The sequence below is a fragment of the Bos grunniens genome, chromosome 27 (assembly GCF_055505025.1).
Source record: "Bos grunniens cultivar Pamir isolate PY7600 chromosome 27, Bosgru_T2T1.0, whole genome shotgun sequence".
In the NCBI taxonomy this organism is placed as follows: Eukaryota; Metazoa; Chordata; class Mammalia; order Artiodactyla; family Bovidae; genus Bos; species Bos grunniens.
Genome location: NC_141191.1, coordinates 43660355 through 43716186, shown reverse-complemented (window position 1 = coordinate 43716186; position 55832 = coordinate 43660355). Strand labels below are relative to the sequence as shown.

At 45.0% G+C, this 55832-nt stretch overlaps 2 protein-coding genes across 13 annotated transcripts; one reads left to right on the top strand and one right to left on the bottom strand.

Annotated features, from left to right (window-relative positions):
• Window positions 1-1276: 1276 nt before the first annotated feature.
• NKIRAS1 (NFKB inhibitor interacting Ras like 1) lies at window positions 1277-20438 on the bottom strand. Of its 11 annotated transcripts, XM_086380861.1 has the most exons (7): window positions 16453-16509; window positions 16101-16158; window positions 14254-14873; window positions 12186-12296; window positions 10152-10284; window positions 6927-7168; window positions 1277-1782 (listed from the first exon to the last, which is right to left on the bottom strand). In XM_086380861.1, the coding sequence occupies exons 6-7, from the start codon at window positions 7131-7133 to the stop codon at window positions 1540-1542; spliced, it is 450 nt and encodes a 149-aa protein (XP_086236987.1). In that variant the 5' UTR covers window positions 7134-7168; window positions 10152-10284; window positions 12186-12296; window positions 14254-14873; window positions 16101-16158; window positions 16453-16509; the 3' UTR covers window positions 1277-1539. The 11 variants fall into 11 exon arrangements, with proteins under 11 accessions (XP_086236987.1, XP_086236981.1, XP_086236989.1 ...); XM_086380855.1 differs by lacking the exon at window positions 10152-10284; XM_086380863.1 differs by lacking the exon at window positions 14254-14873.
• Window positions 20439-20645: 207 nt separating this feature from the next.
• RPL15 (ribosomal protein L15) lies at window positions 20646-23097 on the top strand. 2 transcript variants are annotated; one of them, XM_086380866.1, is made up of 4 exons: window positions 20646-20671; window positions 21083-21265; window positions 21390-21526; window positions 22743-23097. In XM_086380866.1, exons 2-4 carry the CDS (start codon window positions 21094-21096, stop codon window positions 23046-23048), a joined length of 615 nt encoding a protein of 204 aa, XP_086236992.1. In that variant the 5' UTR covers window positions 20646-20671; window positions 21083-21093; the 3' UTR covers window positions 23049-23097. The 2 variants fall into 2 exon arrangements, with proteins under 2 accessions (XP_086236992.1, XP_086236993.1); XM_086380867.1 differs by having other exon boundaries at window positions 20646-20787.
• The last annotated feature ends 32735 nt before the right edge of the window (window positions 23098-55832 follow it).

The following is a 55832-nucleotide window of genomic DNA, read 5'->3' as shown; positions in this document are numbered from 1 at the left end:
GCACCAACCTCGTATCTCCACATGAGAAGTGGCTCTCGTGGAGAAGTAACTACAGCCACAGTGGGAGGAGCTGTAGGGTCCAGAGTGGAGGTTCATATCCATTCACTACATGTTTAAAAAGAACATAGTCATGCTGCACACTAACAGAGCCAAGCTGAGTTCAGCAGAGGAGCAGACTGCAGGATGGTTTTTTGTGGGTTTCTCTGCCACACTGTGGCATGAGGGATCTTAGTTCCCGAACTTGAACCTGTGCCCCCTGCATGGGGGAGCGTGGAATCCTAACCACTGGACCACCAGGGAAGCCCCCCACCCCCATATATTCCTTGTAAATGCTGTGTGCTGTGCTTAGTCGCTCAGTTTGATTCTCTGTGACCCATGGGCTGTACCCCACCAGGCAGCTCTGTCCATGGGATTCTCCAGGCAAGAATAATACTGCAGTGAGTAGCCTTTCCAGTCTCCAGGGGATCTTCCCAATCCAGGGGTTGAACCCAGGTCTGCCACATTACAGGCGGATTCTTTACCATCTGAGCTTTAAATAATTGTAAAAGTACTTATCTGTGTTTGGGAGGAAGAAAAAAAAATAGAGGTTCAACACTCAGTAACTATAAGAGAAGGCAGGGAATGATTTAACCATCTGAGTGATAGTTGTTTAACCAAAAATAAGTAATGAGAAATTGTAATTATAAATCGGCCAGAGCTGCCATCACATAAGTTTTGTATCTTACATGCTGTAGTTCTTGCCTTCCAGTCACTTAACAGCCAATTGAGTTTAAATTCACTGAGCTTCACCATCTTAAAAGTACCCCAGGTAACTGCTGTTTACTGGACCTTTTAAATCATTAGTTTGTTGTTGGACCACGTACCTCACATTTAAAACCAATACTTAACTGCTTTGATGGTTGAAACGACTTGAGTGGCTTGCTGCTTACTTTTCAAGTAGTTATATGGTAACTGACTTGTTCACGGCGGAAGCTTTACTAGTGTTTAGCAGCTTCCTAAAGAAGGAAGAAGCAATTTGAACGTATTTACACCACCTACTCAATTCATGCTAAATTTCAACAAAGTTAAATCATGCATTTTATTCTGTTCAGCAAGATCTCCACCAGATGAAGTTTAGCTTAACTCAGTACTCCAATTGTTTACTGTTTGTGATCCAATCTGGACACATGTGAGGTGTCATTTTAGAACCCTAGACATGAGACGATTAGAAGTCTGCATAAAGTGACCCAGGATGACCGCTTCTGAGAAAAGTTAAAGGTGAGCAGAGCTACTCGGGTCCTCTGCGTACAGCCAAGCTTTATTCAAGTACAACGTGATGTAAATGGCACAGGTGCTCGATTCAGGGACAAGTTTCAAACAATGAGGGTGCAAATACATGATTTCAAATCAGGCAATACAACTTAGCCCAAGTAACTTGATGATAACTGAAAGCGCATCAGAGGCTTCCTAAGGACCAAGGCAGACAAACGGCCTGGCTTGAACACGTTCACGGGTACCTAAAGGCAGTCCCGACTGAAGGACGCTGGCGCGCTTCGAGTCCTAGTTCTCCGAGCTCGAGTTCCCTTTGTTCTTCCTGCCGGGCAGAGGGAAGCTGGATTTGCTCTGGGGCTGCGAGAGCTTGCTGGCCAGCAGGGTGAAGGGCTCGATGAGGGTCTTGCGGTCAGTGACCGTCACCTCCCACAGGCGCACCTTCTCGCTCCTGGCCCACTGCTGTGCCACCTCGGCGTCCACCTGTCTCTGTTCCGAAAGGTCGATCTTGTTCCCTAGAACAACGATCGCCACCTGGAGGAGGGACGGAGGGAGAGGTCACACTTAGGAGCTCCTAGACCAAACGGAGAAGGAAGACTGTACGTGACCTGCGTGGTAAGAAGGCGGGGCAGCACCTCACTGCCGCCTCTGTGCATTTTGTTAAAAAAAAGGAATGCTGTAACCTGTGAAATGCCTGGGGTGTGAATGGAAGGGAGACGGGAAATCAATGCCTGGGGTACAGATAACGGTCTGACAAGCGTGCCTGTGTCTCAGTTCAGCTCTTACCTGCTGTCTGGGAAATCTGCGAGATGTCCTTGAAAACACAACAGGGCGCCCCGACCAGGGGAGGTCTGCACTCGGGGGAGCTGACTCTCCACTCACGTTCATCCAAATCACAGCAAAGTGCCTGAGGCAGGCACTGAAATCCCTGCTGAGCGCGTGCCCCAACGGGAACATTGTGCGTTAAAGGCAGGGCGAGCGAGCCTTCTCTCACAGCGAACACTCGCTACGCTGGGCGACGCAGGCAGCAGTCACAGGGCAGCCAAAGCCCGGGGGAGGAAATGGCATCCGGGTATTGAGGCGCCTGCCAAGCTGACTCAAGCCGGAGGTGGGGAGGCGGCGGGGGCACAGCTCGGAGCCCTGGGCGGCCCGGCCCGTCCCACCGTCAGAGGCCGTCCAGCCGGGACGGAGCAGCGCCCGGAGCCCGGTCTTCCTGGCTGGTCTGTAACGCCTGCCTCTCAGCAGGAGCCGCCCTCCCGGCGCGCTCCCCGCCCCCCAGCTTCACCTGCGCCTATCCTTGTCGTCTGCTCTTCCCGACGGGACAGCAGAGGCAGCGCGCTTTGCCCGCAGACGTCCCCGCGGCCGGCGTCTGCACAGAGGCCTGCCCTGCGGCCAATGGGACAGGCCCTGCCCTGTGGTGCCAGCGGCGGGGGAGGCGGTCCCCTCGGCTCCGCGCCCTCCCCGCCCGCGTCCTTCCCCGATCCGTCCCCGCCGCTTATCGCCGAGCGGCCCCTGGTCACCCCACGCGCCGCCCGTCGGGATGCGTTCAGCCCGTGGATGACCCGCCGGCATGCTTGCAGCAAGAAGACAGAAGCAACGGGAAGGGAACTTCTGTGTACTTCCACCACCGCACCTAACCGCCCTCCGCATCCTCTAAGCCCACGTCCACCCTCTAGGATCGGGTATCGCTCCACCAACCATCCCCTCGCTCCTGCACCTCTCCACTGAGCCATCCTGCACACAAACAACTGTCTCATCTGAGAAACAAACCTTCTCAACATGCTTCTCCAGCTCCCGTCCCGCTTTGTGCTGGGTGCCAAGTCGTTTCAGTCCTGACTGTGCGCCCCTGCGGACTGCAGCCTGCCAGGCTCCTCTGTCCATGGTGTTCTCCAGGCAAGAATACTGGAGTGGGCTGCCATGTCCTTCGCCAGGACATCTTCCCCACCCAGGGATCGAACCCGGGTCTCCTGTGTCTCCTGCACTGGCAGGCGGGTTCTTGACCACTGTGCCCCTGGGAAGCCCTGTCCCCTCTATGGGACAGAACATTTACCCTCTGACTCCAGGCTCTTGAAGAGCTATGTTTGCTGTGTTCAGCCCCCTCAGCCAGTCCAGCAGACTTTTGAAGTGCTCCGCGTTTAAACACTACTTCTCGGCTTTGTTGATCTGCCTTCAGCATCTGACAGAGCCTGGTCACTCCCTCCTTTTTAAAGCGCCGACTTCACTTGCCTTCCGGTCTCTTTGCCCTCATCCCTGTCTTCCTCCTGCTTCAGAGGCCACTTCCTGTGCAGACTCCTCAGCCGCGGTCTTCTCAGTGCTAACCACTAAAGGTCAGTGTGCTTGAGAGCGAGCCATTGCACTAAAACACGGCTTTGCACCTTGTCCCCCACGGTCAGAGTCAGCATAGAGCAATCAGTTTAAAACTAAGTCAAAAGGAGGTTCAGCTTCCTTCACATGAAGCAAAAACGAAGCTACGAAAACACCCTTCACCTAGAAGAGTCACGAAATCCAGACATTTAAGCCCAGGGTTGTCAAGGCTGCAGAACAGGCGCTCTCACTGTATTCCTACAGAGGGCAGCTCCGCACCGTCTTTACCCTCGACTCGAGATCCTAACTTGTGCTGGTGGATCTTCAACTATCGGCTAAAATGTATGTACAAAACAATAAAAGTCTAACAGTATTCACTGTAGCATGGTTCATAATAGCACATGACCCGAGATAACCCATGTCCCATCAACCGGAGGCTAATTACATATGATACACCTATAGTCATACAATGAATACGAGGCAAACTTAAAAAAAAAAAAAAAAAAAAGAATCCTGAGTACTCCTAGGGAAAGGACTCCAAGATGTATTACGTGAAAAATACAAGGTGTAGAACGATAAGCCACCTCAGGTATAACAGAAGAATAAGGAAAAAATATGTACATTTGCTTGTATTTATATGAAGAAACCCTGCAAGGGTGCCCCTCGACTAGGAAGGTGGGAAAATATTTAAAAAACACACTTGGGTACCAGAAATGGATGGCTGAGGATGGGTGGGAACCAGAGTTCACTGGAGTCCTTTTTATTTATGAACCATGTGCAAACATTCATTTTCTTAAAAACATGAAAATAAGTCATCTAACCCAGGCTACACCCTGCCCTCTCTTTGCCGCCACCCTCCCCTTGCCGCCACCCTCCCCTCCCGCCCGCCCGCCCCCAGCGTGACAGGCACCTCCCCCCCGGGGGGGCCTCAGCCGGCACCCCCCCCAATCCCCGCCCCTCGAAGCAGCCCCTCCGGAGGCCGGCCAGGCGCCCCTCACGTCCCGGGTCTCGGCGAGCAGTCTCCGCAGGAGGGAGGCCTTCCCGCGTGGCCTCCCGCCTCCCGCCAGCAGCTCTGTGGGAGCAGACTGTTTCATGTCTCCCGTGTCCCCGGCCCCTCACCAGAACAGTGCCGGCCCACAGCCCGGGAAACGTCTGCGGTCCAAACTCGCCTACACGGAGCTACCACCTCGGCCAGGGCAGAAAGGCTGTCACTAAAAGTCTGTAGATGGGTTTCCCTGGCGGCTCGGCGGTACAGTCCGCCTGCCAGCGCGGGAGACACGCGTTCCACCCGCCACAGAGCAGCTATGCCCGCGCGCCCCAACCACGGAGCCCGCGCCCCCAGAGCCGGCTCCGCAGGAGGAGAAGCGCAGGGAGAGGGCCGCGCGCCGCAACTACAGAACGGCCCGGCTCGCTGCAACTACAGCAAGCCCGTGCGGCAGCAAGACCCAGCACGGGCAGGAATGAATGAATAAAAAGGGCAAAATAATGCCATCTGCAGCAACATGGATAGCCCTAGAGATTGTCATAACTGAAGTCTGAAGAAGACAAATACCACAGGAAATCATTTACATGTGAAATCTAAAATATGACACATGACCTGACACAGAAGCAGACTCTCGAACAACAGACCTGCGGCTGTCGAGGGGAGACGACTGGGGAAGGAGCGGGGTGGGGGGCGGGGTCAGCAGATAGAAGGGGTCAGCCTTCATGCACAGATCGGAGAAATAAGGTCCTGCCCTACAGCAGTTTGTTACAAACTACAGCTCCACCTATGTCAGCGTTCTTGAAATGACAAGGTTACTGAAATGGAGCACAGGTGAGTCAGTGACTAAGGAGGGAGGGCTGGGTGGGGAATGCGTGTGGACATAAGAGGTCCAGCTGCTGCTGCTGTTAGGTCACTTCAGCCATCTTCGACTGTGCGACCCCATAGATGGCAGCCCACCAGGCTCCTCCATCCCTGGGATTCTCCAGGCAAGAACATGAGTGGGTTGCCATTTCCGACGCCAATGCATGAAAGTGAAATGTGAAAGTGAAGTCACTCAGTCGTGTCCAACCCTCAGTGACCCCATGGACTGCAGCCCACCTGGCTCCTCTGACCATGGGACTTTACAGGCAAGGGTACTGGAGTGGGGTGCCATCCCTTCTCCAATGCATGCATGCATGGTAAGTTGCGTCAGTCGTGTCCAACTCTGTGTGACCCCACAGATGGCAGCCGACCAGGCTCCTCTGTCCCTGGGATTCTCTAGGCAAGAACACTGGAGTGGGCTGCTGTTTCCTTCTCCTGAGGGACCCCCTGCAGTGCTGGGAAGCCCCCCAGCTGTATCAGCGTCAGTGTCTCAGCTGTGTTATCTACAATGCTGCTGCTGTCGTTTAGTCCCTAAGTCGTATCTGACTCCCTGTGACCCCGTTATTTGCAGCCCACCAGGATGTCCATGGAATTATCCAGACGAGAATACTGGAGTGGGTTACCATTTCCTTCTTCAGGGGATCTTCCCGACTCGGGGATCAAACCTGTGTCTCCTGCCATTTCAGGCAGATTCTTGACCACTGAGCCAGCAGGGACTACAATAGTTTTGGAGGGTGTTACCAGCATTGGGGGAAACTGGTGAGGGATCTCTGCTGTTTCTTAAAATTGCATGTGAATCTACAATCATCTCAAAATTAAAAGTTTGACATGAAAAAATATATGAGAATTAGGTTAAGACCATCCGGTGATGTTAACAGGTTCATGACACGGTTCCCTAGGCACTGAGAAGGTGGTCTTGACCTGGAGAAAAGCCTGCAACAAGAGAGCTCCAGGCGGGGAGCCAGTGGCTGAGGAGGACTGCCAAGGGAACAGAACCATCCTGCTGACAAAGTGTGCAGAAAGCAGACCCCTGGAGCGGCCCTGGGGTACCAGGACAGAGGAACAGACACGGGCCAGATCATCAAGGGCTTCACAGTCTGTAGTAAGAATCTTATTTTCAAGTGGTACATCAATAGAACCCAGTAATTATTCATTTTTTTCCATTTCTTTCCTTTTTTTTTTCTTTTTAAGGCTGAAGACAATCCTATTTATCCAAGAAGACAATAAAAAAATAAAAAGTCCTAGGAAACAGTGGTCCCAAATGATATGAAATGAACTATGTATGTGAGATATGGAGTCATTAAAGTTCAACTTTACATGTAAACAAGCAAAGGCAGAGAGTCAAGCTCTGGTCCTGGTTGAACCCAGTCAGTCCTGTATTTCCTGGGCTAGGAAAAAAAAGTCATGACGACTACAGATATTATGAATACAACTGAATGCTTTTAAAACATTTTAATTGCCCGGAATTCCATGCTACAATTTAAACAGAATTCACAGTTGGCTTTTTTTTTTTTAACAACCCACTTACCTCTTTTTTATCTTTGAACTTATCAATTTCTTTCTTCAGAAGCTCCACTCTTTGAAAGGATTCCAGGTTGTTCACGCTGTACACAAGAACAAAGCCGTCGGCAAATGAGAAGTAGTGCTTGGGCAGCTCCACGCCTTCCTGCAGGCCTCGGGTGTCGTAAAGGTGCAGCTGCTCCTTGACGCCTCGGTCCGTCTCCACTGACGCCATGTACACGTCCTCCAGCGTCTCGCAGTCCCCCAGTCCTGGGCGAGAGGCCAGTCATTCTCTTTTAAGCCTTTACTGCACCTGTTACCACGCTGCCTCTGCTGTTTGGCTGCCTGGCGTGCAAGATCTCAGCTCCCCGGCCAGGGACTGAACTCGCAGCCCCTGCACCAGAAGGCGGAGCCGCAACCACCGGACCACCAGCAAGTCCCCAGAAACTACTTTTGTATATACCAGTATCAAGGCATTACGTCATTCATCTGAAATGAATAATGTTATTGTCAACTTTATCTCCATTTTTTGAAAAAGCTATTCGTTTTTGGACAACTCCACCAATTTTTGAGTATTTTGTCATCGTGTACAAGTTGGCTTTCTAGGTTCCTTATTTACTATACCCAAGAATCCTATTTCCACTTACTTATTTAAATTGAAAAGTAGTTAAGATTCTTTCTTCCATATAGGAATATTTAGGAATAAAAGATAAAAAGATATATATATCTATAAAATATATATCTCCATATAGGAATAACAGATAAAAATTTGGCAATGAGATTTACTATTATTTTTAAAAAGTAACTTACAAGAGTCAGAGAACTTAATGTCTAAAATGGTAATTAAAGTCTGATTTTTAAAGTAGTTTCAACAACTAAGTGGCCCTGTTTTCTTCTTCATCAGAGTCAAGGACAGGACTTGGGTAATCTTGATTTTTCTCTGGACAATGTCCACCATTTCCAGGGTCTGTTTAAAGGACTCAAAAATGCACATGTCCAGTCTGGGTCTAAGCACCAGGCCTTAATTCCCAGGTACCTACTGTGCACTTTTGTCTGACGTCTTGCATGTCCTTCGCACCGACAAGACTTGTTACCCTCCCGCCCACACCTGTCGCTCCTCCCCGCTTTGTCCTGTGATCGCCATCCATCTGCTCAGTCCTGAGTGTTCTCTCTGAATGAAGCAAGTATGGGTGAAAGTGAAAGTTAGTCGCTCAGTCGTGTCCGACTCTCTGTGACCCCGTGGACTGTAGCCCACCAGGCTCCTCTGTCCATGGGATCTTCCAGGCAAGAATACTGGAGTGGGTTGCCATTTCCTTCTCCAGTGGATCTTCCCAACCCAGGGATCAAACCCAGGTCACCCGCATTGCAGGCAGACTCTACCGACTGAGCCACCAGGGAAGCCTGGTGAACATGGATGGACGTATGGGTGAATACGGTCCCAAATCAGCCCCTCAGCTGCTACGAGCTCTGCTCAATCCACCGCCTGCTCCCACTCCCCTGGCTTGCGCCCTTCTCCTGAGCCACTGCCAACAGCTCAAGAAACACCTGGTCAACCCCTCATCCTCTCCAGACTCTGCTGAAATGTCAGCTCTGTAGGTTTTCTTTGGATTATCCTCTATTCTCCATCCTGTGCTTCCTGTGTCTTGCACATGTAAGACCATTTCACCCGTCCATCTTTTCATATCTGTCCCCTCTGAAACTGGAGGGTAAACTCCAGTGGCCTGCTCCCACACTGTGGGGCCAGCTCTGCACCCTCTAGGCAGAGGGATCTGGGGAATCTGACCACCGAAAAAGTTAAAAACCCTAACTATGCTAACCTCTAGGGTTAACTATTAATAACAAATGCCCCACCCAGGTCACCTTATAATGAAGCAAAGTCACGAATCCTACCCACGTGCTCAGAGCTTTAAATTAGCTTTTCAGTTCGCCATTGTTAATTACTAAGCAGACAACCAAGGGTTACCAGACTCCTGAGAAAGAGACCAAAAAGCAGGAAAGAGCGCCTGGAAAGAAAGAGACTGTGCAAAGAGAAGAAAACAAACCAAAAACTACCAAATACCACACTTAGAGAGATAAGATGGTGCATTCATGAAATAAGAACAGGATACGAAGAAGTAAAAACTGAATATAAGGGCCAAAACGTAAAGATGAGGGAAATCCCCATAAAGTACAACCAAACACCGAGACAGAAAACAGGAGAGGAGAAACTAACACCAGGGGGTGAGGCCAGAAGATCCAGCATCCAAAACGAGAGCTCTGGGACCTCCATGGAGGCCCCGTGGCCTAAGACTCGGCGCGTGCAACGCAGGGCGCGAGGGTTCCATCCCTGGTCAGGAACTAAGACCCCACACGCCATGCGGTGTGGCCAAAGCATTTACAAGACAGCATGTGATCACAGGAAGACGTTAGATTCGGAAAACCACCTCAGCGTGTATGCGCTCGGTTGTGTGCGACTCTGCGACCCCCCTGGCGGACTGTAGCCCGCCAGGCTCCTCTGTCCATGGGATCCTCCAGGCCAGAGTACTGGAGTGGGCTGCCATTTCCTTCTCCAGGGGATCGTCCCAACCCAGGGATCGAAGCCTCGTCTCCAGCATAGAGAGTCACAGGGACAATAGTAAACAGCTTTACTCGGAAGCCCCAGGGTCGCAACTGTGCCCAGGCACAGAGGGCCATCTGAGGCTGTCATCGCCCAGGGCCCCATTTCATCATGAAACATTCTTCACCCAAAGAAAGGACTGGAAGATGTGCTCCAGCAGAAGAAGGGAGTAAACAAAAGATGACAACAGGTCTAGAAAGGGGAACTGAAACCCAGAGAGAACAAAGAAGCCAGGGGAAGTCCTGCGGTGAGAGCTGTGCAACAGGCCCAGAGGATGCCAGGTCCCAGAAGGTCTCACCAAAGAGCGTGCGTGTGTGTGTGCGTGTGTGGTGGGGGGTTATCTGACACAGCAGACCTCAAAGGAAACAGAAACATCAGGACATGCATAAGAGTTAGGGAAAGATGTAAACAAACTAAAGAAATGATAAACAGGGCAAATGTTAGCCTCCATAAACAGAAAAAGAAGAAAGAAGACAGTGCATGACGCTGCTCAGCTGAGAACACCCACAGGTGCCAGCAGCTCAAAGTGTGGTCTGCCAGAGATCCCCCGAGGCCTCCTTCCAGGGAACCCACACGGGCCAAGGGTCAGACACGAGTGAGCAACCAAACACAACAACATGGGCAAAACTTCTTTCGTAACAACACTAAGGCATTCACCTTTTGCACTATGTTGACATTTGCTGGTGATGCAAAAGTAACGGTGGGTAAAACCAGTGTTGGCTTAGTACAAATTCAGGCAGGGGTACCAACTGTGTTAGTGGCTGAATTCCTCACCACCTCCTATTGCACTCTAAAAAGAAAAAATCAATTTCATTTAAGAATGTCCTTGAGAAAGCAGGAAAAATTACCAAATTTATTAAATCCCAATCTTTGAGTATGTTTCTTTATCTTTTCAATATTCTATGTGATTAATGGGAAGACTGCATTAAGTATTTCACTTAATGAATAATGGTGACTGGAGGAAAAGTTCTTGTGTCCGAGTTGCAAGCTGAACCAGGCTTTTTTGTTTTTAAATGACACACAAAAACCATGGGTTTTTGGGTATCTGACAGACATTTTCTCAAAGATGAATAAATGGAATCTATCGTTTCAAGGAAAGTAACTGACAATATATGTGGTTAATGATAAGATTTGTGAGCTTTCAAGCAAAAAGGAGAATTCTATCCATTGGCATAAACTTGATAGCCTCCCAATGGCAATGACATTGGTGATGACATTAACAAATGTTATTCGGAAGATCTGCTTATCTAGGTTAACCAGTATTTTCCAAATGACCCATTCATGATAAAAAACTATGCTTGGGTAAAAAACCCATTTGATGTGCAAGACAGATCAATGTGATTTTAATGTAATACAAGCTCACTGATGTGGTTTTGGGGTTCACACTGCATAACCATCAATGACCGAGTTTTAGTGAAATACCAAAGCAAATCCTGAACTATCTGCAAAGCTATTAAGATACTCCTATCTTTTTCAACCACATACTTGTGTGAGGCCAGATGTTATTCATGTATCTCAACTAAAACAGCACACAACAGCAGGCTGAATGCAGACACAATCGGTTACGAAAATCCAGCCGCTTCCTACTAAGCTGGACATTCGATTTTCAGAAATGTAAATCCACAATCATCTCACTAAATTGCTTTTGAAAATATAATTATTTTTCATAAAAATGTGTTCCCTTAGCATGTAATAAATTTATTGTTCTTACTCTAAGTAGTACATTTAAAATTTTCCTCAGTTTTAATTTCTAATGTAATAGAAATGTCGTAAGACACAGCCTACATAAACAAAAGCTGTGGGGGTTTTGACAGGATAAAGGGATTCTTTTTTCCCCCTTGGGCATAATTTGTTTTTTGTACAAATTAGAATCTGAGGGTAAAAAATTCAGAACCGTTAATGCAGCATTTATGACAGGAGTAATGGTTTTGGGGAAATCAAAAGGTTTTCAGAATTTCTGACACAGGCACATCATGATAAAAACCGAATGTGGAGTTAACCAGAGTTGTTAAATATTATTTTGGGAAGAAGGCAGAAGAGAATCAGACCGCATCAAAATGGTCAATAAAAATAAGATAGAAAAGTGCTCCAGGGTTCTTGCCACTGACAAACACTTCAAAGATCCATGATTCTACCTAAGAGAAGCCTCATTTCCTTCAGCTGTGTCTGTGACCTCCTTAAAGCCAGAGAGGCCTCATCATAGCCTGGATCACAGAGGAAATACAGAACAATTTTTAACTCAATGAATGGATAGATGAATGAGATAATCCAATTCACAAAAGTAGGTCATATTGCAGCAAACAGCTGTCTCTTCCATTCTTAAAACCCATTCAGCGGTATTGGAAAGTCATGTATGAAATGAGAATGAGGGATCAGTGTATCCTGAAGTCAGTGAGTCTGTGACTCCAAGACTGCTATTCATGATGTAAATACTCTACTGGAAACCACAGACAACATTGTCTTGCCTGTTATAACTCCTGTTTTAACAGAGTAAGTGCGAGCACTCTTGAATGTCGACAATATAAAAACATTTTCTCCTTGCCCCTACATCCCCCTTCAGTCTCTGTCGACTTCTACAACCTTCCTGGTCCCTTTAGACGACACCTCACCCATCTCTAGGTCAGCACAGCCAACCAAAGACACCAGCCAGTTCCCAGAGCCTACAGAGAAACTAGAGAAAAAAAATCTTACCAATAGTATGATTCCCATAAAGGAGCTGCTCCAAAATCGCTGTCTTCCCCACAGATAGCAAGCCACAGACCACCACCTTGCAGCCTTTCCCCATCTTCTCTTCAGAGATCGCTGTGAAGAGAAGAGAAGATCTTTAAAAGAAAAAAAAAAAAAAATCCTTTCCTTTTTCTATGTTTAAATGTAATCAGTAATATGTACACAGGGGGATACTGGGTATTTCAAGTATAAAAAAGAAATACAGAATAAAGTTTATTCCTCCAAACCCCATTCCCTGGTTCCCACATGCTCCCTTAGAGCAATCAGTGCTATGGTTCAGTATATATCCCTGCAGAGGTAACCTAGAGAAATGCAAGAATACACATATAAACACGCTTGTTTTCAAAAAGAAGAGAGACATCTTAAAGACTATTTTAATATTAATTAAGTCTACAGCAATCCAAACAGAATCCTAGATAAATCCAATCCTTGAAAGACTGCCTGCTCATCAATGTCTACCTGGAGAAACAAGCATTTAAGTAAAACTTTAAGGAGCCATGAAGATAACAATTTGGATAGAGAATGGACATCATTAAAAATTTGGATAGAGAATGGACGTCATTTTTTATAAGAAGCATTAACACCATCAATGCCAACGTTAGTCTTTTCTCAGGAGAGTAAGACACTGGATTTGGGGCTGTCTTAGTCACAATTCTGAGTCATGGTTCTTCATGCTAGAAAAATTGCTCAGGCACTTTAAACCGAAAGAAAAGGAAAACTCATTCCTCTTTGCTTCCTCACATATCCAAGGAAGAGAGAGATCAGGTAACAAACATTTTATTGAATTTTCCTCAAGGTTTTTTTTTATCTTCCAGAAGGCAAGGCAGAAACGGAAAAAAGACTCATTAACTACAACAAAACAGCCAAGAGAATTCAGATTCCACATTGCCTTCTGTCACCTTCCAACACAAACCTTAATCATCATGTCCTCCAGTTCCCTTACCTAGAAGTGTGGAGGGGCTTCCCGGGGGCTCCGTGGTAAAGAACCCACCTGCCACCGCAGGAGATGTGGGTTCCATCCCTGGGTTGGGAAGATCCCCTGGAGCAGGAAATGCAACCTACCCCGGTATCCCTGCCTGGGAATCCCATGGACAGAGAAAACTAGAGGGATAGAGCCCATGGGGTCACAAGAGTTGGACATGACTGAGCGACTAAATAACAACAAAATCAGAAGTGTGGAGCATGCGGCAACTCTGACTTAAAAAGGGTGCCACAACTCCAAGGCAGTAAACAACAAACGTGTTCAAATAAGCATCTGATAAGGGAGACCCGTGGACATCACTCTGTATGTGCATGTCGCACACCACTTGTTTTTAACCAAGATCTAAAACACTAAGCGAAAACGAACTTTCCATCAGCCTTCTCTACTTTCTCAAAGTCTAATTTTTTTAAACTGAGGTATAGCCGATTTCCTTGGGCCTTCCCAAGTGGCACTCGTGGTAAAGAATCCACCTGACAATGTAGGAAACACAAGAGGTGAGGGTTCAACCCCTGAGTCCGGAAGATCCCTCTGTGGTATTCTTGCCTGGGAAATTCCACGCAAAGAGCCTGGCAGGCTACAGTCCACAGGGCTGCAGAGTCAGACACAACCGAGCACGCACAAGGTGCGGAACGGGTTTCCAACAGCAGTGTCAAGTGTGCAGAGTGACTCGAAGTTTTTATGGATTATACTCCATCAAGTTATTATGAACGACTGGCTACATTCCCTGTACTGTACAGTATACCCTTTTAGATTATACTTACGTAAGTTGTGTAACAGTTGTTCCTCTTAACCCCCTCCTCCTGCGTTGCCCCTCCTCCTTCTCCCTATGGCAACCACTAGCTTGTTGTCTGGATCTGAGTTCATTCCTGTTATACTCACTAGTCTGTTTTTTTTAATATCGCCTCTAAGTGGTAACATACAGTATTTGTCCTTGTCTCTTATACCCTCCAGGTCCACCCACGTTGCGGTAAATGACAAAACGCCATTCTTTTCTTCTGGCTGAGTAACACTCCATTGTGTGTGTGTACTGTGTCGACTTTATCCACTCACCTGTGGATGAACACTTGGGTTGCTTCTGTGTTTCGGCTGTTGTAAATAACGCTGCAGTGGACACTGTGGTGTGTGTCTTTTCAAACGCGTGGTTTTGTTTTCTCAGGATGGGAACCCAGGAGCGGCAATGCTGGCTCATATGCTAGTTCTGTTTTAGTTCTCTGAGACGCCGCCATGTCGTTCTCCACAGTGGCTGCCTCAATTTACACTCCCGTCAGCAGTGTAGGAGGGTCCTCTTTTCTCCAGTTCCTCACCAACACGTGCTATTTGGAGACCTCCCGATGACAGCCATTCTGACAGATGAGAGGTGATCTCCCACTGGGGTTCTGATTTGCATTTCTCTGATGATGAATGACACTGAGCATCTTTTCATGTGCCTGATGGCCACCTGTATGTCTTCTTTGAAAAACTGTCTATTCAGATCCATCACTCATTTTTAAATTGGATTGTGTGGGTATTTTGATAATGAATTGTTATATTTTGGATATTAACCCTTATCAGTCATATTATTTGCAAATATTTTCTCCCATTCAGTACGTTGTTTTCATCTTGTCAATGGTTTTGTTTGCTAAGCAGAATCTTTCAGGTTTAAACAGATTCCATTTGTTTGTTTCCTTTGCCTTAGGAAACAGATTCAAACAAACATTGCTAACATTTATGTCAGTGTTCTGCCTATGTGTGTTCTATGTTTTATAAGAGTTTTATAGTTTTCAATCTTGCATCTTTAATCTGTTTAGAGTTTATTTTTGTATATTGTGTTAGGGAATGTTTTAATTTCACTCTATTATATGCAACTGTCCAGTTTTCCCAGCACCACTTACTGAAGAGACTTTTTTTCCCTCCATTGTATATATTCTTTCCTTTGTCATAGATTGTCAAAGTCTACAACTATGTATAACCCAAATCAGCCACAACACTAACCACATGGAACATTTTAAAGCTAATATTATTATAGTACAGTAATAACACAGTACTCATTTCCAGAGCGGTATGCTACATTTTACCAGTAGATAAATAATCATCACTTACGTGATATAACCATTATTTCTTAGGTGGCATGCTCTCAATCTTTCTGAGAAATCTTCCCAAGAATATTTATCACCTACTTCCAGGAGAACCACTTCTCTTAGGGGACTTTCTTTTCAGTTTCAGAGTACTTGCAACAGAAAAATTCTCAGTCTGTCTTTATAAGGGCAGGGTTTGGTGTAACACTAATCATCTATGGTATGGTAACACCTATGTCAGCGACCATGGCCTATATTAAAAGTTTTCTACAGATACTTCTGAATTTGTGATTAATGTCATTTCCTTTATCATAGGATTCTATCCTCTTTCCATATTGTGGTCTTCTGTAAGTTATACTACTGAATCTTTCTTTCAAAAGGTTTTTAGTATTAGTTAAAATTTGGGACTTCCCTGGTGGTCTAGTGGCTAAGACTCTGTGCTCCCAATGCAGGAGCCCCGGGTTCGATCCCTGGTCAGGGAATTAGAACCTGCATGCCACAACGAAAGATCCCACATACTGCAGCTAAGAGCTGGTGCAGCCAAATAAATTTTTTTAAAATGGGATTTGCATGCCAAGTGAGAATTATTTAAAAAAATAATATTAATAGTTAAAATTTAAAGAAAGTTGCCACCTATGAGAGAAGAGAACAAGAAATTGATGGCAGCACAAACTATTTCTGTTGTCAGAAAAGTTTGCCGGTGGAATCTACATTCTGATTTTTCTATTTTCTATTGTTACTTGCCTTCCTCCAAAACAGTCCCACAGAATGTGTAAATACCAGTCCTCACCTCTCCCCTACTGTCCAATCAAAAAGTCCCCCATTGCCACAGACTATACCAACCTTCACACAATTCAAATGCTGTAAAAGGGCAGGTACATACTGCAGTTGAGGGAAGCCGCTGTTTTAGAAGAAAAAAAAGCCCAGTGATTAACAGCAACAGACTCTGTGAAAGGGAGGTGGGTATGAGTGCTAGGGACTGTAGAAAACTGAGAAAATGCTGAAATCGACAGACTCCTGAGAAATCCAGAAATCAAATATTCCTGAGACTTTTTGGAAGTAGTCTTAATTATCTGCTTTAAAAGTGGTATACTACAATTGTACTTTAATCACTTGTGACTGGCAGATAAAGTATGTTAAAAATATGCATTATTTTGTATTTGTGTATAAGAAATTGCAGGAGTTATTTCAATACCTCAGAGGAAACTTCATCAAGGGCAAACAGCAAAAGGAACTGAAAAAGAGGTAATTCAGACACTAGATAAGGATTTTAAGGTTTTTTAGGAAGGAGAGAAGGAGAGAAAGAGAACAGAACAGACCATGGTAAATATCTTACACCAAAAAGAAAACAAAGATGAGAGTGTGATTACTTAAAACATACCTGAAACAGTCCAGGTTCTTAGCTATCTTCACGTGGAAAACAATAATACTACATAAACCTGAAGATCAGTGACCTGCTTTATCATCAAATAAAAAAACATGAATTCTGAGGTACAAACTATTGTGTGTAAAATAAATAAGTTATAAGGCTACATTGTACAGCATAGGAAATATAGCCAATATTTTCTAATAATTATAAATGGAATATAATTTAAAACTGCAAATCACTGTTGTACACCTGAAACTCATATAATATTGTACGTCAACCATGCCTCTATAAAATTCATTTCTTAAAAGTATGAATCCTTCAAAAAAATTAACATCTAAGGTAAGATTCTGAATGAATAACATTAAATACACACAAAAACACCCCATTTTCTATGCATGATGATGGCAGGGACTCTCATGACATACAAGGAACCTGTTCTCACACTTATTTATATATACTCATATTTACAAACAAAAATTACTAAAAGCTTAGTTCTCTAAGCATTATAATATTTCATAATTCCCAAACATAATAAATATGCACCATTTCCTTCCAAATATAAAAGGAGGTCATCTTCAACGACCTAAATGGGCCGGGAGTCACAGGAAGAGACAGGGTGGCCCAGCCGCTTACTAAAACCCGGTTTTGAAAAGTCTGAAAGGCTCCAGAGTAGACAGCTGACCTCCAAGGCTCCTTCTAACACTGAAGCTACGAGCGCGGAAACTACTTACCCAGAAACCATGTTAACACAAGGTTAACACCAAAAGCGGTAGCTAAGGATGCTTGTACGGTCCCTACCCTAAGAAACTGCTGGACAATAAAATTCAATCTGGGATCTATGCACCCCTAATACTCTGATGGATTAATAAATGACTAAGAAAATGTGCTTAACAGACAAAGTCCGATAGTCTTAAATACATATTGGTTTGCCTTCCAGGCTTCAATAACATGGCTAGAGAATAAAAATGTGATCTAATCCATCCTATTGAAAACACTGAGCCCTGTCAGTATTCTCTTTGAAGAGCCATCGGAGACAGCTGACAACCCCAAATTGTCAGTACCGCTGTTCTAAGGAAATCATTCCAGTTTTAAAGTAAAATACAACTTTTTTATGTAACCAGAAAAATATTAACACTGCAACACTGCTGACTTCATAAAGAGATGTTAGGGATCTTATCATGTAAGCATAGCAGGAGGAAAATTTCTACTCCTGCGCATTGGTTTATGTAAACATAATGGATTGTGTGTAGTACTTCCACTTACCCATATATGAATAATTTTACTTACATAAATATATATTTAAGAGTTTTGCAAACAACATTACACATACTAAATACAATAAGCACATTCCAGCTTACCATTCTTCTACTCATTCAGTAAATATTTACTGAGGGATTACCATAATTCCTGGATTGGGAAGATCCTTTGGAGAAGGGAATGGCAACCCACTCCAGTATTCTCGTCTGGAAAATTCCATGGACAGAGGAACCTGGCGGGCTACAGTCCATGGGATTGCAAAGAGTTGGACACGACTGAGCCACTAACACTTAACACCATAATGACAAGCATTAGGGATAAAGCAGAGTGCAAAACCAGAAATGATCACTGCCCTCAGAAATTTCAAAATCAATTGAAAATACCAATCCAAATCTTGCAAAATTACTACGAGACACTGCAAATTAAGAAACAAAACTGCAAAACCTAATTAAGAAATTAGCGGTGATTAATCACATTGCCAGAATCCTCTTTCCAAATGATGATTCCAACTTTGCAATCAATAGTGAAAGTGAAGTCGCTCAGTCGTGTCCGACTCTTTGTCACCTGTGGACTGTAACCCACCAAGCTCCTCCATCCATGGGATTCTCCAGGCGAGAGTACTGGAGTGGGCTGCCATAGTTCTTGACTAATGTTTCTCATACCCCACATCTGATCAGTAAACCTTTGGAACACATCCATGGCTGGACCAGTTAGAGCCTCCATCACTAATGAAGTAGCTGAAGGCACCATCTTCCCTCACGTGGTCTCTCAAAGATGCCCGTGTCATATTCCCCAAGTCCGTGAGTGTTCTTTACCTGGACTTCTAGGTTACAAGACTTCTGAGGCTGTGACTACATTAAGAACCTGAGAGGGGGAGTTCACCCCGGATTATCTGAGTGGACCCAACGTCATCACAAGTGTCTTTACAAGGAGGGACAAGAGGGTCAGAAAGAGAGAGACAGAGATTTGAAGATGCTACAATGCTGGTTTTGCCAATGAAGAAGTGAGGAGCCAAGGAATGCAGGTGGCCTTTAGAAGCTGGAAAAGAAAGGAAATGGATTCTCCCCTAGAGCCTCTAAGAGAAAACACAGCCCAAGAGACAACCCGATTTTAGCCTAGTGAGATTTCTGACCTACAGACCTGTTAAGACAACAAATGGGTACCGTTTTAAGTCTGTGAAGCTGCTGTAATTTGTTTCAGCAACAATAGAAAAATGAATACAACTTCCTAACTGGCCACTTTTTCCCTTCTTCCTTTTAGCCTCAAATGATCTTTTTTTTGGCTGCGCTTGCTTGTGGGATCTTCTAATAATTCCCCCCAGTCAGGGACTGAACCCGGGCCATAGCATTGAAAGCACTGCAGAGCCAGAGAATCCCCCCAAACGATCCTTTTTAAAATGTAGGTCACATGAAGTCACCCTTCTGCTCAAACGCTTCCAGCGGTTTCCAATCTCAGAAAGTCTGCAAACCCACAGTCCTCATAAGGAGCTCCACCTCTTTGATGTCGCTTGCTAGTTTCCTCTGTGGCTCGATTCCAGCCACACAGCTGTTCTATTAACGCAGGCACTCGCCAGCTTTGGCACTGTTCCCTCTGACCGAGATAGGGCCCGGGGCTCAAGTCTTTCCTCAAATGTCACCCTGAAGATTCCGGCCGAAATTTCTACCCCCATCCCAATACTCCCTACCGCTTCGCTCCCGTCAACATCTGTCCTTAGCACTTACCACAGAATACAATATATGTATGTTGATTGCCCTATTCCAAGAAGCTAGAGTCTTTGCCACGACCCCAGCCACCTTCCCAGCAGCTGGGCGCACACGAGGCACTTCATAAATCAAAGCCCCTGTCAGGACTTTTACAAGGGTACCACTGCAACTAGGCAAGAAAACAAGCAAGATCGGGAACGGGGCTGGAGACCAACCAAACCCGTTAATTTAGACGACAAAGGAGTCTCCTACACCTTCGCCCCATTTCAACTTAGAATGTGTAAAAGAGTTTAACCACTTCATTTCTCTAAAATGAAAATATTCTGGAGGTGCAAAAAAAAAAAAAAAAAGCCAGTATATAAACTGTCAATGAAGAACGCAACACAAAATGTCTGCATTTTCTCGGCTTCCCCCCACCCCCGAAAACGCTCGCACCTGCCGACCAGATTGTGGCATATAAATAGGTTAAAAAAAAAAAAAACCAAACCCGTGGTTCTGACGGAGCAAACCCAGGGCCAAACCTGCACGCAGGAAAAGCGCCACCCGGGCGAGCCCCGTCCGCGCCCCGCGCCCCCGCAACCCCATCTGGAGGAAACCCCTGAGAGCTGGGTCTGCGACCCCAACTGCTCCGGGAGGGGCGAAGCCGCCGCCGCGAAGCCCCCGCGCCTCCAGCGGCCCACCCGGCAGGACCCCCGGCCTGTGCGCGCGTCCGTCCAGGGAGAGGGGGCGCCCGCAGCCCCCAGCAAACCCGCCCGAGAGCGCCGCGGCCCCGGGAGCCCCGCCCCCAACCTGCCTCTCAGCCGCAGATGCTCGGCTGCCCGAACCTCGCCGCGGACCGTCGCCGCCGGCTCTGAGGCGCGCGTCCCGAGCAGCAGGGGGCGGGACCCTGAGGCAGGTCGCGCCCAATCCTGGCCGAACTCCGCCCACCCGGGCTCGCTGCCGGAACTACATATCCCGTGAGGCCCTGCGCCACAGCCGCTTTCCAACGGAAGGAGGCTCGCTGTCGTGGGGGGGGAGGGGAGGCGGAGCGCCAAAGGGATTGTGGGAGAAAGGTTCAGTCCTTTCCGTCAGGCGGCAGCCATCAGGTAGGCAGCGTCAGGATATTCGCCGCTTCATCCGCCGCCGATCTCCCTTCACGTCGGCCATCCAGGCTTGGGGGCCCTGCGTCCTGGGAGTTTCTCCTGCCCCCTGCGCGGCGCGGGTTCGATTGCGACGCGGGGCAGCGCGGGCGCGGAAAGGCGGCCCCCCGGAGCGGGCTGGGGGGGATGCAGTGATGGCGGCGCGGACCCGAGCTGGGCCCGGGGCGCGGAGGAGAGGGACGCGCGGGGGCTGAGGTCCGGGAAGCCAGGCCTCGGGCGTCCGAAGGCGAGGCCGGCGGGCCGGGAGGAGCAGGCGTCTTGACCCGCGCCGCGCCGTCACCGCGCCTGCCTTGTGTCGGCGGGCGCTGAGGCGGGCGGCTGCCCGCACCGCGCGTGCTGACACCCGCGTGTCCCCAGGGTGAGCCGACATGGGCGCCTACAAGTACATCCAGGAGCTGTGGAGGAAGAAGCAGTCGGACGTGATGCGCTTCCTGCTGCGGGTGCGCTGCTGGCAGTACCGCCAGCTCTCGGCGCTGCACCGCGCCCCGCGCCCCACCCGGCCCGACAAGGCGCGCAGGCTGGGCTACAAGGCCAAACAAGGTGAGGGGCCCCGGGGCGGGGGGCGCTGACCGTCCGGCGGCCGGGGACGCGCCTGAGCGGGCGGCGTGGGAAACCCGCCCCGCGGCCGCCACCCTCACGGCCTCCGTGCCCTCCACTCACATAGGCTATGTCATATACCGGATCCGTGTGCGCCGCGGGGGCCGCAAACGCCCAGTTCCTAAGGGTGCCACCTACGGCAAGCCTGTCCACCATGGTGTCAACCAGCTCAAGTTTGCTCGAAGCCTGCAGTCGGTTGCGGAGGTAAGAGACTGAGTGCTGGTCACCTCCTGGAGGTGATGGAGAAGGATGTGGGCCGCTGTTCGGTGGTTCATTTGTACCTAGGTGAGCCCTGTTGTGTTTGGAATGTGGCTTGGTGAGTTTTATTCTTGATAACCTCAGTAAATCTTCTCCAACACCTACTTAGGGAAAAAAGTGCAAGATCTTTATAGATGCAGTATTTTTTTAAAGACAACTCTCCATCAACATTCAAATTGGACACGTGGGGAGATAAAGCTTTTTGTAAGGGGAAGAGAAATACATAACACTGTGTTAGGTGTCATCCAGTTTGGTTTGTAATGATAGAATTCCCATTTTCTAACACATAAATGAATAGGTGGAATTAGGTTCTGACATGATACAGAAAAGGGTTTCTCGCCCATCTCCCCCGACCCTCCTCCCAGCTTAAGTGGTAAACAAATCTGCCTGCAGTGCAGGAGATACAGGTTTGATCCTTGGGTGGGGAAGATCCCCTGGAGGATGAAATGGCAATCCTCTCCAGTATTCTTGGGTGAAAAATCCCATGGACAGAGGAACCTGGTGGGCTGCAGTTCATGGGGCCACAAAAAAGTTGCAAAGACAAGGACTAAGCACAAACATGCAATCTAGTTGAGTTGCAACCAGAATTTAGTTTTCATTTGGGAATCTCTCATAGGTCATATAAATTAATGTGAACCTGTGGAGCCTAAACTTTTAAAGGGCAATTAAACATCTTAAAGAGGAACTCTCCCCAGGTGTTACTGGTTATGAATTGTCTTTCTTGGCTAGTAAATTAAGCTATGCTCTGTTGAAGAGGTTGGCCAACATGGGCCTGTTGCCCGCCATAAGCTAAAAGTATTTTGTTTAAAAAAGGCATAGAAGACCATGCAAGAGACCTTTGTAGCCTTCAGAATTCTCTTAAGTTTGTTAACCCTTCTTGTACTAGAAAAGTGCAGGGTTCCAGAATACTAAGTTTGGTTAGCTAGATATTAATATTTCACACCTTAATTGGCAAGAAGGTAATAAGAAAGGTTTCAAATAAGCATGTTGTGTTATTTTCTAGTAAGTCTTCCTTCTACTTGGGGTCCCAGCCTATGGGGAGATGCTGAGTATTTGAGTAGTTTAAGTCAGAAGCCTTCGTCACTTGTCTAGTGAATTTGCTGACTGATTTGTTCCTGGGATGTGTGGAAGGCTGACCTTGGGCCTTTGTTTCCTGTCCTAGGAGCGTGCTGGCCGCCACTGTGGGGCCCTGAGGGTCCTGAATTCCTACTGGGTTGGTGAAGATTCTACGTACAAATTCTTTGAGGTTATCCTCATTGATCCATTCCATAAAGCTATCAGAAGAAACCCTGACACCCAATGGATCACCAAACCAGTGCATAAGCACAGGGAGATGCGGGGGCTGACGTCTGCAGGCAGAAAGAGCCGCGGCCTGGGCAAGGGCCACAAGTTCCACCACACTATTGGTGGCTCTCGCCGTGCAGCGTGGAGAAGGCGCAATACTCTCCAGCTCCACCGCTACCGCTAATATACGTAATGTTTGTAAAGTTCTTACCTAATAAACAATTTAGGACGTTCTTGTCTGCTTAAAAGTGTTTTTAATTTGTCTGTTAAAACTAGTTGTCTGCAGATTGCTTCATTGAATGCATTGTCAAATTATGAAAGTTAAAGTGCAATAATGTTTGAAGACTTATTGAAGTTACTTACACATATAAGTGTATATGAAGTGATGGTGTATCTTGTTTTTAATAAGGGAAATGCCTTTGTGTTTGCTTTATTAGGGAGTTGATGTGTCTGTGTTTAAAGTGCTGTTTGGTACAATAGGTGTAAAATTCTGTAAAAGAGGAGTGCAGAAGCTTAACCCTGTAGGTTTGTTGATGCATGTGGTGAGACCTGCAGCTTATTGGGGTGATGCAACGCTCTGCAGTTTTACGGAGTTTGGCAGGGACAACATTTTCAGTTGGATTTTCATTGGAAATGTGAAGGGTGTCCTGATCCTTTCTCATGATCATATGCAGAAAAATAATGATATTTGTGAGTAGGGCCCACATTTAGGCTTAATCTAATATTACATTTGTGTAACTGCTGCTTCTGAAAGGCAAAAAGTAAAGTAATGCCACCATTTTTAAGAGAATTGAATAGACCTGTTGCAAGAGGGTTCTGACGAATCAATCCTGGTTTACCTAAATTAAATGGCCTTGGCCTCCATGGTACCACTGAAGTTCATATAAAGCTCCTGGTTCAGGTTTTGGGATCTGTAGAATACTGAACTTCGTGCAAATGGTCGTATTTACACTGGTGTTGATTAAAACTGATGGAAATAGAACATTAGATAAGTGAGGGGGGAGTTAATTAGCCCTAAGGTTTGTAAGGTAGTGATAGGATTGGGAGCTTGGTGTTCATCAGACCCCTTTCAAGTGTAGGACGATAGGAAAAACTTGGATCCAAAAGTCCAGTGTTTTCTCTGTAGTAGTAGTTGTGACCATCATGAACTCTCTAAGCCACATTAGGGGTTGGGGGAAATCAGGGTGGTTATATTTAAAAGTATCATTGCTAAGTGTAATCTGTTCTCTAGGGTCAAGTCACTCCATTCTTAAAAGGCTATTGAGAAAACTCATCGTTGGTGCCAGTGCAAGTTCAGTTGGCCTCCAACTTCATGTTGTCTACAGTTCCCATCCCTGCGCAAACCAGCCTCACAGTCCAGACTTGCTGGGCCGCCAGCTGTGGTTGCCCTTACTGCCTCATTCTGCTGGTTCCGTCATGTCTTCCCATAGACCAGGCTTCTGTTTCCCAGGGTGGATGTGAGTGTAGGGAATACAGAAGAGGAATTACCCCAATTCTTGGCTTGCTATCTGCATAAATAGTTTGATTTTGAAACTTAATCGCTGGCTTTCTTGAACCAATTTTTTTTCTTCAAGGGTCTTTAAAAAGGCCCGCTTAAGTGATTTCCAGAAAACAGGCTTGCAAAACCTTTTAAGACCCGAATTCCTTCCAACTCAAAAAAATCTTAAACCATACTATTTTGTGTGTAGAGGTTGTTCAACTACATAATAACAGAATAAATGTCTATTAAACCAAAACAAATGGACCTTCTGTTATCTTTTGTCATTTAATACTAGTAGGCTTTAACGCAAACCAGCCTGCAAGAAGACTTCAAAATGATGGCAGAAACAGTCAACGGTTTCAGGGGAAATGTATAGTATTTAGTTTTTCTCACGTCTCTTTGGTCCTTGCATGAATTAGAAAAACTTGTTTGAAAGTTTTTTTCCCAACTATTCGGGTTGCCACTTGGGGAGGGGAGGTCAAAGGTCGGGGTTCCCTATATTCAGATCACAGTGTGAATAGCTTCCACGGTCTTCCTTGCCCCACTCTGTAGTCTCACAGCTGACCTCATTCTGTAATAGCTCATCCCACTCTCCTGGCAGTTTCTCAGGCACTTCAGGCCCTTTCTAATGCCTGTATACAGGAACACTCAGCAGGTAATACATGTCACCTCAGAAGCTTTCCCTGATAAGCCCATAAGTTGTGTTGGTTCAGATACACCCCAACTGATTATTAGGATTTTCTTCAGCAGTAGGGCAGTTGGATTTTTACAACCCCAGAAGATGAAGACTTGTCATTAAGGAAGCAGACATGAAGCAATCGCTCAAGGTCGCCCGGTGGCAGTCTGAATTACTAGCTTCTTAAACATTTAAAGTTTGGTTATGTAATACACTGACATGGCTAAAAATTCAAAATAAAATTAAGGACTACAGTAGAAGTCTCTCTGCCTCTCCAGTTCCCATTCTGGAGGTAGTGTGATCAGTATGTTTTTCCCATCAGGAGATACATAAATACAATATATATGTATTTTTCCTTTTTTACCCAAATGGTAGGATGTTACACATGTTGATTTTTTTTTCATGTAGTTCTATATCTCTGAAGGTATCACTCAATGGACATGAGTCTGAGCAAGCTCTGGTAGATGGTGAAGGATAGGGAAGCTTGGCGTGCTACAGTCCATGGGGTCCTAAAGAGTTGGACATGACCGAGTGACTGAACAACAACATATCTGAGCTTATTCTACACCAGTTCATCAAGGGCTTCCTTGTTCTTTTTATGAGTGCACAGTATTTTGTCATAATGTGGCCCCTGAATATCTTTTTTTTCCAGTCTCTTTTACAAAGTTTTTTGCGTATATCTTCGTTTATCTGTAGGATTAATTCCTAGAAGCACAATGGCAGAGTTAATGTACAGTATGTATATTACTGTATGATTCCATCTATATGACATTCTGGAAAAGGCAAAATTACAGAGACAGTAAACAGGATCAGTTCAGTCACTCAGTTCATGTCCTGAAATAGTTCCTGAATATTTCCTTCCAATGAATATTCAGAACTAATTGATTAGTTTGATTTCTTTGCAGTCCCAGGGACTCTTGAAGAAGAGTCCTCTCCAACACCACAGTTCCAAAGCATCAATTCTTTGGCACTCAGCTTTCTTCACAGTCCAACTCTCACATCCATACGTGACCACTGGAAAAACCATAGCTTTGACTAGACGAACCTTTGTTGGCAAAGTAATGTTTGTGCTTTTTAATATGCTGTCTAGGTTGGTCTTGGCTTTTCTTCCAAGGAGTAAGCATCTTTTAATTTCATGGCTGCAGTCACCATCTGCAGTGATTTTGGAGCCCCCCCAAAATAAAGTCTGTCACTGTTTCCATTGTTCCCCCATCTATTTCCCATGAAGTGATGGGACCGGATGCCATGATCTTAGTTTTCTGAACGTTGAGCTTTAAGCCAACTTTTTCACTCTCCTCTTTCACTTTCATCAAGAGGCTCTTTGGTTTTTTGCTTTATGTCATAAGGGTGGTGTCATCTGCGTATCTGCAGTTGCCAATGGTCAGAGGGAGGAAGGAAGGAATAGGCAGAGTACCGAGGATATTTTACGGCCGGAAGCCACGCTGTATGATGCTCTGTAATATCACTATACGTTTGTCTAAGCCCCCAGAATGTACAGCTCCAAGAGCGAACCCTACTGTGAACTATGGTATTTAGTGATAATATTGCAATGCTGGTTCATCAGCTGTAACAAATGTGCCGTGCTGGAAGAGGATACTGATGATGGGGGAGGCTATATGCATGTAAGGGCAGAGGGTTTATGAGAAATTTAACTGTGAACTTAAAACTGTTAAAAAAAACTTTATCATAAATAGCAAGCAAGCAAAAAAAAAAAAAAAAGGATGTACTGACAGAGACATCTTGTCCAGTCTGATAGAATTGTCATCTGCTTTTATTTTTACTCTTCTGAGTGTGGCAGAAGCAAAGCCACACGCCATAGCTTTTTCCTGGGTATACACCTGACCTATGTTTCACCCAGTGGCCCTACTTTAGGTAGGGGTCTTAGTGACATTCTTGCCAATATGTGAAAACAAATGACACATCTCCTTCCAAGGCAATCAAGAGCTGGTGAGTCAATGAAGGCCAGTGATTCTGATCTCGTAGCTAGAAAGTGGTAGAAAAAGCTGCTCAACCCCATCAGTCCGCATGAACCAGAAAGCTTTGTTGCGTTAAGCTACTGTTAATTGCACTCTTTCTTATGATAGCATAGCCTCTTTTGACGCTGACGAATTCAGGAAGTCGAGCCTGCTTTTTATGTTTGTCTTACTTTGTCTTATGGTGACCTGTTGTAATCCTTTGGCCATTTTTCTATTAAAATCCATAACCTTTAAGTACCATGCTATATTAAATGAATTGTAGGGTGGCTGCTACCTTACTGTTGCTACGTTGCATCATTTCTCTGCTCTTAAGTTTCTTGAGGGTGACTTTACATAATGAGCTTCCTTGAGAGCTCAGTTGGTAAAGAATCCGCCTGTGATGCAGGAGATCCAGGTTTAATTCCTGGGTTAGCAAGGTGCGCTGGAGAGGAGTTAGGTTACCCAGTCCAGTATTCCTGGTGGCTTAGCTGGTAAAGAATCTGCCTGCAATGCGGGAGACCTGGGTTCGATCCCTGGGTTGGGAAGATCCCCTAGAGAAGGGAAAGGTGACCCACTCCAGTATTCTGGCCTGGAGAGTTCCATGCACTGTATAATCCATGGTGTCTCAAAGAGTTGGACACGACTGAGCTACTTTCCCTTCATTTTACTTCACTTATGTAGAATAAGTTCTCAAAAGTTCAACTGTTTGTTTTATCCTTTCAATTCTAAGCTCTCATTCCATCTCCAAATTCTGAAATCCCTAAGGGAAATTAGTTAGGTATATTGCATCAGTCAGGTAGACTAGATTAGGCTACAGTAACAACCTCTACATCTCAGTGGCTTAAAATTAAAAAGGTTTCTTTCTTGAACAAACTACATGCTCATGGAGGGCTGGTCATGGTCTTCATCTCAGAAACCAGGCTATTGGAATGGCCACTGTAGCACATCACCAGCCTTCCATGGCGAAGGGCAAAGGGAGCGTGGTACAGCATACCCGAGCCTTCAGAGCTTGTTCTCAGGGAGTCGTCTGAAGCAAGTTCCACGGCTCTACCTGAGTTCGATGTAGGGAAGTGATTTCACCAGGTAAGAGAGAGAACCGAATATTTGTGAACAGTTGAGCTTTTATAAATATCCATCATTTGGAGAAAAATTTGCATTATTTGGATTTGTCCTGGAAGCATCACACAGCCTGACATACCAGCAGTGAGGTGACATGTGACATCTGTATGCCACTAGCTACGTCTTGACCACCCGACAGAGACTCACCCACAGTGGTGGTTTTTACCCAGGAATCCTTTCTCCACCACCCTCCTCCAGTTCAGCCTTGGGGGTTTTTACCCAGGAATCCTTTCTCCACCATCCTCCTCCAGTTCAGCCTTGGGAATGTGGGTTGGATGTTTAGCCTGTTCGTAGATTTTTAGCTGTTGCTATTCATGCTGCAGTGAAAATAATCAGTATATATGTAGTTTTCAACCATTTCCATATAGGAAAAATAAACTTAGAGCCTGCTAGGAAACACTGATCAAGTTTCCTAAAAAACAAAATCTGCTGCAGAGGTGGCACAGTTAGCCTGTACCTTTAAAACACATCGTCAAAGCACTCAGATTTAATGAAGCAGCTAAAACACGCAGCTCACAGCTCACTCTCAAACCCTCGGAAAGGGTAATTCCCTGCCTCCGCCCACAGAAATTGATTAATCATTTAATATAATTGGTATGCTAGGAACATCTGAACTCAGGCACTTGCAATTCTCATTGTCATTTACAGAGAGCTTCATTATTTGGCAGTCCTAGTTGGTTTAGAAACAGTAATTGATGGGTAATATAATTATCTAATCACTAAACTTCTTTCTGCAGAGACAACAAACATACTATTTAGGTTCCAGAGGTTGATTATTAGCTGAGTGAGGAAATGTCACTTATCAGAAAGGAAAATTGAACTGATTATCTGCAGCCCATTGGCTTCTAGGTAGGTAGAGTCTGTGGGGAGGACCTGTTAGAATCCATTGCTGTCAACACGTCTAGTGCAACAGTGTGGCCAGAACGAAAAATGTGTAAATTCTCTGCCTTCCTCCCAGTTTAGCAGTTCTCTGATTTGTTCATTCTTATTTCGTTTTTGTATGAGATACGTTGGTACAGTGACTGCTCACAGATTTTGCCCCTCTATGCTCCATTCTTTTCTTTTCTTCTCTCTCTTTTTTTTAAAAACAGTCCATCAGTGGAGAACTGGAGGCCTCCAGAGTCAGATCAACAAAAAAGCCTAGGGCAAGACTAGGAAGGGCCAAACCCAAAGCTAGAAACCACCATAAAAGCTGTTAGCTGCCAACAGAAAAGCTTTACGCTTTCCTAATGGAACAGTAGAAATTGATATGTTTAGTTACGCAACAATATCATTGATTTTTTTTTTTTTTCTATTTGGGTGTTTTTGGTGGTTTTTTTCTTTCATTTTTTTGCCCCACCATGCAGCATGTGGGATTTAGTTCCCTGACCAGGGATGGAACCAGCGCCCCCTGCATTGGAATCACAGAGCCTTAACCACTGGCCCACCAGGGAAGTCCCTCACTGATTATTTTTCTGTGATTTGTAAAATACGTCTGAAGTTCTGGAAATGCTTTGAGTAACAGCATTCTCATTGTTTCAAAATGGTGCCTTTGGTCTTCATGAATATCATGAGGTGTTAGGAAAGCCGCTGCCTTTTTTAATAAAATAAAACTCTCATCTCGAGGTCTGGCAGACTTGTAACAGATTTTAAGTAGGATCGGGAGGCTGGACTAGCCGAGATTCCTTTGACTTTTGAGGGCTTTTAGTGGTCACCATGGCCACCTCCTTGACACGCCCCCACCCACCCTGATAATACTCTGTAGTGTAGATGGGACCAGGAGAAATTATTTAAAGAAAACTTTTATTGAATCTAGAGGGTTTAATTGGTTTGGTTTAGTCACTAAGTCATGTCCGACTCTTGAGACCCCATGGACTGTAGCCCACTAGGCTGCTCAATCCACAAGATTCTCCAGGCAAGAATACTGGAGTGGGTTGCCATTTCCTTCTCCAAGAGGGTTTAATTATGAGGGTTTAATTAATTAGAGGAAGGAAAGGCATACACCCAACTAGTTTTACAAGACAAAGAATACTTTTTGGGACCCACTCTTGAGGGTTTCCCTGGTAGCTCAGTCGGTAAAGAATCTGCCTGCAATGCAGGAGACTCGGGTTTGATCCCTGGGTCGGGAAGATTCCCTGGAGAGGGAAATGGCAACCCACTCCAGTATTCTGGCCTGGAGAATCCAATGGACAGAGGAGTCTGGCGGGCTACAGTCCATGGGGTCGCAAAGAGTCGGACACGACTGAGCAACTACATCACTGATGCCTTCGGCAAGCTTCTTTGCTCCGCCTGTGCGTGCACTGCTCACGATAAACATGAGATGACGCTGTGAGTTTTGGGGGCAGCGGTTAATTAAAGACAAGGACGCCAGAGTCAGACCGCTTGAGTTCACCCCCTGCACTCCCATTTCCTGGACAAATCATCCTGGGGAAGTGGCTTCGCGTCTTTCAGTATAAACCCTGTCATTTGTCAAGTAGGTAAAAGTCCACCCAGGGTCAGTCAGCATTTCTCAGTGCCACCTGGGGAGAAGGAATACTCCAAGAGTCTGGGTGTCTAGTGAGACTTGGTAGAGAGAAGCATTTCTGTAGGCGAACAAAGGGGTCTATTATGTCATGACGACCTGTGTGAAACTTCTCTTAAGAGCCGATTCCCTTTCCCTTGACTATGGTTTTCCCCAGGTTACCACTTTGTCAAATACTGAGTCTTCCAAGTGGACCAGGAAGAGCCCTTTTTCTGCAGGTCTCCTGCAGTTTGTCTCCTGAATTGCAGGCAGATTCTTTACTGACTGAGCTACGAGGGAAGCCCCCAACAGTGGGTCCCAAGAGCCCTTTTTCTGCAGACCAAAGACCTGGATTGTCAATTTATGGATCACTGATATAAAATGCTCTTATCCAAATGTTGTTAATTCTCAGTAACCCTCTAATCCTTAATAATTCCTCAGGGACCTAGCATTGTTTCTAGATATGTAAAATGTCTCTAACTCTAGCGTATGTCGTAATCGACTTGGATATAAAAATAAATCCTGTTGTGTCCTCAGTACAATCAGAAGAAATTTTTATCCTAACATTTTTCCCTAAAGAAGCTGAACTTGGAGACAGAAGCGGATTCCAGCTTGGGAGCCCCCATGTGTGGTTTATCACAGATGTGTGTACTGTCCGGGAAGTGGACAGAGAGAGAGAAGCCAAGTCCCAGGGGTCTCAGTCTCACAGCGGGGGTTCTGCCCGATTCCATGGGAGCACTGGAGAGGGAGTGATGCCTCGGAGTGCATCCTGACACATGGCAGGGAAACTGGGCTTTCACACTTTTCCCTGCACTAGCTGGTCACGGGCTGGGGTTACCCCGGGCAAGGAGACCCAGGAGGCCAAGCAGCCCCTGTAAGTCTAAGGCAGCTTCGCTGAGGGTCACAGGTGCCCAGAAGCTGGGGGGCGGGCATCAGCGAGATCCAGGCGCCTCTGGCGCAGCACCCACAATTCCACCCCCAGCAACACAGGGATTCCATTGCCCCCTCGGTAGCTGCTTTTGTTTTTGTTCTTAAAGAAAGCATTGTCATGATCAACAAGTTCTTTGGCCAACATTTCAAGTATAATAAAATCAGCAAACAGTCCTGCATGAATTAACTAGCTTTGGGTGTTTTGAAGCTGTTTGTAAAAGTAACCAGTTTTAGGTAAATATTTGAATGTGGTGTTTCCACAAATATGTTTACATTCCTGCCTCCAGTGGGGGAGTAAAATTATGTAGGTACATGTAGTCTCTCCTACAGAGAAGGCAATGGCACCCCATTCCAGTACTCTTGACTGGAAAATCTCATGGACTGAGGAGCCTGGAAGGCTGCAGTCCATGGGGTTGCTGAGGGTCGGACACGACTGAGCGACTTCACTTTCACTTTTCACTTTCATGAATTGGAGAAGGCAATGGCAACCCACTCCAGTGTTTTTGCCTTGAGAATCCCAGGAATGGGGGAGCCTGGTGGGCTGCCGTCTATGGGGTCGCACAGAGTGGGACACGACTGAAGCAACTTAGCAGCAGCAGCAGCAGCAGTCTCTCCTACATACGATGAATTTTTATTTTTTTTTAATGGAGTGCAGTTGATTTATAATGTGTTAGTTTCTGGTGTACAGCAAAGTGATTTAGTTATGCATGTATATGTATTCTTTTTTGTGTCATTTTCCATTATGGTTTATTATAGGATATGGAATATATACTTCTCTGTGCTATCCAGGAGGACCTTGTTATTTATCTATACAGTAAGTTTCTAGTCAACTAAATATTGTAATTTCTAAGCCAAGGATGTTCACGAAGCTCTCACATATCTCAAAATGAATGAAAGCATTCTTAACAAGCTTACCGTAAATCACTTTTAATTTTGAGTAAGTGGTAAACATATGTTTGACTTACTGGCCAATCAAGTGTGGAGAATATTCTAAGGAATAGTTCAGTTGCTTTAAATTTTTCACATGAATATTTAAGGGAATATTTAAAATGTAAATTAACTTCAAAAACCATGTTCTAGATGATCTATAAAATTATTTCTATTTTTAAATATGCTTACAATGTGTGGGACTCTCAAACTTCTTAAATATAATGCTGAAACAAGCAAATGTTTTTCTTAATTATAGAAAATATGCAAAGTATAGAAAATTAAAAATTTTGTGAATGCCATTCTTCAGAGAGAACCATGTTATTTTGGTTTCTTTTCTTCTAGTTTCTTTTTTGTAAATTAAAAAATAATTATAAAATTGCCACCTGTCATGATGACAGTCAGTAATTGGTGGAATAGGTAATCTGGACAAGCTCTCTCTCTGAGGACAATTAAGAGAAGTAGAGTACATTTTACATGTATATAATATTCTCTCTATATATATATCCATGTTCAGTAACTAAGTCGTGTCTGACTCTGTGACACCATGGACTGTAACCCACCAGGCTCCTCTGTCCCTGGAACTCTAGGCAAGAATACTGGAGTGGGTTGTCACTTCCTTCTCCAGGATATATTTATGCGCGCACACACACACACACACACACACAAGTACGTAAAATAAATATAAGCACATAGACAAAGTAAATATATGTGCATATATATGCTACACACAGACACATATATATGAGCTCAGAAGCAGTGGAGAATCACAGAGCCCGGACCCAGGACGACCGAGGGAGCTGAGAAAGTGGGAAGCACACAGAGCTGCTTCTGGAAGGGGCAGCTGAGGGGCAGAGAGGCTGAGCGGCGCTCTGACACGCTTGCTGGGCGACAGGGGAAAGGTGGAGAGCCCCAGGCCCAGGCATGACGGGAGCAGGAGGCCGACAGTCCGTCCACACTAGCTGCTGCTGCTGCTGCTGCTGCTGCGTCGCTTCAGTCGTGTGCGACTCTATGCGCTGGGCGTCCCCCAGATCTGCTCTCCACAGAAGCAGCAAGAGTGGCCTTGCTGAAACTCACAGACTACGGCACTCTTGGGCTTGAAACTCACCAGTAAGTTTAATTCTCAGAGGAAAATATAAGAAAAATTTTTAAAGGACAAAAGGACTACAGGACTCCTACACTAGCAGTTTTCAACCCTATTTTTGTGTCCAAAGGACTCAACGCCCTCTTTTATAATAGGAATTTATAGTGCCCTCTTGACTATCATGAAATTTATGTATGACAACTAATCTACAAATATAATTTCAGAAAAATCAATGTAGTGCCCAAGCTGTAATATGAGTAAAAATAAAAGTATAATAAAACAATATGTATTGCAAAATATAGATTTCTGCATACAGCTCGATCGGAATGTACTATGAAACACTAAGAAGGTATGCATTCCTTTGTACAGAATTCCTGTGACTATAAGCCGATACAGGTATCTTAAGCTGCTTAGATACCATAGAAAAGTGTTGCCTCTGGTGCTCTGATTTTTGAATGGTTTCAAAATTCTTCGTAAGGACTTCCCTGGTGGCCCAGTGGTTAGGAATCCACCTGCCAATGCAAAGGACGTGGGTTTGATCCCTGGTCCAGGAAAATCCCACATTGCTAGGAGCAACTAAGCTCAAGCACCACAAGTACTGAGCCTGCACTCTAGAGCTCGTGCCCCACAACGAGAGAAGCCCCCGCAGTGAGACCCCCTGCACCGCAACCAGAGAGCCGCCCCCACTCACCCACCGGAGAGCAGACCCCGCTCCCTGCAACCAGAGAAAGTCCGCACGCAGCAACGAAGAGCCCACTCGCTCAAAATGAAGACCCAGCACAGCCACAAACAAATAAATTAATTCATTAAAAAAACCTCTCAGTGAAGTTCCAAACAAAACCCACAGGGAGCTTCACTGGCTTCACAAGGAAGTCACACTCCTAGAAATCACAGTATACATTCAAACTGTGCAAAAAGCAGTTTGTGTTTATACGTGAAATGAAGTTAAGTCCCAGGCTCATATAATAAGACAGATTTTTCAACTTATCTACAAAACAGAAATAGAGTCACAGATGTAGAAACAATATAATGGTGACCGGGGAGAAAGGGGGGCGGGATAAACTGGGAGACTGGGATTGACATACACACATCGCTACATACACAATAGATAACCAATACGGACCTACTGTACGGCACCGGGAGGTCTACTCAATACTCCACAGTGACCTATGTGGGAAGAAAATCTAGAAACCAGGGCATATGTGTGTGCATAACTGAATCACTTTGCTGTACACATGAAATTAACACAACATTGTAAATCAACTGCACTCCAATAAAAACGTTTAAAATACAACAAAATTGATTTGTCTTTCCCCTTTAAAAATGTAGCAAGATATTTGAAAGTTGTTAAACACAAAACAGTTCCCCAAGGAGTGGGACTGTCCCACATATTGGCAGGGCTTCTGTCTTCCCTGGCCCCTCCGCATAAAATACCAGGAGCGTCTTTGTCATCATGGTGACAAAATGTTTTTGATAAAACACTCCCACCAATTTTCAAAGTGTCCTTGAGATGGGACGTCCCTGGAGGTCTGGTGGTTGAGACTCTGTGCTTCCACTGCGGGGGGCAAGGGCTGGATCCTGCTGGGATCCGTGGGGTTCCATGGGGACTGCATGCCTTGTGGTGTGGCCAGAAAAGTTTTTTTAATGAAAAGAAAACCCCTGAGATGGAGGGACAACTGTCTTTGAGAGCTGCTTGGAGAGTGACCCGGGGCACAGTTATCTCCCTGACCTAATTTCTCACTGCATTCTCCCTTGCTCCTGCCTCTGAGCCTGGCCTCCTCGTGTGTGTGTGTGTGTGTGTGTGTGTGTGTGTGTGTGTGTTTAGTCACTAAGTCGTGTCCAGCTCTTGTGACCCCATGGATGGTAGCCCACCAGGCTCCTCTGTCCATGGAAGTTCCCAGACAAGAATACTGGAGTGGGTTGCCATTTCCTTCTTCAGGGGATCATCCCAGCCCAGGGATTGAACCCGTGTCTCTTGTGTCTCCTGCATTGGCAGGCGGAAATTCTTTACCACTGTTCCACCTGGGCTCCTTGCTGTTCCTCAAATCGATGACACACACTCCAGCTTCGGGTCTTTGCAATGGTCGTGCAGTCTTCTCTTCACCCGGAAAACCCCTCCTGCAAATGCAGACATGACTCCCTCCCTCACCTTCAGGTCTTTGCTTAAACATCACCTTCTCAGCGAGGCCCTCCTGGACGCTTCATATAAAACCCCCTCACCCTGCACCTTGGCCTTCCCTCTCTTCCCCTCTCTTTCTCCCCCTCGGCATGCACACCTGACATTCTCTTTGTTTTGCTTATTTATTGTCTATCTGGCCACCCTCCACCCCCAGAGGCTCTAGGCCTGGTGCAGCCTGGCGTCCTGTCTGTTTTGTCCACTGCGAAGCTCAGTGAGTGTTACAGGAGAGGGGCTGCGGAGTTTACGCACGTGCTGCTGCGGAGTTTACGCACGTGGTGCTGCGGAGTTTACGCATGTGGTACTGCAGTCAACACACGGAGGCATGGACCCACGGGCCTCCCAGGTGTCTCAGGTAAAGAATCTGCCTGCCGGTTCAGGAGCTGCAGGTTCCGTCCCTGGGTCAGGAAGATCCCCTGGAGGAAGAAATCACAACCCACTCCAGTATTCTTGCCTGGAAAACTCCATAGACAGGGCAGCCTGGCGGTCTATAGTTCCCGGGGTGACAAAGAGTCGGACACCACTGAGCACAGCACAAGCCAAATGGACCTACACCTAGAACTTGAAACACAGTAGGCAATCCACATAACTACTTATAATACAGAAAATTTCATTCTAAAAAGTCAGAGTTGTTCAGAAAAAAGATAGCACAGTTTTTGTCTCCTTCTTTATGAGGAAGCTGGGTGTCATGTTTGTGGAGGTGGTGATTGATTATGAAGTAAGACTGTAGACTTTACCCCCAACTAGACTGTGAACTTGGCAAGCACGGGGACACTGCCAGGTCTCACCCATTCCCCGTCTCTTCCTTCCTAACGGAGCCCCAAACGTGTTTCGATATCTGACTTTCTCCAACAGATCCCAAGGATGCTGTGACTCACCCCCAGCACCAGGAGAACATCCTGTTTCCATCCGTGTTTCCTTAATGCTACTGAGCATACATTAATGAGTCCATTTGGCATTCACGTGTCTTTGAATGCTCAAATCTTTTGCCTATTTTTTATGGAGTTGTTTGTCTTTTTATTGTTGAGTTGGAAGAGCTCTTTGTATATCCTCGATACAAGTCCTTCCCTAGATAATACGTATTATAAATATTTTCTCCTGGTCTGTGGCTTGCCTTTTTTTAAATATAGTGTCTTTCAAAGAGTTAAAAAAAGAAAAGAGAGGGATGGCCAAGGAGAAGCAAGGAGAGGGACTCGGGGAACGGAAAGAAGGGTGGGCTTCAGGAAGCGACAGAGGGTCACCAGACTCAGATTCATCTTCTTGCCCTCAGCCAACCAGTGAGTTCAGAAACACTTGGGACAAATACCACAGAAATCTCTCATATGTGGGATCTAAAATACGATACAAGTGGTCTTCTCTACAAAACAGAAACAGACTCACAGGCATAGAAAATAAATGTATGGTTACCGATGGGGAGAGGATGTAGAGGGTTAAACTAGGAACTTGGGATTAGCACATGCAAACTACTATACACAGAGCAAATAAAAAACAAAACCCTATTGTACAGCACAGGGAACTATATTCAATATCTTGTAATAAACCATAATAAAAAAGAATATGAAAAAGTATACATATGTAAATAGAGAGCCTTCCTGGTAGCTCAGCTGATAAAGAATCCTCCGGCAATGCAGGAGACCCGGGTTCGATCCCTGGGTCAGGAAGATCCCCTGGAGGAGGGTGTGACAACCCACTCCAGTATTCTTGCCTGGAGAATCCATGGACAGAGGAGCCTGGTGGGCTCCAGTCCAGGGGGGTCACAGAGTCGGACACGACTGAGCGACTAACCACAGTGTTGTTTATTATTGGCCGGTGGGGCCTGCCGCTGGATTCTGTGGTTCTTGTAAGTGGAGAGGCTAATTTTGAGGGGAGAGATAGGGAAGGACCTCTGTGCGTTATATCACCCCATAGCCAACTGATGGCAGGTGCTTAGAAGTCAGAACGGCTTAAAGCCCTCGATTCTCTTTGCAATGTGAGGGGTTTATGGACCCCCGAACCCCACAGCTAAATAGAAGTGTCAGAAGTCATCACAGACCTGGCACAGCCTTGAGGGGTGTTTTGAGTTGGTCACGGGAGGCAGCCTTCCAATAACAGCTATCGTGAGAATGCTTATTAAATTGGGCTTAATTAAGGGGTATTCAACAACTAAAGAAATTACACAGTGAAATCCCAGCCATTTCCATACTACACACTAAACGACGCCTGGAGGCCTCCGTCCTTTTTCTTTTAAATGGACTGTAGTTGACTTACTATGTTGTGTAGTTTTGGGTGCACAGCAAAGTGATTCAGTTATGCATATACATATATGCATATACATATATCCACTGGTTTTTTTTTAGATTCTTGCCCCATAGAGGTCATTACAGAGTAGTGCGTAGAGGTCCTTGTTGATTACCTATTTTATAGACAGTGTATATATGTTATATACTATAATACATACACACACCAGTGTATACATGTTAATCCCGACCTCCTAGTTTATCCCTCCCTCCCCTTCCTCTTTGGTAACCACAGATTTGTTTTCTACATCTGTGACTCTATTTTGTAAATAAGTTTTTTGGTATCCTTTTTTTTTGACTTCACATATAAGCGATATCATATGATACCTGTCTTTCTCTGTCTGACTTACTTCAATTATGATCATCTCTAGGTCCATCCATATTGCTGAAAATGGCGTTATTTTGTTCTTTGTTATGGCTGAGTAGTATTCCGTTGTACATACGTAACACATCTTCTTTATCCACCCCTCTGTCTGGTGGTCTTTGCCTTAACCTGAGACTTCCCAATTCAAGTGTACACCCTAGTGAAACAGTCCCCACGATGCCCATATATTATCACCTGATGAAAAATGACTTTTGTTGTTTTATAAAGAAAGGGACAGAGAGTCTCTTACCATGAAGAGCAGGAATCAGTGTGTGTTTTACTCTCTTTCCTTCAAAACAGTGTGCATTTCTGGGCTGGGCGTCAGGAAGGTCACTGTTCATGGGGACGTTGCAGACTTACTTGTGGTGGGCGGGCTCATGCCCTCTCCCAGCGATATCCCATCCTGGACATCCCTGGTAGTACAGTAGATGAGAATCTTGCTGCCAATGTGGGGGACATGGGTTCAATTCCTGCTCCAGGAAGGTCCCCACAGACCTAGGAGCAACTAAGCCTGTGCACCCCAATGACCGAGCCTGTGCTCTGCAACGAGAGAAACCACCACAGTGAGAACTTCATGCACCCCAACTAGAGAGAGGCCCCCACTTGCCACAACTAGAGAAAGCCTGCACGCAGCAACCGAGACCCAGCAAAGCCCCCAATACATAAGCAAACAACAGTAACAGAGGTTTCTCCTTCTAATACCTGAAGCCCGTGCGTACGTTAAGTCACAAAGCAAAGGGGGATTAAGGGTGCAGGTGGAATAAGTTTGCTGATCGGCTGACCTGGCGACGGGGTGATGACCCAGGTGGGCCCGGTGTGGTCACAAGAGTCTGTTTAATATGAGAGGGAGGGCAACGAGCCTGAGAGGCAGAGAGATGGCAGATGAGACGGACTTGACCGGACATCGTTGGTTCTGAAGATGGACAGAGCATGAGCTAAGGCCCTGGGGCAGCCTCTGGAAGCTGGGGGAGGCCAGAAAACAGGTTCCCCCCTCAAGGCCCTGGAAAGGCCCGTAGCCCCATTGATGCCTTGATTTTAAATTTGGGGAAAGCCGTGCTAGACTTCTGACCTACAGAACTATAAGACAGCAAGTGTGCCTTTTGGTAAGCCACCAAGTCGCGGCCCCTGGTTCCAGCGGCGGTAGGCACTCCGCAGAGCGGTCCTGCCGTCTGCATATGTCCCGGGGTCTCTCTCCTGCTCCAGACCCCATAGCTCCGCTTCTCCCCACTGTGGCCGCTTTGTGAGTCACTCTAGGCCAGTGTTTCTCAATGGGGGTCATTTTGCCCCCTACCCCCCTGCCAGGGGACATTTGGCAACAGCTAGTATGGATGTGAGAGTTGGACTGTGAAGAAGGCTTAGCGCCGAACAATTGATGCTTTTGAACTGTGGTGTTGGAGAAGACTCTTGAGAGTCCCTTGGACTGCAAGGAGATCCAACCAGTCCATTCTGAAGGAGATCAGCCCTGGGATTTCTTTGGAAGGAATGATGCTAAAGCTGAAACTCCAGTACTTTGGCCACCTCATGTGAAGAGTTGACTCATTGGAAAAGACTCTGATGCTGGGAGGTACTGGGGGCAGGAGGAGAAGGGGACGACAGAGGATGAGATGGCTGGATGGCATCACTGACTCGATGGATGTGAGTCTGAGTGAACTCCGGGAGTTGGTGATGGACAGGGAGGCCTGGCGTGCTGGGTCGCAAAGAGTCGGACACGACTGAGCGACTGAACTGAACTGAGAGATATTTTGGATGCATGATTGAGTGAAATTTGCTCTGTTGTGTCCAATTCTTTGCAATCCCATGGACTATACAGTCCATGGAATTCTCTAGGCCAGAATACTGGAGTGGGTAGCCTTTCCCTTCTTCAGGGGATCTTCCCAACGCAGGGATCGAACCCCGGTCTCCTGCATTGCAGGCAGATTCTTTACCATCTGAGCCACCAGAGGTATTTTTGTCACACTTGGGAGTTGGGAGTTTGCTACTGGCATCTCTAGAGGGTAGAAGCCTGGGATGCTGCTAAACACCCTATAATGCACAGGACAGCTCTCCACACCCCCCCACCCCCACCCAAGAATTATCCAGCCCCAAATGTCAATAGTATCACTCCTGGAAAACCCAGCTCAACACACACATTAGCTTATACACAGAATAGATGGGGTTGGGGGAGAAGGGCCTACATTCAAATCCCTTCCTTCATCCTTCCCCCTGCCTTTTTTGAAGTGGGTGGGTAGGCAGAGCAAGAATGTTGTCTTGCTTTGATTACTCCACACATTCCCAAGCGGGGAAGGAAATAGTGCCTCCAAGGGGATGAAAATTAGTTTTGAGGGGCAAAAAAGATACAAATATTACAATGGTTTGTGGCCCTCTGAAACTCAAGCCCAAGTGACAAAATCTTATTCCTTGGTATTTCATTGTTTCCATCACAGACAATTTAAATGATATTTAGTTTTTTCCCTGTAGGTGAATGACAATGAAAAAAAGTGTTGAGAAACACTGCCTTCCACTGAAAGTGTGCCATCAGTCTTCTCCAGTGATGTTCTTTTCTTCTGATCTTTTGTTTTTTTGTTAGGTTCCAGGGAAATGTAGCCATAAGCTTTTAGAGTAGTTGCTGTATTGTGTAGCGAAGAACATGAATAAATGTTTTTGCAAGGTAGCAAATTGTTTAAAATGTGTATGCTTATGGATTTTTAAAAAATGGACATAAAGATATACAAACATGCTGTTCAAATTCTAACATCTAATTTAAGATGTTTTCTCCTGTTTTTTCACCTCTTCTTCTAGGACAGGTCATTAATTTGAAGAAGGAAAATCTAGTAGAATGCCACAGTAATGAATATAATCACAAATACTAGACATTCTAAAATAGAATATTTTCAGTTTCACACCACAATATACTCTTGTTTTCCGTTAAGAATACTTCAAAATTTACCTATTTATATAATATTTATTAACATGCTTAAGAAAGGTTTCCTTGTTTTTTTTTTTTTTTTCAGTGACATCAGTAGTTGAATGGATGGAGGTTAACAGAGGTTTCTAAAGTTAGCTCAAGATAAGGCAAAGTAATGACCAGAACTTTCTATTAGCCCAGAAGAAATGTGGAGGGTTTGTACTTGTGTGCAATAAGGAAGAACAAATCTGACTCCATATTGGATCCATTTCTTTTACTTTAGCCTTTCCATTGCTTTTGCTACAAAAGGGTTGTGCCTATAAACTTAAATTATACACAGAGGCCCGTCTCTGGGAATCCTGCCTCCCGGTCATGAGCATGAAACATCCTAACAGGGCGCGTCTGTGAATGACTGCAGGGCAGAAAAATTTACCACGTTTCCTGTAGAGGCTGATGAAACCAGGAAGTGTTTGACTTGACTCCCTTCCCTTTTGGTATAGAAGGACCCTGAATTCTAACTCAGGAAGGATGGGTCTTTGGGGGCATGAGAGTACCATCTTCTCTGTCAGCTGGCTTCCGGATAAAGTCACTATTCCTGGGCCACCTCCCTGGTGGTCCAGTGGCTAAGGCTCCAAGCTCCCGATGCAGGGGCCAGGGTTCAATCCCCGGTCAGGGAACTAGACCCCACATGCTGTAACTAACAGTTCGCATGCTGCAACCAAAGACCCTGAATGTTGCAATGACGATCAAAGATTCCGAGTGCCACAACTAAGACGGCACAGTCAAATAAACAATCAAAAATAAAGACGTATGTAAGTCGCTCTTCCCTGCCCCGATAATTTGTCTCTCGATTAGGCCTGTCGTGCAGCGAGCAGCGTATCATCTGGGCTTTCTTCCTGCCACATTCACCTGCAGAAACCTTTTTTCACGAAGAGAAATGAAACATCTTTGTACCTTTCCTCACCTCCAGACAAGCCATTCCAACAGACCAAAAGCAAACAGCAAGCATGACTGCATCCTTAACATTTTGTCCTGGGTCTTCAGTGAGAAGGAAGCCTGCCCCTTGGGCAGCTGTGGCCCGTGCTGTCATTCACAAGCGCGGAACGACACCTGTGATACTGGTTCTCTGAATGACTGAAGGATTATTTGAGTTGTTCGAATGATGTCATCTTGCTGCAGTTCCTCTGGCTATTTGGCTTTCATACTGCAAATGTGCTAACAATTTAGGTCCCAGCTTGAACTTTTATTTATGCTGAGGTCAGCCGTGTGGGTTGCCTCGTTATACAGAGCCTGCAGAGGCAACCCTTCTGGGCAGGCAGCCAGCACTCTCCGGTCGCAGGAACAATTTCGGCTCAATTTACAAAGCAAAAGAGAGGGATCCGGTGGATCTACAAGGACCAACTCTGCAAGAATTAGTGCAAAATGGTGATCAGTCCCAGTTTTCCCATCTTCCTGAGAGAATAAAACAGTCCTCAGAGATTGTATTCCTCTTCTTTCAATGAAAGCATCCACTCTTGTTCTCTTATTTTAAAAACAAAACAAAACAAACTCAGACTATCAGAAGACTTATTATCTAATGTTGATAGATTTGATAGATAAAAATTGATAAAAGATTGCTTAAGGGATGCATGTAATAAGTGATTTCTAAATCCTGGGGAAACTGTAAGGTTACACGGTGCTGACTGCCCCCAAGGACCCCATCCGGGCTCACTGGTTCACTTTTTCTCTTGACCCTTGCAAGGTGATCTGAGATTCCCAGGCCCTGTAGGTTGTTCTTGCAGCTTATGCAAGCACAGGTGAATGGGGTAAAGTCAGCATTCTAGTAGTGGGATTCTGCTTCTCTGCTGCTACTGAAGACTTTCCATCCCCCAGAATGTGGGCTCAAATGAGCCGTGAGCATTGCTTCTCCCTTCCTCATCTGGCTGCAGTGATGAAGCGTCTGTGTTTGGTGTCTGTATTTGTTTTCTGCTGCTTCTGTAACGAGGAACCACAATGCAGTGTCGTAACACAACACAAATTTATGATCTTCCAGTTTCAGAGGTCAGAAGTCCAAAGAGGGTCTTGAGAGGTGAAAATCCAGGTATTGGCAAGGCTGTGTTTCTTTCCAGAGCATCTAGGGGAAGAATTTTTTTGTCGTTTCCAGCTTCCAGAGATTGCCCCCATTCCTCATTGGTGGTTCGCTTCCATCTTCAAAGCCAGCAACGGCCAGCCAGGTCTTTCTCAGCCTGACCCGTAATTCCTCATTTAAAGAACTCTGGTGATTACACTGGCCCACTTGCATAACCCAGACTAACCTCTTAGGTTTAAGGTCAGCTGATGTGCAACTTGAATGCCACTGCAAGCTTAATCCCTGCTCTCGTGAGCTGTAAGATGCTCCGAGTTTCCGGGGAATTATGGCACAGTTGAGCATGCCTTTGGGTGTGTTGTTCTGCTTGCTGCCGTGACTGTCAGGCAGTAATGAAACCATTTAAGCTTCAACCATATTGCTGTCTCAGTGCTCAGTAAAGCTCTCCCTTCTTTCTCATTTAGACACATCTGCACAGACCTCACCTTCCCAGACCTCGTGTTCCTTTCTCTCATCTCTGTTCATGCACTAGCTCCCCTTCTGAACTGCCTGCCCCCACCACCTGAATTTCTCCTCATCCTTCAATCACAAGACACCTCTTTAGTGATGGCATTTCTGACTCTTCCATGACATTTGTTCCTTGTTCCGTTGCTGGTCTTTCTATACATCATTTGTCTATTCCACAAGCATTTATTAATAACAATAACCCTGTGTACGAGACAGCAAAAGAGACACTGATGTATAGAACAGTCTTATGGACTCTGTGGGAGAGGGAAAGGGTGGGAAGATTTGGGAGAATGGCATTGAAACATGTAAAATATCATGTATGAAATGAGATGCCAGTCCAGGTTCGATGCACGATACTGGATGCTTGGGGCTAGTGCACTGGGACGACCCAGAGGGATGGTATGGGGAGGGAGGAGGAGGAGGGTTCAGGATGGGGAACACATGTATACCTGTGGTGGATTCATTTTGATATTTGGCAAAACTAATACAATTATGTAAAGTTTAAAAAAAAAAAAAGATGTATTGAGGAATACACATGTGTCAGAAGAATGAAATGTCCCTGCTCCCATGTATTCTGTATTTAGTAGTGGAGATAATACACAGGTAAATAAGAGAAACAGTTTCAGGCAGGGACAAGAACGGTGCAGCAAGGGTGGAATTAAATAGAAATCAGGCCTTTCTCCAGAAGGAGAGGACGTTGAGATGCCATGTGGAGGACAGGAGTCAGCTTATGATGATCTGAGGGAAAAGTATTCCAGGCAGAAAGAACAGCAGATGCAAATGCCCTGAGCTGGGAATGAGCTTGGGAGGTTGGTGATGAGGAAAGGAAGCCAGGGAAACAGGAAGTCAGAGAGAGTGGAAGGCGAGGTATTTTTTTAATTTTTATTTTTAACATTTTGGCCATGCTCCATGGCATATGGGATCTTAGTTTCCTGGCCAGGGATCAAACCCTTGTCTCCTGCAGTGGAAGCTAGGAGTCCTAACCACTGGACTGCCAGGGAATTCCCTAGAGTTTTAAAAAATAGATAACCAGTAGGCTACAAAAAAAAATTCATAATGACTTTAAAATAAAACTGACAATGGCTAAAACTAAACATGGTAAGATTTATTGTTGACTCAAAAATAACAGAATTAAATCTTGGCAAAGGGAAAATCTGCAAAACTTGATAAGGCAGACGGACAAAATAAGTCATTGACAGAAATCTTAATAGTTGAAACTCTGGGAAAAAAAATAATCAATGAATCAACTCTTTTAAGATTTTCAGGGAGAAATTTGATTTTTATGAAAATAGTTCCAGCAAACAAAGTGAAAATGGGAACTATTTGAAATAGTTCAACTTCACCATACACCAAACTGGTCAATTATTGATTAGTTCAGCAATAAATTACTCAAATCAAGTTGACCTAATGGATTTGTCCAGTTAATACTTTCCTGCTGAAAATGTATCCATTTCAAGATAATTCTGACTAAAATGTATTCATAAGCTTGTCAGAGAATCAACTCTCTATGGGTTTGAAATGACTGCCATTAAAAAATCCTATGGAATCGTGCTGGGTGAAGTGAGTCACACAGAGAAAAATGTCACTCCTATGTGGAATCTCAAATAAATGATATGGATGAACTTATTTAAAGAACAGGGACAGACTCACAGACATGAGGACAAACTTATGGTTCCCAAAGGAGAGGGGGCAAGGATGGAGGATGATTCGGGAGACTGGGATGGACATACACACACTGCTACATGTAGATGGCGTGATCACTCACCCAGAGCCAGACATCCTGGAATGTGAAGTCAAGTGGGCCTTAGGAAGCATCGCTACCAACAGGGCTAGTGGAGGCGATGGAATTCCAGTTGAGGTATTTCAAGTCCTAAAAGATGATGCTGTGAAAGTGATGCACTCAATATGCCAGCAAACTTGAAAAACTCAGCAGTGCCTACAGGACTGGAAAAGGTCAGTTTTCATTCCTATCCCAAAGAAAGGCAATGCCAAAGAATGCTCAAACTACCGCACAATTGCACTCATCTCACACGCTAGCAGGGTAATGCTCAAAAGTCTCCAAGCCAGGCTTCAGCAGTACATGAATCGTGAACTTCCAGATGTTCAAGCTGGTTATAGAAAAGGCAGAGGAACCAGAGATCAAATTGCCAACATCCATTGGGTCATAGAAAAAGCAAAAGAGTTCCAGGAAAATATCTGCTTTATTGACTACACCAAAGCCTTTGATGAGGGCTTCCCTAGTGGCTCAGATGGTAAAGCGTCTGTCTGCAATGCAGGAGACCGGGGTTCAATCCCTGGGTTGGGAAGATCCCCTGGAGAAGAAAATGGCAGCCCACTCCAGTATTCTTGCCTGGAAAATCCCATGGACTGCGGAGCCTGGTAGGTTACCGTCCAAGGGGTCGCAAAATCCGACACGACTGAGTGACTTCACTTTCACTTTCAAAGCCTTTGACTGTGTGGATCACAAGAAACTGTGGAAAATTCTTCAAGAGATGGGAATACCAGACCACCTGACCTGCCTCTTGAGAAATCTGTATGCAGGTCAAAAAGCAACAGTTAGAACTGGACATGGAAAAACAGACTGGTTCCAAATCGGGAAAGGAATACATCAAGGCTGCTAAGGTCACCCTGCTTATTTAACTTATATGCAGAGTACATCATGAGAAATGCTGGACTGGATGAAGCACAGGCTGGAATCAAGATTGCTGGGAGAAATATCAATAACCTCAGATATGCAGATGATATCACCCTTATGGCAGAAAGCAAAGAAGAACTAAAGAGCCTCTTGATGAGAGTGAAAGAGGAGAGTGAAAAAATTGGCTTAAAGCTCAACATTCAGAAAACTAAGATCATGGCCTCTGGTCCCATCATTTCATGGCAAATAGATGGGGAAACAGTGGAAGCAGTGACAGACTTTATTTTTGGGGGCTCCAAAATCACTGCAGATGGAGACTGCAGCTATGAAATTAAAAGACGCTTGCTCCTTGGAAGAAAAATTATGACCAACCTAGACAGAATATTAAAAACCAGAGACGTTACTTTGCCAACAAGGTCTGTCTAGTGAAAGCTATGGTTTTTCCAGTAGTCATGTATGAGTGTGAGAGTTAGACTATAAAGAAAGCTGAGCATTGAAGAATTGATGCTTTTGAACTATGGTGTTGGTGAAGGCTCTTGAGAGTCCCTTGGACTGCAAGGAGAGCCAACCAGTCCATCCTAAAGAGAATCAGTCCTGAATATTCATTGGAAGGACTGATGCTGAAGCTGAAACTCCAATACTTTGGCCACTTGATGTGAAGAACTGACTCATTGGAAAAGACCCTGATGCTGGGAAAGACTGAAGGCAGGAGGAGAAGGGGATGACTGAGGATGAGATGGTTGGATGGCATCACCTACTCAATGGACATGGGTTTGAGTAAACTCCAGGAGTTGGTGATGGACAAGGGAGGCCTGGCGTGCTGCAGTCCATGGGGTCGCAAAGAGTCGGACACGACGGAGCGACTGAACTGAACTGAACTGATGTTGATGTATAAAATAGATAACTAATAGGCATCTGCTGTGTAGTACAGGGAATTCTACTCATTACTCTGTTATGGCCTATATGAGAAAAACTTTTTTAAAAAAGAGAGTGGAAATATGTATATGTATAATGAATCATTTTCTGTACACCTGAAACTCATACAGCATTGTGAATTAACTATACTCCAATAAGACTTTTTAAAAAGTCCATAGGTTTTAGTACTATAAATAAAACATACAACTAAAAATGACTTACTCTATAGCACAGTGAACTCTACTCAATACTCTGTAATGACCTATATGGAAAAGAATCTTAAAAAGAGTGGATACGTGTATATGTATAACTGAAACACTTTGCCGTACACCTGAAGCTAACACAACATTGCAAATTAACTGTACTTCAATAAACTTTAACTGGCAAAATCAAAATGGTAAGCTCCAAAGTTTTAAAGATATAAAAATTGATTTTAATTCATATTTTCAAGTATTTTTAATTCATATTTTTGTTATAGTAGTAGTAAAAATTCTGAAACATTTTTGAAAATATACAAAGTAAAAATAAAAAATTATCCATAATATCATTGAAACAAGACTATTGTAAATCTTTTGATATATTATCCCAATCTTTTTATGTACAGATATTTAAAAAAATAGTTGTAATACTATTCATATGCAATTTTCGCATTGATTTTGTCACTTAACAGTAAATTATCAATATTTTCATGTTATTACTTCACCTTCATAAACATTCTTTTTAAAGACTGAGGAGAATTCAAATTTTCTTATGTTTGGGCAGTTAAAGATTTGCCAGATTTACAGTAATATATTGTTGTCATTCAGTCGCTCAGTCATGCCCGACTCTTTGCGACCCCATGGACTGCAGCACGCCAGGCTTCCCTGTCCATCACCAACTCCCAGAGCTTAGTCAGACTCATGTCCATTGAGTCCTGATGCCATCCAACCACCTCATCCTCTGTCGTCCCCTTCTCCCCCTGCCTTCAATCTTTCCCAGCATCAGGGTCTTTTCCAATGAGTTGGCTCTTCACATCAGGCAGCCAAAGTATTGGAGTTTCAGCTTCAGCATCAGTCCTTCCAATGAATATTCAGGACTGATTTCCTTTAGGATGGACTGGTTGGATCTCCTTGCAGTCCAAGGGACTCTCAAGAGTCCTCCAACATTGCAGTTCAAAAGCATCAATTCTTTGGTACTCAGCCTTCTTTATGGTCCAACTCTCACATCCATACATGACTACTGGGAAAGCCATAGCTTTGACTATATGGCCCTTTGTTGGCATTATTATACAGTAATATATAAACAGTGCTATACATCATTTCACATAAAGATTTTTCTATTTTTAGAATAATTGTCCTAGGATTGAGTGTCAGAAATGGAGGTTAGTGCCAAGGCTTCCTTATTCTTTCAATTTGGAAGAAAGAGACTGATTTTCACCAGTGATACCCTGTCCATAAATGGAGACAGTGAGAAAGCAACTCAAACATCTAATAATTCAGATGTCTGTATTATTTAACTATTACTTTGGAAGATTGTGGCGTTTAAGGGGAATTGGACAGTTTTTTTCTCAGTTTGTTTTAACTGAAGTGTAGTTGATTCACAGTGCTGTGTTAATTACTGCTGTCCAGCAAAGTGACTCAGTCATACACACATATTTATCCTTTTTCATATTCTTCTCCATGATGGTCCATCATAAGATACTGAACAGAGTTCCCTGTGCTGTTCAGTGGGACCTGTTGTCCACCCACTCAGTTGTGTGGGTGTATATGTATATAATACACATGTAAATATTATAATAGTGTATAATAATTTACATCCGCTAATGAAAGTTCTTGTTTTTAAAGCAACTTTTATTTTCATCAAACTAATGAATTCACCTATTTTAAGAAATCACATGGCCCTACCTGGCTTATGATAAATAACAGAAATACCCTGCCCTATCCTCCCCATCCTTCAGTCCCCAGCTTTCAACCTCTCAGTATCTCCTTCAGTTCAGTCGCTAAGTCATGTCTGACTCTTTGTGACCCCATGAATCACAGCATGCCAGGCTTCCCTGTCCATCACCAACTCCCAGAGTTCACTCAAACTCATGTCCATCGAGTCGGTGATGCCATCCAGCCATCGCATCCTCTGTCGTCCCCTTCTCCTCCTGCCCCCAATCCCTCCCAGCATCAGGGTCTTTTCCAATGAGTCAACTCTTCGCATGAGGTGGCCAAAGTACTGGAGTTTCAGCTTTAGCATCAGTCCTTCCAATGAACACCCAGGACTGATCTCCTTTAGGATGGACTGGTTGGATCTCCTTGCAGTCCAAGGGACTCTCAGGAGTCTTCTCCAACATCACAGTTCAAAAGCATCAATTCTTCGGCGCTCAGCTTTCTTCACAGTCGAACTCTCACATCCATACATGACCACTGGAAAAACCATAGCCTTGACTAGATGGACCTTTGTTGGCAAAGTAATGTCTCTGCTTTTCAATATGCTATCTAGATTGGTCATAACTTTCCTTCTAAGCAGTAAGCGTCTTTTAATTTCATGGCTGCAATCAGCATTTGCAGTGATTTTGGAGCCCAAAAAAATAAAGTCTGACACTGTTTCCACTGTTTCCCCATCTATTTCCCATGAAGTGATGGGACCAGATGCCATGATCTTTGTTTTCTGAATGTTGAGCTTTAGGCCAACTTTTTCATTCTCCTCTTTCACTTTCATCAAGAGGCTTTTTAGTTCCTCTTTACTTTCTGCCATAAGGGTGGTGTCATCTGCATATCTGAGGTTATTGATATTTCTCCCTGCAATCTTGATTCCAGCTTGTGCTTCTTCCAGCCCAGCATTTCTCATGATGTACTCTGCATAGAAGTTAAATAAGCAGGGTGACAATAATCCGGAATGGGTAAATTTAACTCAGATGACCATTGTATCTACTACTGTGGGCAGGAATCCCTTAGAACAAATGGAGTAGCCATCATGGTCAACAAAAGAGTCCGAAATGCAGTACTTGGATGCAATCTCAAAAATGACAGAATGATCTCTGTTTGTTTCCAAGGCAAACCATTCAATATTATGGGAATCCAAGCCTATGCCCCAACCAGTAATGCGGAAGAAGCTGAAGTTGAATGATTCTACGAAGACTTACAAGACCTTTTAGAACTAACACCCAAAAAAGATGTCCTTTTCATTATAGGGGACTGGGATGCAAAAGTAGGAAGTCAAGAAACACCTGGAGTAACAGGCAAATTTGGCCTTGGAATACGGAATGAAGCAGGGCAAAGGCTAATAGAGTTCTGCCAAGAGAACGCACTGGTCATAGCAAACACCCTCTTCCAACAACATAAAAGAAGACTCTACACATGGACATCACCAGATGGTCAACACCGAAATCAGACTGATTCTATTCTTTGCAGCCAAAGATGGAGAAGCTCTATACCATCAGCAAAAACAAGACCGGGAGCTGACTGTGGCTCAGACCATGAACTCCTTATTGCCAAATTCAGACTTAAATTGAAGAAAGTAGGGAAAACCACTAGACTGTTCAAGTATGACCTAAATAAAATCCCTTATGATTATACAGTGGAAGTGAGAAATAGATTTCAGGGACTAGATCTGATAGACAGAGTGCCTGATGATCTATGGACGGAAGTTCGTGACATTGTACAGTATCTCCTTAGTATTTCTAAATGATTTCCTTATAATGCTATTGCTTTTACTCACAAGTTTCAGGTATTATCTATCGACTTTCTATTGAACTGGCCAAAAAGTTTGTACGGTTTTGTTTTGTTTTTTTCCTGTAAAGATGAGAATGAAGTAAATAACACTTCTCTATCACACACATTTCTTCCTCCTGTGCCTTGACATGGCTGGGTCTACTCCTCCCCCCGCAACACACACGTCATACACTCCTCTTCCCCCCATCCTTCTAATCTATGTTACATCACCTTAGTAACCTTCTGGAGAAGATGTCTAGAAAGGGAGTTTTTGGAAACTTTATCTGTCTTAAATTATCTTTATCCTACCCTTGCACGTGACTGATGGTTCAGTTGGGTTTTGTGGTGAAGTATTTTTATTTCAAAAATTGGAAGGCATTCCTCAGGCGTTCAGTGCCACTGTTAAAAAGTCTCATGATAGTCTGATTTCTGTGTGATCATATTGCATGTGATTTGATCTTTCTTTCTGGATGTTTTTTATTATTCTTTCTTTGACCCTGATGCTTTGAGATTTCACCATGATGTGCCTTGAAGTTAATTTTTTTTCATTACCTGTGCAGCATAATCTGAGAGTATTCTAATCTGGAAACTCTTTCATTTAATTCCAGGAAAATTCTCTGGAATTATTTCTTTGATCATTTTCTTTCCAGAACTCCTACGACATCTCCTGGATTAATCTTTTTTTTTTTTTTTTAAGATTTTTTTTAAATTGAAGCATAATTCTTTTACAGTATTGTGTTGGTTTCTGCCAAACGATGTGGACTATTTTTAAAGTCTGTATTTAATTTATTACAATATTGCTCTGTTTCATGTTTTGGTTTTTTGGCTGCGAGGCATTTGGGATCTTGGATCCCCAACCAGGGACAAACTCTTGCACTGGAAAGTGAAGTCTGAACCTCTGGACAGCCAGAGAAGTCCCTCCTGGATTAATCTCTAAGTTTTTTTTAAAAAAACTGCTTGTAATGTCCTTTTTTTTTTTTTTGTATTTCTGTTCTGTATAATTGTTTCTTTGCTTTCTAATTTTTCCAATAAAATTTCATATATTGTCTTTATTACTCAGTAATTCTTGCTTTTTCTGTTTCTTTTTTGTAGCATCCTAGTTCACGGGTGGTCTATCTTCTCTTCTCTCTCCTATAATAAAGTGCTTTTCTTGCTTCTTGTATTGTTCTTAGTTTCTGTTTCCTTTCCATATGGTAGCCTCTTCCCTCAAAAGTCTAGTGATCCACTGTTCTCTGTTTATATCTGAGTGAAGCATTAGAAAGCTGATTGGAGGGGTGTGTGTGTGTGTGTGTGTGTGTGTGTGTGTGTTGGGAAGCTCTAGGGAGTGGCACTGATTATTATAAAGCCTCGCTGGAGGGTGGGATCTGGGTGGGACCTACTGCTTCACTTATGCAAACGCTGAACCAATCCCATTGTTTTCAGTTTCATACTCACCGTGGACTCGCAGATTTCCTTTCGAAATTCCCAGCTGTCGGATCTACTGCTCAGTGTGTGCGCTCAGTCGTGTCTGACTCTGTGCGACCCCGTGGACTGTAGCCCTCCAGGCTCCTCTGTCCATGGGATTCTCCAGGCAAGAATACTGGAGTGGGTTGCCATTTCCTTCTCTGGGGGACCTTCTCCACCCAGGGACTGGACCACAGTCTCTTAGGTCTCCTGGACTGGCAGGCGGGTTCTTCCCCACTAGCACCACCTGGGAAGCCTGTTGGCTGTACTGGCTGGTGTTTATCTATCCACAGGTCTGTTAGGTCCCTGTGACGTTGGGGGGATTTGGACAGGTATGAATTTTCAGTGTCCTGATCTGCTGATTGTCCCCTTTATTAGTTGTCATCAACTGCTGAGTAGCCAATTACCCTAAAACTTACCAGCTTAAATGACGACATTTATTATCTCACATTGCTGCGGGTCAGACATCTGCATGCAGCTTAGGCGGGTTCTCTGCGTCAGGGTCTCCATGGGCTGCAGTCAAGGTGCCGGGTGTGGCTGAAGTCATCTCCAGGCACAGCTGGGGGAAAGATCCGCTCTGACCTCATGAACTGCTTGTTGGCAGGATCCAGTTCCTTGCTGGTTGTTGTTCGGACAGCAAGTTCTTGACCACAGGAGTCTCTCCACAGGGCAGCTCCTAACATAGCTAACCATTGATCAGGGTGAGCAGATAAGAAGAGCTGGAAAGAGAGAGTGTGAGGAAGATATGTTAGTCTTGCATGACAGAATCTCAGCAGCAGCATCCATCCTTTGTCATATTCTATTCTTACTTTTGTTTTTATTTTATAGTGAAGTACAGTTGATTTACAATGCTGTGTTAGTTTCAGGTGTACAATAAAGTGATTCAGTTACACATATACATGTGTCTACTCATTTTTTTCTTTTTAAGTTTCTTTTCCCATTTTGGTTATTACAGAATATTGAGCAGAGTTCCCTGTGCTATATATAGTAGGTTGGCTATCTACTTTTTATATAGTAGTGTTTGTATGCTAACCCCAAATTCCCAACTTATCCCTCCTCCGTATTCTATTTTAATTTTTTTAAAGATTTTTTTTATGTGGACCATTTTAAAAGGCCTTATTAAACTTGTTACAACATTGTTTCCCTGTCATGTTTCAGTTTTGGGGGGCTTGAGGCATGCAGGATCTTAGCTCCCCAACCAAGGATTAAACCCACACCCCCTGCATTGGAAGAAGTCTTAACCCACTGGACCTTCAGGGAATTCTCGCCATATTCTATTTTTAGAAACAAGTCACTCCGTCCAGTTCACACTACTGGACGGGGAGGTTGGATTACACAAGGAGGTAAATACCAGGAGGCAGGGATCACTGGGGACTTAGAAGGCTGCCTACCCCGTCCCTACGGAGAGCGCTTCTGCTGCAAAGTCTCTGCTTCCTGTAGCAGAGGGCCGGGTTCCCCAACCTCACTGTGCCGGGGAGCCCTTGTTACCACGTGGCCCGATCCAGTAACTGCAGAGGGGGTGAGGTGCTGCAGTTCTTCGTGGCGGCCAGGCGGACTCTAGAGCGCAGGCTCAGTAGTTGAGGCGCATGGGTATAGTTGCTCTGCGACATGTGGGATCTTCCCAGATCAGGGATTAAACCCGCGTCTCCTGCATTAGCAGGTGGAATCTTCACCACTGAGCCACCAGGGAAGCCCTAGAGCTATATTTTGTACCTGATGGTTTTGCTTTCTTCACCCCCACCCCAGGAAAAATTATTGTAGGTATTTTTCTGTTATTTTTAAATTTATTTTTTACTGAAGTGTAGTTGATTTACAATGTTGTGCTCACGTCAGCTGTCCTGCAAAGTGACACAGTTTCATACATACATACATGCTTTATGCTCTGTTCCACTGTGATTCTCACAGGGCGTTGAATACAGTTCCCCGTGCTCTACAGAAGGACCTTGCTGTTTATCCATTCTGTATGTAATAGTTCATATCTACTAACCCCGAACTCCCAATCTATTTCTCCCCTGCTCCCTTACTGGAGGTTTTTTTCTTTTCAAACTATGATAGAGAGTATTGAAGATGATTGGGCATTTTTATTTATTGAACTGTCATGCAACATTTTCTTATTTTTTAAAGATCTGTTTAGTGTGTTATTAAATCAGTGGAGTACTTAACAAAATTCGATTCGGGTGTCCAGATGGCACTAGATAGTTTCCTACTGTACTCAGTGAGGCCCCTTGGCCGGATGACTTCTGTTGAGGGTGGTCTTGGGTTTTCTGTAGTGCTGCATAAATTACACCCGTTATGTGTGGATCGCACTCTTCCCACCAGAGTCTTCTCTGAGGGAGCTCTCCCATTCCAGTGCCATCAGACGGTATTTTGTTAAATATTTACTTATTTATTTGACTGCGTCGGGTCTCACTTGTGGCATATGGGGTCTTTGTTGTGTTATGAGGGATCTAACTTCAACAACTGAGCCATTATTTGGAGTGGGAGCCTTTCCAGGCCCACTTGTTACCCGACTCGTTCCTTTCTCTTTATTCTGAGCCGTAGAAAATGCTGCCAGGCGGAGGTTGTGGAAACGTTCACCTTGAGAAGTACAGCGTCTTACAGATGACACTTGGAACAAGGCCCTCGATCAGGGTGGACTGTGTGTGTCCCTGTTCCCCGTTTGAACAACGATGGCGGCACGACAGCCTCCATCTCACATGCGACTCACAACAGGACCTTGATGGTCCTCTTATGAAGAGGTGACCTGTGTGTGCTGGTCCTTCAAATCTGGGTGTGCTCCTGACTTCCTTTGTAACTAAAAATGCAGCAAAATTGGTGCTGCGTGACGCCTGAGGCTTGCACAGAACAGGTGATGTACCTTCTTCTGCTCTGTTCCCGGAAGAACTTGTGCTGGAGCCGAGTGGCCCGATGGACGGGGTGCCCAGTAACCCCCCTAGAGACAGGCTGGGCTGGGCCTCAGGGGGCCGGTTCCTCAGGCCCTGCCCACTGTCTGATTGTCAGGAATACAGACCGAGCCGGAAATGCCCAGCCAGGAGGCCCTCCCCGCAAGTTCTGACCCACAGGAACCATCCAAGGTCATGAAGTGATTGCTCTGTTTAAAACCACTAAGTTCTGAGGGGCTCTCTTGCACTGCGGTAGCAACCAGAATACTCCCTGGAGGAGGAAAGGATGGATTAAAGCATTATCAGTGAGAGGTTCCTTACCCACTAACAGGAAAGACAGGCTCTGGCCAACCAAAGCAAACTTAACAAGATGCATGCCCTGCTCCAGGGGATCTTTCTGACCCAGGTATCAAACCGGTGTCTCCTGAATCTCCTGAATTGCGGGGGCATTCTTTACTCATAGAGCCATCTGGGAAGCCTCTAACAAGATACAA

Coding starts and splice junctions, on each gene's coding strand:
- NKIRAS1 (XM_086380855.1), bottom strand. CDS start 14,392: ATGAGCCAGCATTGCCGCTCCTGGGTTCCCATCCTGAGAAAACAAAAC. Junction 12,297..14,253: donor ACCCAAGTGTTCATCCACAG/GTGAGTGGATAA, acceptor TTCTCTTCACAG/CGATCTCTGAAGAGAAGATG. Junction 7,169..12,185: donor TTATGGGAATCATACTATTG/GTAAGATTTTTT, acceptor CCTCTCGCCCAG/GACTGGGGGACTGCGAGACG.
- RPL15 (XM_086380866.1), top strand. CDS start 21,094: ATGGGCGCCTACAAGTACATCCAGGAGCTGTGGAGGAAGAAGCAGTCG. Junction 21,266..21,389: donor GGGCTACAAGGCCAAACAAG/GTGAGGGGCCCC, acceptor CCACTCACATAG/GCTATGTCATATACCGGATC. Junction 21,527..22,742: donor GCCTGCAGTCGGTTGCGGAG/GTAAGAGACTGA, acceptor TTCCTGTCCTAG/GAGCGTGCTGGCCGCCACTG.